This window comes from Amblyraja radiata, chromosome 12, assembly GCF_010909765.2.
Source record: "Amblyraja radiata isolate CabotCenter1 chromosome 12, sAmbRad1.1.pri, whole genome shotgun sequence".
Lineage (NCBI taxonomy): Eukaryota > Metazoa > Chordata > Chondrichthyes > Rajiformes > Rajidae > Amblyraja > Amblyraja radiata.
The window spans coordinates 921156-993244 of record NC_045967.1 but is presented as its reverse complement, the minus strand read 5'-3'; the positions used below and the strand labels follow the sequence as shown (position 1 = coordinate 993244).

Here is a 72089-nt window from a genome sequence, read left to right as displayed (position 1 = left end):
GGACTTGCAGGATAATACATAGCAGAGGGATCCCACTTGGTCCGTCGGGTCTGGGCTGCTGTGTTTGAAGTATACCTGTAATCCAGTTGATTCCTCCTCACAAACTCTTTCTCGCTGTCTTGAAGTGATTTTCAATTCCTCTCTGAAAGCAATTTAGGAATGTTCTTCCACCAGCCTTTCAGGAAGTGCATTACAAATCCAAAATACTCACTACATGATTTTTTCTCTCCAAATACTGCCTTTGGCATACTCTATCTGCCAATTTTCTTTGTTGCTTTGGAAAATACATATCTTTATTTACTTATTTTAGATCTTTTCATGATTTAAAATATCTCTATAAATCTCTTAATCGTTTCTGCTCTAAGAGGCCCTGACCCAGCTTTTCCAGACCATCAGTAATCCCTTATCCCTGGAACCATTCAAGTAAATCGCTTCTGTAACATCTCCAAAACTGCACAACCCTCTGAAACTGTGTTGCTTAGATTGGACACAATGCTCTAAGTGAGGCCAAATTATTGTCTTATGTCAGCTTGGCACAACTCCTTTGCTTTTATATTCTATGGCTCTATTTATAAAGCCAATGGCACCGTGTAATTATTTATTAACTGTTTGTAAACCTCAGCGGCCACCTTCAAAAGATTGTCGATAAATAGGCTTTACTTCACGCCAATGCTCACAACCTCACACTTTCCAATCAAAATGTATTACTACATTATATTATATTGAGTTTCAGCTGCCATCTACCTACTCTAGCATCCTGTCTATGTCATATTGAAAACTGTTAATGTAATTCTTAGTGTCCACTGCAATTTAAAGTTTCTGAAGTCTTCCCTGTAAAGTACAATGTATTAATGTCATGAGCAGCTGTGGGTGAATCTGAGCAGCTCTATTATATACCTTCCTTCGTCTGAAAAAACAAAGACCAGAACGCTTTAGGTCAAGGTTTATTATTGTCAGGTGAAGCAAGAGATACGACTGATTGGCTCTAGCCCAAGTGGGAGGAGAGAAGTGAGTCAGAGGGGTGAAAACAGTTGAAAAGTAGAGGCCAAGGACAGGCAGACTTTACTCAGAACTGCTGTAGTTTGGGAGCAACAGCAGCAGGAGGTTAGCAAGCGATACGACTGATTGGCTCTAGCCCAAGTGGGAGGAGAGAAGTGAGTCAGTGCTGGGAAAACAGTTGAAAACTGAGGAATTTGGTTTGTAAATTGGTAAATCAGGTAACTTATCAGTCAATTTAAGCAAGACTGCTCTTGGGGAGCGGCAGTGAGGGAAGTGCCCTGTGAGAAAAGTGCGAGTCTTTGGCTCGAGAGTCTTCGGCGAGGAGGCTGCTGAGGAGAGGAGACCACGCAATACGCTTGAGAGGTAGAGACGAAAGAAGGAGATGTCAGGCAAGCTGATTCAGTGTGATGCTTGCAGTATGTGGGAGGTCAAGGACACCGCTGGTGCCTCTGGCTGCTACAAATGCGAGAAGTGCATCCAGGTAGAGCTCCTGAAGGGCCGTGTTGGGGAACTGGAGAAGCAAGTGGATGACCTCCGGTTCGTCCGAGAGAAGGAGTCGTTCCTCGACAAGTCCTACAGTACGATTGTTACACCTAAGGTACTGGAAGAGAGAAGGTGGGAGACAGTGAGAAAGGGAGGGAAGCATGGAATGCCAACGTCCCTGGGTGTTGTACCTCTTGTGAACAGGTTCACCCACTTAGAAGCTGTCGGGACAGAAGACGTTTATACACTGAGCGGCGGACTGGCTTGTGATGCGAATAGGGTTGTTGAGCCAGAACCAAAAAGGCCTAAGGCAGGCAACGCCATTGTAGTGGGAGACTCCATTGTGAGAGGTACGGACAGGGGTTTCTGCGGCAACAGACGGGATGCGAGGATGGTGTGCTGCCTTCCTGGTGCCAGGATCCAGGATGTCACGGACAGAGTGCAGAAAATCCTCAAGGGCGAAGGTGAACATCCGGAAGTGGTAGTGCATGTCGGCACAAACGATGTCGGAAAGAAGGGGATGAATATTCTGCAGCGTGACTTTAGAGAGCTCGGAAAAATGCTGAAAAGCAGGACCTCCAGGGTTGTTATCTCCGGTTTGCTTCCAGTTCCTCGTGCTGGCGAGAGCAGGAACAGGGAGATACGGGACCTGAACGTGTGGCTGAGGAACTGGTGCACGGGGCAGGGATTTAGATTCTTAGATCACTGGGATCTCTTTTGGGGTAAGGGGGAACTGTACAAAAGGGACGGATTGCATCTTAACAGGTGTGGGACCAGCATTCTGGCAGGCAGGTTTGCCACTGCTACACGGGTGGTTTTAAACTGATTAAGGGGGGTGGGATGTCGAATGGGATAGTGGAGGATGGAGTTAAAGGGAAAGGGTTTCTTAAATGTGTGAGCGTAGAGACAGAGGGGTGTAAAATGAGGGTAGAAGCAATAGGTAGCAAGGTGAAAAGTAAAAGTGGCAGGCAGATAAAACCAGGGCAAAAATCAAAAAGGGCCACTTTTCAACATAATTGTATAAGGGGTAAGAGTGTTGTAAAAACAAGCCTGAAGGCTTTGTGTCTCAATGCAAGGAGCATTCGTAATAAGGTGGATGAGTTGAATGTGCAGATAGCTATTAATGACTATGATATAGTTGGGATCACGGAGACATGGCTCTAGGGTGACCAAGGCTGGGAGCTGAACATCCAGGGATATTCAATATTCAGGAGGGATAGAGAGAAAGGAAAAGGAGGTGGGGTAGCGTTGCTGATTAGAGAGGAGATTAACGCAATGAAAAGGAAGGACATTAGTTTGGAGGATGTGGAATCGGTATGGGTAGAGCTGCGAAACACTAAGGGGCAGAAAACGCTGGTGGGTGTTGTGTACAGGCCACCTAACAGTAGTAGTGAAGTTGGAGATGGTATCAAACAGGAAATTAGAAATGCGTGCGACAAAGGCAAAACAGTTATAATGGGTGACTTCAATCTACATATAGATTGGGTGAATCAAATTGGCAGGGGTGCTGAGGAAGAGGATTTCTTGGAATGTATGCGGGATAGTTATCTAAATCAACATGTAGAGGAACCAACGAGAGAGCAGGCTATTCTAGACTGGGTATTGAGTAATGAGGAAGGGTTAGTTAGCAGTCTTGTTGTACGTGCCCCCTTGGGCAAGAGTGACCATAATATGGTTGAGTTCTTCATTAGGATGGAGAGTGACATTGTTAATTCAGAAACAACTGGTTCTGAACTTAAAGAAAGGTAACTTTGAGGGTATGAGACTGTGAATTGGCCAAATTAATTCTAAAAGGGTTGACTGTGGATATGCAATGGAAGACATTTAAAGACTGCATGGATGAACTACAAAAATTGTTCATCCCAGTTTGGCAAAAGAATAAATTCAGGGAAGGTAGTGCATCCGTGGATAACAAGGGAAATCAGGGATAGTATCAAAGCGAAGGATGATGCGTACAAATTAGCCAGAAAAAGCAGCATACCGGAGGACTGGGAGAAATTCAGAGACCAGCAGAGGAGGACAAAGGGCTTAATTAGGAAAGGAAAAATAGATTATGAAAGAAAACTGGCAGGGAACATAAAAACTGACTGCAAAAGTTTTTATAGATATGTGAAAAGAAAGAGATTAGTTAAAACAAATGTAGGTCCCTTGCAGTCAGAAACAGGTGAGTTGATCATGGGGAACAAGGATATGGTGGATCAATTGAATAACTACTTTGGTTCCGTCTTCACTAAGGAAGACATAAATAATCTGCCGGAAATAGCAGGGGTCAAAGGAGTTGGAGGAATTGAGTGAAATCCAGGTTAGCCGGAAGTGGTGTTGGGTAAATTGAATGGATTAAAGGCCGATAAATCCCCAGGGCCAGATAGGCTGCATCCCAGAGTACTTAAGGAAGTAGCTCCAGAAATAGTGGATGCATTAGTAATAATCTTTCAAAACTCTTTAGATTCTGGAGTAGTTGCTGAGGATTGGCGGGTAGCAAACGTAACCCCACTTTTTAAGAAGGGAGGGAGAGAGAAAACGGGGAATTACAGACCAGTTAGTCTAACATCGGTAGTGGGGAAACTGCTAGAGTCAGTTATTAAAGATGGGATAGCAGCACATTTGGAAAGTGGTGAAATCATTGGACAAAGTCAGCATGGATTTACAAAAAGTAAATCATGTCTGACGAATCTTATAGAATTTTTCGAGGATGTAACTAGTAGCGTGGATAGGGGAGAACCAGTGGATGTGGTGTATCTGGACTTCCAGAAGGCTTTCGACAAGGTCCCACATAAGAGATTAGTATACAAACTTAAAGCACACGGCATTGGGGGTTCAGTATTGATGTGGATAGAGAACTGGCTGGCAAACAGGAAGCAAAGAGTAGGAGTAAACGGGTCCTTTTCACAATGGCAGGCAGTGACTAGTGAGGTACCGCAAGGCTCAGTGCTGGGACCCCAGCTATTTACAATATATATTAATGATCTGGATGAGGGAATTGAAGGCAATATCTCCAAGTTTGCGGATGACACTAAGCTGGGGGGCAGTGTTAGCTGTGAGGAGGATGCTAGGAGACTGCAAGGCTGGGTGAGTGGGCAAATGTTTGGCAGATGCAGTATAATGTGGATAAATGTGAGGTTATCCATTTTTGTGGCAAAAAGAGGAAAGCAGACTTATCTAAATGATGGTCGACTAGGAAAAGGGGAGATGCAGCGAGACCTGGGTGTCATGGTACACCAGTCATTGAAAGTAGGCATGCAGGTGCAGCAGGCAGTGAAGAAAGCGAATGGTATGTTAGCTTTCATAGCAAAAGGATTTGAGTATAGGAGCAGGGAGGTTCTACTGCAGTTGTAAAGGGCCTTGGTGAGACCACACCTGGAGTATTGCGTACAGTTTTGGTCTCCAAATCTGAGGAAGGACATTATTGCCATAGAGGGAGTGCAGAGAAGGTTCACCAGACTGATTGCTGGGATGTCAGGACTGTCTTATGAAGAAAGACTGGATAGACTTGGTTTATACTCTCTAGAATTTAGGAGATTGAGAGGGGATCTTATAGAAACTTACAAAATTCTTAAGGGGTTGGACAGGCTAGATGCAGGAAGATTGCTCCCGATGTTGGGGAAGTCCAGGACAAGGGGTCACAGCTTAAGGATAAGGGGGAAATCCTTTAAAACCGAGATGAGAAGAACTTTTTTCACACAGAGAGTGGTGAATTTCTGGAACTCTCTGCCACAGAGGGTAGTCGAGGCCAGTTCATTGGCTATATTTAAGAGGGAGTTAGATGTGGCCCTTGTGGCTAAAGGGATCAGGGGGTATGGAGAGAAGGCAGGTACGGGATACTGAGTTGGATGATCAGCCATGATCATATTGAATGGCGGTGCAGGCTCGAAGGGCCGAATGGCCTACTCCTGCACCTAATTTCTATGTTTCTATGTTTAGACAACTGAGGCCGTTATTATTCTTTTCAGTAAAAACCCGTGGCTCGGCATTCCTAAGTTCTACAGTAGAAGTCAGTAGTGACACGTATCTTCAGATTTTCTAAGGTGAAATTGAAGGTTAATAAAAATATTGCCGATCACAGTTTTCAGAACTGGAGCTCCACTCAGCAGTAGAGCAGGTGATGGGACATTCACCCCTTACTTGCATGCACTACATTTCCAGTCTCACACACACACACACACACACAGCACAGAATCAGGCCCTTTAGACAACTGTCCAGGCTGACCATAAAGCAGCCATTCACCCTACCCAATCCCATGTTATTCTCCTCACATCCTGATCAACTTGACCTATTTTCTATCACCCACCTACACAATTTATATTGAGTAACTAAACTATCAAATGCATATTCTGTGGGATGTGGGAGATAATTGGAATAGCTAAAGGCAAAACAGGCAGTCGTAGGGAAATCTTGCAAACTACACACACACACACAGCATTTGCATTGGCGCAGCATTGGGACAGCATCTCCCTTAGCTGCACCACTGTGCGAGTCCGATGTAGCATAGTTAACTTTAGTTTAGTTTAGACATACAGTGTGGAAACAGGCCCTTCAGCCCACCGAGTCCACTCCGACCATCGATCACCCGTACACACTAGTTCTATGTCCTACACACTAGCGGCAATTTGCAGAAGCCAATTAATCTGCAATCCTGAACTTCTTTGGAATGTGGGAGGAAACAGAAGCACCTGGAGAAAACCCATGTGGTTACAGGGAGAACGAGCAAACTCCGCAGTCAGGATCAGCTACAGACAGCACCCGCAGTCAGGATTGAACTGAGATCTCTGGGGCTGTGAGGCAACAACACTGCCGCTTGCACCACAGTGCCACCCATTGTTGCTCATTTATCTCCGATTCCATTGGATTCATGAGAACTGAATTTTAGAAGCAGTTGAACATATCCACATTTCTGCATCACACATTCAGTACATACAACAGAGGAAGGAATCAACCGTCGTAAACAGACACTGTTGCTGATCGGAATTCTTCAGTGTGAAGTAGTTTGTGTTGACAAGTGAAGCAGGTTGGAGATCAGTGTACTCCAGGTACACTTAATGCCAAGCTTGACAGATGTTTCTATCTTGAGAAGCTCTGAGACGGCATCTGTGCATTTCTAAACCAGAAAAATAATTCTTACGATCCCAGAAAGCAATCATTTCCTCCAATAAACTACTTATTATAATGGAATTAAAATGTCTTTCTTTTAGGTGGTCAAACACATTTATCAGGGGTGTCTCAGAGATGCCAGGCAGATGTGTGTTTGCCATATAAAACACACAGAGTACTCGTGTAACCTAGCAGGTCAGGCAGCATCTCTGGAGGAGATGGATAGGCAACATTTCAGGTCGGAACCCTTCTTCAGACTGATTGTAGTACAGGGAACAAAGCTGCAAAAGAGGTGGGGGCAGGACAAAGTCTGACTAGTGATAGGTGGATAAAAGGTGGACAAAGGCCAGAGATGAAAAAGGGACAAATGCGGGTGAGATACGTGTCTTAGAGCTGCTTGTCTAACTTCATGCTTTACATCACTTGAATCAACAATGGCAGTACTTAAATCTGAAGAATGTACATCCAGTAGTTAACGGCCAACTGTTTCTTGTTGAACAATAATTATTGTTAATTTGGCTTTTCTCATCTATGTCCTCTTTTAGTTCATCTCATCATGAGGCAGCAGAGTGGTTCAACAGTAGAGTCGCTGCCTAACAGCGCCAAAGACCTGGCTTTAATCCATATTATGGGTGCTGTCTGTATAGAGTTTATACCTCCCACACGCCAAAAACGTCCAGAAATGTATGTTAATTAGCCGCTGTAAATAGTCCCCAGTGTGTAGAATAGTACAGTGTGATTGCTGGTCAGTGTGAACGTGGTGGGCCGAATGGCCTGCTTCCCCGCTGTACCTCCGAAAAGTTAAAAAATGTCAAATTGCTTGAATGCAGGGGAGGGGACCATCTATAACATTGCAAGGAGAACACTCCACCTGAAGGTTTTTATAGCATTTCAAGGCATCATCAAAAACATCTCCAGGCTGTTTGGCAGTGAGGTAGTCAGTCACCCCAGTTAGCTCAGAGCCAGTTAGCCAAGAGCTACATTTTTTAATTAATTACTTGCTTTAGTTATTATCGCAAGGCTTATGTGTCTTAGTGGCATTGAAATAAATGAGTGACCTGGCAGCGAATACTTCTTTTGTTTAAATGTCCTCTGGTGGTATCCAAGGTGAAAATAATCTAATTCTTTATCGTTCCACACACACATGTGTATCAATTTAATGATGACACAAGCCTGTGACAGGTGGACTACAACACACTAGCAAACACATTACTGGGCTGCAATAGTATCTGCATATCAATATGGTGGCGCAGAGGTAGAGTTGCTGCCTTACAGCGCTTACAGGGCCAGGAGACCCAGGTTCGATCCTGACTACGGATGCTGGCTGTACGGAGTTTGTACGTTCTCCCCGTGACCACATGGGTTTACTCTGAGACCTCCCACACTCCAAAGACATACAGGTATGTAGGTTAATTGGCTTGGTGTAGACTCGGTGGGCCGAAGGGCCTGTTTCCGTGCTGCATCTCTAACCTAAAACTGAAACTTTAATACATGATAACACAGGAAGTAGGTTATAGAATGAGCTCTCAGTTTCACAGCAGATTAAAATGTAAAATGACTACCTAGTGACAGGAATGATCAACAACCCTGCCCAACAGGAACCCATGCCGTCCACATAATGCTGACTGGCAGATTGAGGTGGGTTACCAAATTAAAGGTGTCAAAGAGTGGCAACATTGAGCATGGAGCTCCACTTCAAGCATCTACGATCACTTATTCCCTTATTAACTATCAGATCCAGTGCTAAGGAAGTCATAAGATAATAGGGTCATATGATAATGTGATAGGCTGATCTATCTCTCCCTCCTAACCCCATTCTCCTGACCTCTCCCCATAACCTCGTCATGAGAACAAAGAACATAAAACAGTTCAGTCCGCAACATCCGTGCTGAACATGGTCATAGTTTAGAGATACAAGGCCCACCGAGTCCGCACCGATCAACGATCCCCGCACGTTAACACACATTAGGGACAATTTACACTTATACCAAACCAATTAACCTACAAACCTGTACGTCTTTAGAATGTGGGAGGAAACCGAAGATCTCGGAGAAAACCCACGCAGGTCACGCGGAGAATGTACAACCTCCGTAAAGACAGCACCCGTAGGCGGGATCGAACCCAGGTCTCTGCCGCTGCAAGGATTGTAGGAGCCACGTTACCACTGCGCCACCGTGCCACCCAAGGTTAAACTAGTTTCCTCAGTCTGCACGTGATCCATACCCCTCCATTCCCTGCATATCCATGCGCTGATCCAAAAGCCTCTTACATGCCATATCGTACCTGTCTCCACCACCACCCCAGGCAGTGCGTTCCAGTCACCCACCACTCTGTGTGTAAAACAACTGGCCTCCTTTAAATTCTGTCCCTCTCACACTAGAAGTTAAGCCCTCTAGTCTTTGACAGATCCACCCTGGGATAAAGGTTCCCACCTATCCTATCTGCACATCTCATTATTTTCTACACTTCTATTAAAGTCTCCTGCAAATCGTCGTTACTTCAATACAACTTTTAAACTTGCAGATCCGTTTAAACCCATTAAACCCGTTGCAACTGGTGCAGCTGTGAGTAAAAACAAACAAAAGTGAAGGTGCGTGGGAGGGGATGGAGGTTGCTCCAGGTGTGGATAAAATGAAGGGGATTTCATTTCCTCTCCCCATCCCCATCCATCTGCCAGCATATTTCGAGCCAATATTCATCACTTGAGAACAAACTTGAAAATCTTAGAGACAGGCTGCTGCAACAAAGATCTTTGTTTCACTACAACATGAATTCACCTGACCCTGCTGCATAACCTGAGGTTCATCCATTTATCATTATGGGTTGTACAGAATCTTCAGGCAGTGCCTGCCTTACAATCAACACTTCAAGGTGATGGATGTACAGTCTTGGCTCAATTATGCTCTGTTGACCTGGAATTCCTAGTCATAAAATGCCACCCCTTTCATCTACTGAGGCAATTTATCTCATTCATTTAGTCAGTAGTCTACATACCACCGCAAGCTAACATCACAATGGCACTGGAAGAATTATATTTGCTTGGCAGTTCCTTTAAGGCTCCGATGCCATATGCATCATCGCCGGTGACTTCTATTAAGCAAACCTCAGGAACATACTCCGCAAATACCATCAGCATGTCCCTGCCTCGGGTGGAGTGTTAACTGTTACACCGCCATCTAATACACCTACCACTCGATCCCCCACCTTCATATGGGCCAGTCTAATCATCTCTCACTGCTGCTTCTCCCGGCTTCGGAGAGATTGAAGCACGAGGTGTCAATGAGGAGTGTAACACAGCAGTGGAGTGGGGAGGTTCAGGGCACAACAGTGGAGTGGTGAGGCTCAGGGCACAGCAGTGGAGTGGGGAGGCTCAGGGCACAGCAGTGGAGTGGGGAGGCTCAGGGCACAACAGTGGAGTGGGGAGGCTCAGGGCACAACAGTGGAGTGGGGAGGCTCAGGGCACAGCAGTGGAGTGGGGAGGCTCAGGGCACAACAGTGGAGTGGGGAGGCTCAGGGCACAGCAGTGGAGTGGGGAGGCTCAGGGCACAGCAGCGGAGTGGGGAGGCTCAGGGTCTGTTCTGCTTTGATGTCTTGCATACATTTGCAGTCTTTTTATTTTCACTGTCTTGTAGAATCTGTGTAATTTATGTACAAATTATGTATAGTTTATGTATTTTTACAAGTTTACTGAGTATGTGCCTAGACTAGTATAGATGGGCATCTTGGTCAGCATAGGCAAGTTGGGCCAAAGGACCTGTTTTGGTTCTGTATAACTCTACGACTGTGATGTTTCCACAAACAAGCTTCTCACTATACCTCTCCCTCACCATATTTATGCTTATCACAAAAAACTCAACTTTATTTGGCTTGACTTGAGGACTACCTTGAGTTAATAGACTGCACCAGCTACTCCACCCAGCCTGAATGAGTTTAGTTCAGTCGGTACTGGTTTCAGCATGAAAAGCATCAGTGTCTGCATTCTGACAAAGACAAGTTCGGGTCTCACCTGACCAGGAACCTCGACCGATCAGAGAGATACACGCTACTGAAGTCCAGATCCAAGTCTATACTTGGTCTCCCGATGTAAAGATGGCTACATTGGGAACAGCGAATGCGGATGATGAGGTTAGAGGAGGAGCATGAGAATCTGTGTCTCATCTGCAAGGGTCTGCTGGGGCGAAGGTCTGAACTAAGCTACATAAGGTCACCTGCTCCTCACCATCCACTCTCTGGATGGATGTGAAGGTGGAGGCATAGGGACAGGCGTTACCTCGCCAATGGAAAGTACCTGGAGAGTGGGTGGTTCTTTCTCATGGATTGCCATGCTGTCATAGTTCGATCCTTCTTCAGCATCTCATCTGTGTCCCGTAGTTCTGCTCTCGCTCCCCATCCTCCCAGATCAAACAAGGATAGAGTGCAGCAAGTGGCGCAGTGGCAGAGTTGCTGCAGAACAACACCAGAGACTTGGGTTTGGTACTGATTATGGGGGCCTTCTGTACGTTTGTCTGTTCTCCCTGTGACCGCGCGGGTTTCCTCCAGATACTCCAGTTTAATTCCGCATTCCAAAGATGTGCAGGTTACTAGGTTATTTGGCTTCTCCAAATTGTCGCTAGTGTGTAGGATAGAACTAGCGCACTGGGATCATTGTTCAGCATAACATCAGTGTGTCGAAGGGCCCGTTTCCAAACTGTGCTTCTGAACTAAACTAAACTCACTTGGTCCTCACCATTCGCCCCAGCAGCCTCCGCATCCAATATATATTTCCTCGACCTTTCTGCCACCTTCAACGTGATCCCACCACCAGCCTCATCTTCCCAACTCCACCCCTTTCCACCTTCCACAGAGACTGCTCCCGCCGCAACTCTGTGATTCACTCATTAATCTCCACCCAAACTAGCCCCTCCCCAGACGTCCAGGTTTGGGGCTCGTTTCCCCAGCAACCGCAAGAGATGTAACCCTGGAGCAGCACCTGCGACTGTCTTCCTCTGCTCCTTGTTTGAACCTGATGGGAATGGTGGCACGATGGCACAGCGGTAGAATGGCTGCCTTACAGCGCCAGAGAACCAGGTTCGATCCCATCTGCGGGTGCTGTCTGTACGGAGTTTGTACATTCTACTCGTGACCTGTGTGTGTTTTCTCCAAGATCTTTGGTTTCCTCCCATACTACAAAGACATACAGGTTTGTGGGTTAACTGGATTGGTATGTGTAAAATTGTCCCTAGTGTGTGTAGGATAGTGTTAATGTACATGGATCGCTGGTCGGTGTGAACTCGGTGGGCCGAAGAGCCTGTGCTGTATTTCTAAACTAGACCGAAACTAAACTAAAACCACAGGTCCTATTTTATCGTACGATTCAGTGAGCAAATCACCACGGAACTACTTCAACAGGTTCTCCTCCAATTTCAATTCCTCCAAATGTTTACAGGGAATGTGAATAGATGCCCCCTGTACATATCTAGCCCACGAAGAAGGGGGAAATATAGGTTTGGGGCATGTTTGGTCAAGTTTAAGCCTGCATCCTGCTCCGTGATCCAATGTTAATAAAGCCTCGTTGTAATGTGGTGCACTATCAGTATTTCATTTAATAAGGCCAAATGTTGATACAGGAAACAAAGGTTCATATGTTCAAGTCCATTAGTTATAGAAGCAGAATTAGGCCATTCGGCCCATCTAGTCTAGTCTGCCATTCAATCATGGCTGGCCTATCTTTCCCTCTTGACTCCATTTTCCTGCCTTCTCCCCATAACTCCTGGCACCCTTACTAGTCAAGAAGTCAAGACACCTACTCAAGGTGTTACATAACTACAGATCTGGGAGAGCTAGGTGCACAGTCATGGGAGCTGAGATCTGTACCTGATTGCACTATCCTCCCTGGGACTACTGGATGCCAATACTGTGCTGGAACGCAGACACATCTCAGCTTGAACACAGATTTTATTTAAACAGTTTATCCACAAGAACAAACCAGCACCAATTTCATTCCCTTCACGATAGAGCATAAATGGAGTATTAAATTAAACAGCAACGACTGTAGCTGAAGCCTCATGAATACTTGTTGACCTATGTGTCATTAATTTGTTCAGATTTGCAACATTGCTGCTTTTTAATATATATTTTTTTTATTACTCTGCAACTTGCAATTGTCTCTGGTCATCAGAATTTGGGAATTGCATTGGCTTGAGGTAGATTATATCCTATTTCTTATATACACATAAGAATTACTTTGTGTATTAAGTCTGTAATATTGATAAATGATTAAGGATACAATAGGTCAACAAATATTCAATAGTCTTTTTCTCCTTATTCTTTCATTACCCATGAGATAGAGACCATAATAAAATAGTCCATAAAATAACCATTTTATTTCCTTCCAAACCATTGAGACATTAAACAAAGTTATTTATACATTCTCATATTATTTATCAAAGGCCCTGCTTCCAGAAGGGTTATTGATGCTTCCATTGGAGGAATGTAGGAGTATTTGAGGATTTTTTTTCTATTACATTTGAGGTAGTATTGTTCTTCCAAAGTCATTCACCAAGATTAGACGGTACAATGGCTGGTAAAGCTGTGCCTTGCAGCGCCAGAGAGCCGGGTTCGATCCAGACCACGGATGACCACGAGTTTTCACATTCTCCTTGTGACTGCGTGGGTTTCCTCTGGGCGCTCCGGTTTTCTACCACATCTCAAAGACGTATGGGTTTGTAGGTTAATTGGCCTCTGCAAATTGCCCCTAGTGTGCAGGGAGTGAATGAGAAAGTGTGATAACTTGGAAGTAGTGTGGACCGGTGATCGATGTTTAGTGCGGACTCAATAGACCGATGGGTCTGTTTCCATGCTGTATCTTTCAATCAATTAAATTCCAACCATGTTCACCTACCCCTGTAACATTGTCCGACTCTGCCCCGACCAGGCGCAATAGCTCCCATTTAGCCTTTTGCTTCCTCCAGACTCAACCATTCCATGCTCTCATCAATGCATTCAACCTCCAATTCCCCCCTCTGATTACAATACGATACGATACAACTTTATTTATCCCAGGAGGGAAATTGATCTGCCAACAGTCATAAAACACAAAATACATAAAGCATGAAATTAAAGTGACGAGTGGAAAGGATTGAGGATGTGCATCTCCTGTGGCATTCTGCACTGCATCTTAGTGGGACCAGTCTGTTGCTGAAGGTACTCCTCAGAATGAACAGTGTGTCATGGAGGGGGTGAGCTGTATTGTACAAATGCTCCGCAGTTTGAGGAGCATCCTCCCCAAGACCACCTCCCATGGATTATTTTACCACTCACTGACCATAAAGGGGAATTTACTGCAGCCGACTGATCTACCAGTATTTATTTTGGTATCGGGGGAAACTTGGGAAGAACATCGAAACTCCGCAAAGGAGGCACCCAAGAGCAGCATTTTAGCTATAGCCCCAAGGCATTCAGGCAGTCTGCCACTGTGCAACTGTTAGATGATTCGGCATCAATTTTCCATCTGAAACCACTGCAGTGAACCACACTGGGACATTTTATGAGCGCAAATTATCGTGATAGCTTTTACTTTGAACAAAGGCCATAGAAGAAAATGTAGAACACAAAGTGTTGGAGTAACTCAGTGGGTTAGGTAGTATCTCTGGAGGACATGGATAGGCGACGTTTTGGATCGGGAACCCTTCTTTGGACTGATTGTAGTCAAAGGTTTAGAAGAATATGACAAAACTCATTCGTAATTTTAAAATCTGAAAGAGACTAGAAGGGGAAAAATATAGGAGGCTTCGACAAGTCCGCAAAAACAAAATACTATGCTTCATCAAAGTCCATTTTGTTGGCAACATTTAATATAAGATCGCATATATATATATAGTCACTGAGCTATGTATATAAGAGCATATTGTCATCGAGCATGTTAGTTAGCTCTTTCATTTTAATGCACTTTAATTCCCCTTCCCATTCCCGCACTGACTTTCTGTCCTAGGCCTCCTCCATTGTCAGAGTGAGGCTAAATGCAAAATTGGAAGAACAGCATCTCATATTTTGTTTAAGCAGCTTACAACCCAGTGGTATGAATATAAATGTCTCTAACTTCAAGTAACCCCTGCATTCCTTCTCTCCCCATCCCTCCCCCACCCAAGTCTCACCAGCTTCTCGTTCTCACCTAGCAAACAGCGAACAATGGCCTGTTTCCTTTATCGTCAATACCTTTTTTTGCATATCTTTCATTCATTTGTTATATATCGCTCTACATCATCGTCTATATCTATCATTTCCCTTTCCCCTGACTCTCAGCCTGATGTCTTGTCCTGAAACGTCACCCATTCCTTCTCTCCGAAGATGCTGCCTGTACCGCTGAGTTACTCCAGCATTTTGTGTCTATCTTCAGTTAGCACTCTCTCCATAGTGACAGCCTATCAACACTGGGATATCCAAAAGTTACCAAAATTATCTAATTAATCAACAAATCAACAAAATTAAAATCAAAGAGGCAAGACTCGCAATGTAGAGTTCACAAGGTAATGCACCATCTCCTTTCGGGGTTGGAGAAACTAGTCATGGTTTTCCTGCAATTAAGTCATATTTTTGACATGCTTTATGTATTTGGAAACTGAAGAAAAAAGCTTGTCATACACTTTTCACAATGTCTGTCTACGTACATGCATTATTTATTAAGCATCTGTCTTGCTGAAGAGAATTTGTCAGAGAGTTAACCAAAAAGTTTAGAATCTGATTCTTTAAAAGCAAATAAAAACCGTGAGTGGCGAAACTTTGTAATATATTCTGATTACTGAGTGAGAGGAATTTTCTGGCAGATATCATGCACACAATTTATCACAACCACAAAACCTTCAGATCACTAAAACAATAAAAATCCTAGTGGCAAACGTTGTAATCAATCTGCAGTAATTAAAGCAAAGATACCGATTTATCAAAGATTTGATTTCTCGCCAAAATCCTCAGTACTTTGTTTGATCATAACACATAATTTCATCGTTTTTAAATAATATTATCCTCTGTCCCATCCGCTGAAGGATTTATGCCCAAGTTCTTGAAGCGATTTCATTTCTCTGGCTGATCTGAAGATCATTTGTTTTTGTATTATGAAAATAGACCCATTCTAAATTAGAGATCAAGTTATTTACTTAAATCTCCATCCAAAAGATGGAATGATTAAAGAAAAAAAGCACTTCTCTGGTGACTTTCATAACCCCCCAACATCCTAAAGAGCTTTGCAGCTATTTAAGTACTTCTTAAAGTATGGAATCATAATGCAGGGCCAAATAACATATAATACCAGGTGATTAATCCCACTCTCCATTTTTCCCCACAGCCTTGCAAATGTTTTATTTTCTTTTGATGATAGTCATCATTAACTTGGCTTTCATTTCTTCAAGGCAGTTCATTCCAGACCACAATTCACCGAGCAAAATAAATTATCCTCATACCATCCCGCTATAATTTTGGGAAATGCAACACTGGTTAAATGGTGCACAAAATGCACCACATTTTGAATCCATGTGTCATTTGGTAGGAGCTCCAGGATTAAGGTTGAAACATAGGATGAATGGCTGGATTTATTTCAGATTTTTCTATGCTAATCCTAAGGCCTTAGTGGGTTGATGACACTGTTTGGGTAAAATCACTCTTCAGACATTGTGCTGGCTTAATAGTTACTTAAAGTTCAGTTGAGTTACACAATATTATGATGTTCTGAATGGACAGAGCATTAGATGTTGGGACCGTACCCAAGACTAAACACTTTAAGGACGAATGACCTTCCAACGATTTGGGAGTCAAACCCTCATACAGCATGGAACAGGCCTTTGGCCCAACTTGCCCACACCGACTAACATGCCCCATCAACACTAGTCCCACCTGCCTGTTTTTGGCCATATCCCTTTAAATCTATCTATCCATGAACCTGTCCAAATGTTTTTTAAACATTGCGATAGTACCTGTCTCAACTACCTCCTCCGGCAGCACGATCCATATACCTACCACCCTTTGTGTAGAAAAGTTGCCCCTCAGGTTCCTATTAAATCTTTTTTCCCCCTCACCTCAAGCATGTCCTCTGGTTCATTGATTCTCCTACTCTGGGCAACTGCATTTATTTAATCTTTTCTTCTCATGATTTAGTACACATCTATAAGATCACCCATCATCCTCCCTGGCTCGAAGGGATAAAATCCTAGCCTGCTCAACCTCTCCCTATAGATCAGGCCCACGAGTCCTGGCAACATCCTTCTAAATCTTCTCTTTGGCCTTCATGTTTAGCAACTATATTTGCTCCATTATATAGCATAATAGATTTTTCTCAGGTAGCCCTAGATCATTATAGACCATGGATTACTTCTGAAGTGCAATCAGTGGTGATTTTTTGGTTTTGTTTAGTGATACAGTGCGGAAACATGGCCCTTCGGCCCATCATGTCTGCACCGATCAGCAATCCCCACACATTAACACTATCCTACACACATTAGGGACAATTTTACATTTATACATTTATACCAAGGCAACTAACCTACAAACCTGTACGTCTTTGGAGTGTGGGAGGAAACCGAAGATCTTGCAGAAAACCCACGCAGGTCACGGGGAGAACGTACAAACTCTGTACAGACAGCACCCGTAGTCAGGATTGAATGTGGGTCTGTGGCGCTGTAAGGCACTAGCTCTACCACTGCACCACCGTGCCACCCATGCCGGTGATATACAGACTCCAACAACTAAGGGAGTGAAATTACTACAGCAAGGCAAAGATATGGCAGTGCTTCACTCGGTTACCAGCTTTGCAGGTCACTGAACCATAAATAAACTATAGAACAGAACCACCATTAGTTGCATCATGGCCATGCATTGAAAGAAGAGCTATAACTGATCATCACATACCCAAGTGTGGGCCTAGCCCCCGGAACATGGCTCACGTTTAAGCAGCAAACCAATGGCATTATTTTCAGAAATCATGTGGCGAGTTTATTATCCTGCCAATTCTCCTAATTAGAACAGACACCTATCTCCCCTCTTGATCTAGGGCCAATGATCTTACCACAGCCTTTGGTTATTGTCCCATTTTTTTCAGAAGATACATGATAGAAAAAGAAATGGTATTCTTCTGAGCAAAGCAATATCCCTCTGTTGCAGCAGGGTTGATGGATCAGGCTTCATTGCTCTCTGTTTTCTCGCTAATAGAAAGCACGATCGAAAAACAAAGATAAGTCTGTAAATCAGGCAAAGAGATTGGGGTTGGAATTAATACAGAGCAATCTGTGGTGATACATCTTAGGTGGTTAGTTCAAAGGAAAGCAAAGCAAAAGAGTAAATGGAATACAGGAATAAAAAGCCAGCAATACAGAATCTCATGGCTTTAATGTTGGATTAATATGGTGATAAAACCATGAAGAAAATGCACTTGAGATCCTGCAATCAGTAAACACAAAAAACTCAGAACAACCAATGTTGTCGTAGCCCACACTTATTCTGTGGAACAGATGAGACAGCAGGAGGAGGAGGGAGTGACAGGGTTGGGGAATGAAGTGGGGATGAAATAGCAGCTAGCAATGAGGGTAACAAGACTTAAACATGGTCTCAGTGCTTTACGTAAAGAGCTGTAACCATGCTCTCCAGCTCCAGATACAGGCAGAGCAGAGTAACTCAGCTGGTCAGGCAGCATCGGTGGAGGAGATAAATAGGTGACGTTTGGGGTGTGGGCACTTCTTAAGATGCAGCATGTACTGTCATTGTGTTAATTCTGGACTGTAGTGAAACCTGTGATGGTTTTGCCGTTGGAATGCGTTCAATGTTCTGGTTTGAGCACAAGGGCCCCCTGAAATGGTCAGGTGCAGTGCGGCTGCCCTTGGGGCCGAGCCAATAAGGCCAGTAAAGACCATGCTTCATTGACTGGAGTTTCCGATTATATCTCCTGTGTCACAGGTGAGACCTTCCAAAGCTGGAGCAGATGTGTGAAGCCATCACTGTACCATTTACCACATCTCACATCTTCTGGTAGTCCACAACTGCCTGCTACCCCCCCTTATTTCCTGATCATTCACAATTCCAAGGCTGGTTCTGTTGAGGGGAGGAACGATCCTGCTGGATGTTAAGCAGAAATAATGTATTTCTCTTGATACCGGTCTTATTTGCCAACACAATGGTCACATATTGCTTATAATTCTAAGAGACTGCAGATGCTGGAATAAGGAGCTAAATACAAAGTCAGCAGGTTAAGCAGCACTTGTGGAGTCTGAAGAAAGGTCCCAACCTGAATTGTTGCCTATTCATTCCCACCACAGTTGCTGCTTGACCCATCAAGTTACCCCAGCACTCGGTGTTTTGCTCAAGACTCCAGCATCTGCTGTTCCTTGTGCCTCAATAACATAGTTACAACAAGGCCTCACCTCCAAGTGACCTTGGAGTTCTCTTTCTACCGACTACCTTCCCTCCACATCTCAGTCCAGATGCAGGGTCACGCCTTTCCTTTCCCTCCACAGATGCTACATAACTCCTTGAGTTCCTCCAGCATTCATTTAGTTATTTGCTCTGTAGTCCTGGCAAACAATACCGGCATCAAGGGAAAGACATTATTTCTATTAACATTCAACAACATCAGTCCTCTCCTCAACAGGACAATGTTAGGAATGATCAATGATCAGGAAATAAGGAGGGAACAGGCAGTTGGCTACTCCCAAACTAAACACGTGAGGCATTGTAAATGCCGGAGTAAAGTCCTCAACTCTTCTTGTACATCAGCTGCACCATTGAATAGCCTCAGTTCTGGCTTGTGGGAGATATAATTAAATTCCCCAGACTATTCATCACCAGGCCATGGAGGTAAATCGGTTGTTTAGTAAGTTTGCAGTTGAAACCAAGATTGCTGAGATGACAGACTGTGAGGAAGGTTGTCAAATTATACCAGACGATGTCGGTCAACTTTAGAAATGCACAGAGAAATGGCAGATGGAGTTTAATCTGAGCAAGTGCAAGGTGTTGCACTTTGGAGATTGAATGTAAGAGGAAAATATACAATTAATGGCAAGTCCCTCAACAGCGTTGATGAACAGAGGGATCTTTGGGGTCCAAGTCCATAGCTCCGTGAAAGTGGCAGCACAAGTAGATAGAATGGTAAATAAGGCATTACGGTAAGCTTGCTTTCATAGAAACATAGAAAATAGGTGCAGGAGGAGGCCATTCGGCCCTTCGAGCCAGCACCGCCATTCATTGTGATCATGGCTGATCGTCCCCAATCAATAACCCATGCCTGCCTTCTCCCCTTATCCCTTGACTCCACTAGCCCCTAGAGCTCTATCTAACTCTCTCTTAAATGCATCCAGTGACTTGGCCTCCACTGCCCTCTGTGGCAGAGAATTCCACAAATTCACAACTCTCTGGGTGAAAATGATTTTTCTCACCTCAGTCTTAAATGACCTCCCCTTTTATTCTAAGACTGTGGCCCCTGGTTCTGGACTCGCCCAACATTGGGAACATTTTTCCTGCATCTAGCTTGTCCAGTCCTTTTATAATTTTATATGTTTCTATAAGATCCCCCTCATCCTTCTAAACTCCAGTGAATACAAGCCTAATGGGTCAGGGCATTGAGTATAAGAGTCAGGAAGATTTATAGGACTTTGGGTGGGCCACATTTGGAGTATTGCGTTCAGTTCTGGTCGCCCCGTTACAGGAAGGATGTGGAAGCTTTGGAATGGGTGCAGCGGAGATTTACCAGAATGGTGCCGGGATCAGAAGGTATTATCTACGAGGATTAGGGGGATTTTGCTACACAGAGAAGTTGGACACCCTTGGATCTTTTTCTCCGAGGTTGAGGAAGATGGCAGCAGGACTTGAAGAACAAACGATTTACAGAAGCAGAGGAGAAGCTTAAAATACTCAGAAATGATGAAAGGCCAAAAGATTCCCCTGGTTCTCTATCCGTAGCTGCTGCCTGACATTCTCTTATTTCAGCTTTCTGATAACGGCACCATTTTATTTGTGTTTCAATACACAGAAGAGGAAAGAGAAGTCCAGTCTATTGCAAGCAGACTCCACAAGTGATCAATACTGGGAACATGGCAATCATACGTTTACTGAAGGATCAACATCTCAGATCCTAGACAAGATGTCATCTTCAGAAAATATTGGATTCATGTCATTAAATATATCCATCTCGGCATAATTCCAGAGCAAACTGTCGGCAGCCACAGTCATGGTCACAATAATTAATCCTGGCTAGTGATTACATAATCTATAAAATAATCAGTATGGAGAAATTTCAACTTGAGAAACTTCAACTCGTCAACATTGCTCTTTACCACTGATGTTCTTTGACAGTTAAGGTACATTTATCACTGATATTGTTTTACCACAAGAAATGGAATATAAATATATCATATTTCCCTTAATGTTGTATTACAATAAAGAAAGCTGTGATAAGCACACATAGCTGTCAAGGAAGAAATATTGAGCAATTCTAGTTGTTTCAAATGACAGGGATCAAGAAACGTAACTAATTGCATTCTAACGTACTGACTAATTTTGAAAGGACCTAAAGGTTCCTGGAGAAACAAGGAACTGCAGATACTGGTTTACACAAAAAGACAGAAAGTGCTGGAGGAACTCAGCAGGCCAGGCAGCATCATTGGAGAGAAGGAATGGGTGACGTTTCAGATCTAGACAAATGACAGGTGGATACAGGTGAGCGGGGGGGGGGGGGGAGGGGAGTTACTGGCAGATGGTTGGACAAAGGTCAGTGATGGAATGAAGGATAGAAGGGGTCGGGAAAGAGGAACATGAAATTGGTGCATATCCAGGTGCGGCACATGGAAGAGAAGGGGGGGAAAAGAGGGGGTATTTTTAAATTCGTTACCGAAAATTGGAGCATTCAATGTTCTCAACGATGGGTTGTAAGCTACCCAAGTGGACGATGAGTTGCTGTTCGTTCAGTTTGTGTGTGGCTTCAGTCTGGCAATGGAGGAGGTGCAGGTCAGTAAGGTCAGTATGGGAATGGAAAGGAGAGTTCAAATCATTACCAGGCAGGTGGTGCAGTAGGCCTTGGTGGACTGAGTACATGTGTTTGGCGAAACAGTCGCCTAGTCTTGGTCTCGCTGATGTAAAGGAGACCATGCTGGGAGCACTGAATACAGTAGATGAGGTCGAAGGAGATACATGTAAACCTCTCTCACCTAGAAGGGCTGCTGTGGTCTCTTGAAGGAGATGATGGAACAGGTATAGGGACAGGTGTTGCATCTCCTGCGGTTGCAGTGGAAAGTACCTTGGGAAGGGTTGGTTTGGGTGGGAAGGGATGAGTGAAATAAGGAGTTGTGAACAGAGCGGTCTCTGTGGAAGATAGACACTAATGAATGAATGAATACGTTTATTGGCCAAGTATTCACATACAAGGAATTTGCCTTGGTGCTCCACCCGTATGTGGCAACATGACATACAATGGCAGTTAGGAATGACACATAAAACATTAATGCTGGAGTAACTCACCGGGTCAGGCAGCATCTCTGGCTTCAGGTCTCCTCTTCAGATTGAAAGATTTTTATTTTTTTTATTTTTTTTAGAAGCAATTGTACAGAGATAAAACATTCGGCATCTAAAATTATACAATTATTGTACAGCTTCATTTTTAACCTTATAACCTAAATTATGAAAATGAAAAAAGAAAAGAAAAGAAAACAAGAAAGAAAAAAAGTAGAAAATGAAAAGATAGATTAAAGAAGAACAAAAGAAAGTTCCCTAAACTACCAAAGTAGTGTGGCAGAAAGATATAGAAATAAGAAAAAATAAAAAGAATATTGGAAATATACCTTGTTTAATTTGACACCTAATTCACTTTCATATCTTCAGTATTAAAAAAGTTATGGCCATTTTCATACTCGGAAATTGGCATCTTGTTCCCTATTGCTTTTTCATTGACTTAACACAAAAGCTGTGATCGAGAACATTTAAAAGCCGATAACTTTCTTAAAATTTAAGAGAACTGAAAGAAATTATCAGTTATTATAGATTGAAGCATTCTGAAACAAATATGAAACAATCTTACAGATGACTTGGAATTAAAGCATATAATTAGTTAGTTACCTAATTGTAGCTAATTACAAAATTCAATTACTAGATCTAAACATCTATCCATTTCTTAAGAATAGATTAACATTTTTAAATAGCCTAAGTGTCCAAATAACATTCACACAATAATTCAGAATATAACATAATTTTTAAATCTCATTGTCATGGGTTTATAGGCAAAATGGAAGGAATTTAATGTTTAATACCTGTAAATTAATGGTCATTTAAATTAGCTTGCGAGTGGGATTTTCTGGAACGGGACCATTTGGAACGTTCAGGACGCGGTGAATTTAGTCCCCCATATCGACAGCAAATACACTGCCGGTTCTTCGGGGGGAAAAATCACCGTTTCGCAACTTAAAATGTGAATTAAATACATCTTAAGAAACACTTTTATACATAAAAATAAACTACTTTCTTTTACCTGGTCCTCCATAAAATTCATCCCCGTTTTCGGCATTGACGGCTTCAGAAGCTGATTTTAAAATCATTCCAGCAATGAACTTGTCGGGTGAACTTTTTTTAAAATCACACAGAACGGCCGTAGGAACGATTCTTTAGCAACATCTTGCACTCCAACAAATATAATTCAGGACCAGGTCGGGGGAAAAACCCCGTTTTAACCCCGCCCCCCCTTCAAACGCGCCAAAATCGCGCACACGGCTAGTGGCAGAATTGCAGCGTCGCTGAAGGTAAGTTTTGTAACATACCTAATCACAGGTTTATAGGTTAATTAGCTTAAGTAAAGATTGTAAATTGTCCTTAGTGTGTAGCACAGTGCACGGAGGGAGATCGCTAGTCGGCGCTGACTCACTGGGCTGAAGGTCTGTTTCCGCACTATATCTAGTACAAGTTCGAGTTTGCGTTCATTGTCACTTAACCAACAAAGGTACAGTGACATTTGAGTTACCATACAGCCATACTAAGTGAAAAGCAACAAGACACACAACCACATAAAATAAAATTTCACATAAACATCTATCATAGTAGAATCCACATGGAAGGCAATAAAGTTCAGTCATCTTCCTCCTTTCTTCACCCATGGTTGGGGCCTTTGAACCCTCTGCACTTGCCGCTGCTGACGGTCCGATGTTCAAGCCCTCTCGTCGGGACGGACTGGAACACTCGAGATGGAGTGTTCCAATGGAGATCCCGAGTCGGCTTCTTCTTACCTGAGACCAAGGCTTCACGGTGCAAAGGATCGCAGCTCCTGATGTTAAAGTCCGCGCCGCTCCTGCAGCTTGAAGCTCCAGGCCAGTCCGCAGGAAAGGTCGCACCACTCCACGTTGTAGGCCGCAGTGGGGTACGGAGATGTGACATGGAGAAATATCGCATCTCTGTAAGTGACTGAAAAAGGTTTCCCCCGATTCCCCCCCGCCCCCCTCACATCTCCACCCCCCACATAAAGCAAATCAAGAAACACTAAATCATACTTTTAAAACATACTTAAAATAATAAAATGAGAGAGGGGACAGACAGACTGTTGGCGAGGCGCCACCCGATCTGTAAAGGCCCTGTCCCACTTTCCCAAGTTACTCACAAATTCTTCAGAGTTTTCCCCTTGATTCAAACTCGGAGAATGTCCGTAGCGAGTCCGTAGGAGTCTGTAGCGAGCTGTAGCAGTCCGTAGATATTTCGTAGAGGCTCGTAATGCCAGCCGTATGCACTTAGGGCATCAGGTAAGTCGGGATGTTTTTTCAGCATGTCGAAAAATGTCCACGAGTTTAAAAAATAGCCCCGAGTCCTACGGCTGGCATCTCCGAGTTTGAATCAAGGGGAAAACTCGGGAGAATTTGTAAGCAACTCGGGAACGTGGGGCAGGGGCTTTAACCAAACCAAACTAAACTAAACTAAAGAAGAAATGTCTTCAATAAGAGTACAGTAACTCTTTGGAATTCTACAAAATCCGTCGGAGTTCAGAACCTGAGTTTATTAAAGATGAGATTGATAGACATTTAGTTATTAAGAGAATCAAGGTAAATGTGGTTAGCACAGAAAAGTAATGCTGAGGGAATAGATCAGCCATAATCACCTGAACAGCAGAACAGGCCTGTGAGGATGAATGGGCAGATAAGGCCTTTCATCGGTCTGGCTTCCATTTTGTATTATGGGGCAGTGTATTCACTCAGAGAGGTCAACAGCCTTGGAGTTTTTTTTAGTTTAATTTAGATACAGTGTAGAAACAGGCCCTTCGGCCCACCGAATCCATGCCGACCAGCAATCACTGGTTCTATTCTACACATTAAGGACAATTTACAGAACCCAATTAACATAAAAAAACCTGAACGTCTTTGGAGTGTGGGAGGCAACTATAGCACCCAGAGAAACCCCACACAGCCACGTGGAGAACGTACAAACTCCGTAGAGACAACACACGTGGTCGGGATCGATCCCGGGTATTTGGCAACAACTTTACCGCTGCGCCACCGTACGACACGATGCATTCACCTCCCTCCACTGTACGTTATTTCCCTTTTATCCACCTACACTCCACCTGGATCAGGAGCACTCGAGGGTATCTGGGGCAAACATGATCACCCTGAGCTTCATTGGGAGCTTCCCTCCATTGGGAAACATGTCTGGCATCCTCGAACACAGGGAAACTCACCGGCAGCCTGAAGGAGCAGAATCAGCTTAGTAATGTAGGATCCGCAGAACCAAAATAGTATTGTCACAGTGGAGATTGTCAGTGGAGACCCGGCTGTGGGCCACTGCACTCTCCTTCCCACAGGTGGCTCTGATACAACTGACCCAAGCCCTGGCACAAATGTTATTGTTCTGGCACAATATAGCCTTCAGGCAAATTGTTAATCAGGGCCCTGACATAAGTTTAGATATCCAGCATGCTTCCTCTTCAGATCATTAAGCAGGGTAACGAGAGATTGCACAGAGCCAATATGTGCAGGTCTTTCCATCTTGTTTAGTGCCCCTGTAGTTGTCTAGGACAGTGACTTACATGAGGATCCCACTGGCGCTGAGACACTTGTAACCTCTGCAGCAGCAGTAGTCTCAATTACGCTTTGCTGGCCGAATGGTTCTTCAGCTCCTGACCGGCCCTGCAAGAAGGTGCTGTTCATGGTGTTTAGTTTAGTTTAGTTTATAGATACAGCGTGGAAACAGGCCCTTCAGCCCAACGATTCCACACCGACCAGCGGTCCCCTCACGATAACTCTATCCTACACACACTAGGGGATATTTTACGTTCAACAAGGAACTGCAGATGCTGGAAATTCGAAGGTAGACAAAAATGCTGGAGAAACTCACCTGGTGCGGCAGCATCTATGGAGCGAAGGAAATAGGCAACGTTTTGGGCCGAAACCCTTCCTCAGATGCAGGGGTGGTGGGAAGAAGAAAGGAAGAGGAGGGGCCAGAGGGTTGAGGGAGAGCTGAGAAGTGGAGGAGACAGCAAGGGCTTCCGAAAATTGGGGAAGTCAATGTTCAAGCTGCTGGGGTGCAAACTGCCCATATGAGGTGCTGCTCCTCCAATTTCCGGTGGTCTTCACTCTGGCCATGGAGGAGGCTCAGGACAGAAAGGTCGGATTCGGGATGGGAGGGGGAGTTGAAGTGCTGAGCCCCAGGGAGATCACGTTGGTTAATACGGACCGTGCGGAGGTGTTCGGTGAAGCGATCGCCAAGCCTACACTTGCTCTCACCGATGTAGATCAGCTGACATCTAGAGCAGCGGATGCAATAGATGAGGTTGGAGGAGGTGCACGTGAACCTCTGTCACACCTGGAACGACTGCTTGGGTCCTTGACTGGAGTCAAGGGGGGAGGTAAAACGTCACATGTAGCATCTCCTGCAGTTGCAAGGGAAAGTGCCCGGGGAGGGAGTGGTTACACCAAGCCAATTAACCAACAAACCTGTACATTGGAGTGTCAGAGTGTGGGAAGAAACCAACGGTCTCGGAGAAAACCTGCGCAGGTCACGGGGAGAATGTACAAACTCCGTACGGACAGCACCCATAGTCAGGATCGAACCTGAGTCACTGGCGCTGTGAGGCAGCAACTCTACCGCTGCGCCACTGTGTTGCCCATGTGAGGGGAAGCATCACTGCGAGAAGCCTGGAACGTTCTCATTTCACACCATTTATTTCCATTTCATTAACTGGTGCAACTTACACACTGAGGAAATGAAATGGCATCTCGATACAGCCCTAAAGTGACTTATATTCCAGGCAATCAAATAAAGCCTCTGCCGAAAGAAACATCCCTGAACTCTGTTCCTCCTCCCTCAGATTCTGACTGACTTGCTGAGTACCGCCAGCTCCCTCTAGTTTTATTTCAGATTTCCAGCATCTTTGTTTGCTTATAAATAAAATATTGTACTATTGATTGTCATGCAGTGTGCAGACCACATCGAGATTAGCGGAGTAAGCAGGCAGACGGCGCCAAGATTGCTGGAGTTGCAGACTGGGAGGAAGACTGTCAAAGTGTAGAATGGTATATAGATATAGAAATGGGCAGATGGAGTTTAGTCCAAGCAAGTGTTTGGACAGCTGGAGGCAGCCCGGGATTGGCAGATGCTGGTGGATGTGGACCAATGGCTTACAGTTCCATCAGAGAAGGCCATCACCAACTTGAGGCCTGATCTTGTGCGCTGGTCAAACTCTCAGCACATGGTGTATTTTGTGGAGCTCACAGTCCCTTGGGAGGATGCTGTGCAGGAAGCCTTCGAAAGAAAGAAACTGCGATATACAGAGCTTGCAGCGGAGGCAGAACAGCGGGGCTGGAGAGCTAAGATCTGCCCAGTAGTTGGATGTCGAGGATTCGTGGCAACATCTACCTTGAGTCTGATGAAGGGCCTGGGGATCGGTGTACAAGCCCTACGCCAGGCCATCAAAGAAATATCACGGGTGCCAGAGCAGAGTAGCCAGTGGCTCTGGCTGAAGAGGAAAGACCCAATTTGGTCTCCCAAATAACGGACTAGACAGATGCACCGCTGAGCCTACTGGAGACGTCGTGGGTTCAATCAGCGAAACGTCGATGAATGTAGGTGCCCACTTGATAACCCCCATGACGTGTCTGCCTAGCCTTTCTCAACATCGGTGGAGCATAGGTGAGTGCAGAAGGCTCCCATCACCATCGGGAGTAAATTGATATTTGGCACTTTGGACTTTTAACATCTAGTCCTGTGTATTTGTAAACATGAACTTTGGAAGGTTGAATGCAAAGCGAAAGTATACAGTTAATGGAGGATTCTTTTCACACGTTTGTTCTGTTGTATTAGGGCAGTGTTTGGTTCGTTTGTGGTCGAACAAGCTCTTCCCTATTTACATATTTGGTTTGAAAGACCTCCACACAGGAAGTTCTATCAACTGTGTTCCTTCCGTGATGTTTGTGATGTTAATTGTGATAACACTGTATGATCCAAGCATCACATGTTTCAGCGTTAACCAAGCAAGCCCAACTAACCAGGTTGTAAATTACTGCAAGCAAAAAGGAGGTGTAGGATTTAATGTGGTTTTTTAAGTTAATAGTCATGCATCTTAGAAATAGAACATTCTTCCCAATTCATTCAGGCTGATCAAGGTGCTCCATCCAAGCTAACCCCATTGACTCATGTTTGGTCTATTTTCCTCTAAAGATTTCCTATCCATAAACATGTCCAAATGTATGTTAAATGTTGTTATTATACCTGTTTCAACTACCTCCTCTCTCTAGCTGCTCATTCCATAGAACCACCACCTTCTGTGAGAAAAGGTTGCCCCTCACATTCCATTTAAATCTTTCACCTCTCGCCTTAAACCTATGCCCTCTAGTCCCTGACTCCATAATGCTTGGAAAAATATACTGTGCCTTCACCCTAGATCCCTCATGATTCATACACCTCTATAAGATCACCTCTCACCATTCTACACTCCAAGGAATAATGTTCCAGTTTGCCCAACCCCTCGGGTCTTGGCAACATCATTGTATGTATTTTCTGCACCCTAAATGTAGAAACACGGAACTGCAGATGCTGGTTTACACAAAAGGACACAAAATGCTGGAGTAACTCAACAGGTCTGGTCGGGACTGAAGAAGGGTCTCGACCCGAAATGTCACCTATCCCTGTTCTCCAGAGATGCTAACTGACCTGCTGAGTTACTCCAGTATTTTATGTCCTTCTCTGCACTCTTTCCAGCTTAATGGCGTTTTTTTGTGTACGACAATGAGAAATTTCCTTAGTCTACTGAGAAGATTCCCAAATAATAGTGGTACCAAGGGAAGGTCCATAATTTATATCGACCGGTAGACTTCACTCTACCGAAAAATGGAATTCACACACTTCTAGGAAGGCCAACTTTCCCTTCTGTTTGATTTCAATGGACGACAGAAGTAGGCTGGAGCTTACACCTGCTCTTATTACTTATCTTCTTAGATTTTTACCAGGTTACAACACACCGACTGAAGAACCCACAATCCCTTGAAGCCGCAAGGTAAATCCATTTTAATGGGCTTGGGACGTGCGTTGCCTGATCCGATATTGGCTCTCGGCCAAAATTCCTGCCCTAGCCCCCTTTCTCATTCGAGTGCTTCTTCCACAGAATTTCGTTAAGGAATCAATCTCTCCCATTGAGGATGGCAGTCGTCAGCAGCTGCAGCCTGGAGCAGTGTCTAACATCACTTGCTGTACATCAAACAGTTTCCTGCTGAAGAAAGGTACAACACTAAGCCCTCAGTCTGTTTGATGAAGCTGTGCACTACATTTGTCTGCTGAATTAATCTATCCTTCCAGGCATTTTGCAGCAGTTCACCAAGGCTATGAGAAATTGTCAGACTCACAGCCAAAGTGGTTGCACCTCATATTGCACAATCATCAAATATATTTGGGTATTTTAATAAATATGCTTGATTGTAATCATGTATAGCCTTTCTGCTGAATGGACAGTACACAACAATAAAACCTTTCACTGTATCATGGTACACGTGACAATAAACTAAACTATATTTTTATGGAACATTTAAGGTCATAAAATGACCTAAGATCTTTGCCAGGCCATCATGGTCAAAGGGGTAAGTTTTAAGAAGCATCTTAGTTTAAAGTTTTAAGAAGCATCTTAAAGGCAAAGAAATATATTTTCAGAGAAAAATGTTGAGGGGCAAGATTTCAGAGTTTAGACATTAGTAATTGAAGGAAACCTCATCAATGGTGAAGGGAAGATATTTTTACGAGGTCAGTATTGGAGGAATCCAGATTTTTGGAAATAGTGCTGCTATTTTACAGTATAAAAACTGCAGGCCTTGGATCACCAGTTTAGCAGGTGCACAATTATATCAGGATGCTATGAGCCTGGATTAATTTATACAGGTGGAAAAGGTCATGTTTGACATAGCTCAACCAGAAAAGATGGGATGGATCAATCAGATTTTGTACCATTTCAGACACAAGAAACAGGGTTTTACTTGACTCGAGTATCGAGTGAGGAAGAGTGATAGCAGCTGAGAGTGAGTGGTACAGTCAAGGATATTGCAGCATCGTAGAGACATAGAGCTATGCAGCACAGAAACAGGCTCTTCAGCTCCCATGTCCATGCCAATCAAGTTGACATTCTCGACCAGTTTCCCCACATTTGGCCCATATCCCTTTAAACCATATTATTTTATGTCCAAACGTCTTATGAAAGTTGTAATTGTATCTGCTTCTATAGCTACCCTCTGAGTGAAAAAGTTGCCTTCTTAAATCTCCACCCTCTCATGTTAAACCTATGCCCTTTATTTCTAGAATTTCTAGAATCCTCTAACCAGCAAAAAAGACTGTGAGCTTTCACTTTATCAATGCACCCTCATGGTTCTGTATATTTCACCCCTCAGCTTCCTATGTTCCAAGGTAAAAAGCCTCTCCCTATAACTCGAGCCCACAAGTCCAGGTAACATCCGGATGGATCTTTTCTGTGCTCCCTCCAACCTAATGACATTGTTCCTATAACTGTGTGATCAGAACGCCATACAGTGTGCTCACACCAACAACGTGTACAGCAACATCATGATGTCCCAACTTTTGTACTCAAGGACGACAAGGTGGCATAGATTACTGACCCAGAGACCCAGGTTCGATCCTCATTATGGGAGCTTGTCTGTACGGTGTTTGTACGTTCTCCCTGTGACCTGCGTGGATTTTGTCTGAGATCTTCGATTTCCTCCCACACTCCAAAGACGTACAGGTGTGTAGGTTAATTGTCTTGGTATGTATGTAAAATATTTGTCCCTGGTGCGCGCAGGGGATCGCTGGTCGGTGGGCCAAAGGGTATGTTCCCACGCTGTAGCTCTAAACTAAACTAAACCCTTCCCAATGAAGGTAAGTGCACCAAACATTCTGTCCAGCTGGCTCTCCACCTTTAGGGAACCATGCACCTCCACTCCAAGTTCCCTCTGTTCTACAATACTTTCCAAGGCTCTTCAACTTACTGGGTTAAACCTGCCCTGGTTTGACATACCAACGTGTAACACTCACACTTGCCAGAATCCTTCCCAACTGATCTAGACTCTACTGTAAACGTAGATAACTTCCTTACTGTCCACTATTGTAACTGTGTCATCTGCAAATGTACTACCAATGTTGGGTGTTAAAGGTTACTGTTTTATAGAGGTCAGTTTATGATCATAATACACCCTTCAGTCAAGGCAAGCTGCAGGTTTTGAATCTGCTTTTACAAAGGAAACACTCACAAAGGACAGTGCTTCATGTTGAAGGATCATTCCACGTGATTCTGCATTTCCTTTTCACTGAATTAATATAAAGCTTTGTTTTCAAAATGTTGGTAAGAAAGCACAATGAATCAAGGGTGGCACAGATTCAGTCATAAAAGATTTTCTTTACTGAACTTTTTTAATGTGATCTCTCATGTGGATGGAGTAAGTCTACATCAAAGTGACTTATTGCATTGAAAATCAATGTGGTTACACTTTCACTCAGGATGAATATGCATTAGAAGCTTGTGCTATTGATTAACATTTATAGAGATATAGGGTTTAACTCTGACACGTCCAAACAAAGATTTCTGCAGCAACAGAGAAACAAGGAAAATGATAACCTGCTGAATGGATGGATTTGTGTAATGCAGACTAATATAAAGGACCTGTAATAACTTGGATTAGTTAATGCACCATATAACCAATGAAAGTGCAGTATGTTTATTATGAGATACTCTGCCAAAGAACAACAAAGGAAACATGCTTTCTGCAGCGTCTGGGCTCAAAGATGTGCCAAATGATCTAATCTTAGCGATGTCTACTAGTTTGAGGATGGTAAATGAACATCCTCGTAACCATACAATGAATTTGTTTATTAAACATGCTCTTCCTGTAATCTTTCAAATTTGGGAATTATATCTTTATGTCCCAAATTTGTAAGCAAAATAAGTTTCACTCATTGGTTTCACTCGTTTTGTATTTACAGATACTCAAACAATATGGTCTGTGGACGTGAAAAATAGAAACATATAACTATCGACAATTCGTTTAGAGTTTCATAAAACAATTTTCTCTCTTTGCACAGAAAAATACATTAGATCTCTGGTTGTGTTGATAATTTAGAAACATAGACATAGAAACATAGAAAATAGGTGCAGGAGTAGGCCATTCGGCCCTTCAAGCCTGCACCGCCATTCAATATGATCATGGCTGATCATCCAACTCAGTATACTGTACCTGCCTTCTGATCCCTTTAGCCACAAGGGCCACATCTAACTCCCTCTTAAATATAGCCAATGAACTGGCCTCAACTACCTTCTGTGGCAGAGAATTCCACAGATTCACCACTCTCTTTGTGAAAAATGATTTTCTCATCTGTCCTAAAAGACTTTCCCCTTATCCTTAAACTGTGACCTCTTGTTCTGGACTTCCCCAACATCGGGAACAATCTTCCTGCATCTAGCCTGTCCAACCCCTTAAGAATTTTGTAAGTTTCAATAAGATCCCCCCTCAATCTTCTAAATTCTAGCGAGTACAAGCCGAGTCTATCTGATTCGTGAAATAATTTCTAATGCTGATGACAATATGAAAACAGAGTCCACTGTTGTAAAAGCAAGACTTGAAGGATTTATTTGTCAGCTTTGGTGCATGCTTATTCAATGATTACTTTCCTCAGGCTGGATTCTTATAAGGCTGTTATACACTGAAGAATATGTATAGATTGTAATAAAACAGCACTGCGAGATAAGGAAAAATAAATCACCGGATATTCTTTTCAATTATCACGAGAGCGTGCGTGCATTTTTGCTAAATGACACCTAGTTGCAAACTGCATAACGGCTGCAGGCTAGATCTATCCAAGCATTGCTTCACTGAAATATTGACATTTATGAGATCATCACACTGATGTATCTTAAGTGTTCTGTACTTCATTTATTGCTGATAATAAAAATATTAAGTGCTGGAAATACTCAACAAATCAAGCAGTGGCTATAGTGAGAGAAACAAAGTGAATACTCCAGATCGATAACCTTTCAGGCAAGGATATAGGAATCCCCTAATCTGGCAATCTAAACGGGCAAGAGAGTTTAAGTGAGTATATTGGGTTCTTGGAGAGAGGTACCTGGCTGGTGTAGGGGGAGGAGAAAGCTAACGGAAAGCAGTAGTAATTCAGGTTGTTCCAGAGCACTTTACGGTGTCATGAAATGTAACCTCAATGGGATAATGGTCTGCGAACAACCTCTTTATTGGAATCTTACAGAAGGAATACATACTGGTCATAACTCTCTCATTGAGTCATAGAGTCCTAGAGTGATACAGTGTGAAAACAGGCCTTTCGGCCCTACTTGCCCACACCGGCCAACATGCCCCAGCTACTCTAATCCTACCAGCCTGCGCTTGGTCCATATCCCTCCAAACCTGTCCTATCCCTGTACATGTCTAACTGTTTCTTAAATGTTGGGATAGTCCCAGCCTCAACTACCTCCTCTGGCAGCTTGTTCCATACATCCACCACCCTTTGTGTGAAAAAATTACCCCTCAGATTCCTATTAAATCTTTTCCCCTTCACCTTGATCCTATATCCTCTGGTCCTCTATTTCCCCTACTCTGGGCAAAGGACTCTGTGCATCTACCCGATCTATTCCTCTTATGATTTTATACACCTCTATAAGATTACCCCTCATCCTCCTGCGCTCCAAGGAATAGAGACCCAGCCTACACAACCTCTCCCTATAGCTCACACCCTCTAGTCCTGGCAACATCCTCGTAAATCTTTTCTGAACCATTTCAAGCTTGACAATATCTTTCCTATAACATGGTGCCCAGAAATGAACACAATATTCTAAATGCGGTCTCACCAACGTCTTATACAACTGCAACATGACCTCCCAACTTCTATACTCAATACTCTGACTGATGAAGGCCAAAGTGCCAAAAGCTTTTTGACCACTTTATCTACCTGCGACTCAACTTTCAAGGAACCATGCACCTGTACTCCTAGATCCCTCTGTCCTACAACACTACCCAGAGGCCTACCATTCACTGTGTAGGTCCTGCCCTTGTTAGACGTCCCAAAATGCAACACCTCACACTTGTCTGTATCAAATTCCATCAACCATTCCTACGCCCACCTGGCCAATCGATCCAGATCCTGCTGCAATCGTTCACAACCATCTTCACTATCTGCAAAACCACCCACTTATGCATCATCAGCAAACTTGCTAATCTTGCCCTGCATGTTCTCATCCAAATCTCCTCTCTTCTTTGAAATAGTATTAAAGTATCTCTTACAACTGAGTGATCTTAAGGGCCTTGAAATTACTTCTCATCCAAAAGCCAACGTTCAGGCCAAGCAGTGAGTGTGCTACCAACTGTGCTTTAGGGATGTTAACATAGACCAAATTGTGGTGCTAATAGAACAAGTAGAAGTTTGGAGCGGCACGGTGGCGCAGCAGTAGAGATGCTGCCTCACAGCACCAGAGACCTGGGTTCGATCCTGACTTCGGGTGCTGTCTGTATGGAGTTTGTGGCCTGCATTTCTCCAGGTGCTCCGGTTTCTTCTCACACTCCAAAGACGTACAGGTTTGTAAACTAATTGGCTTGGTATAATTGTAAATTGTCCCTAGTGTGTGCAGGATAGTGTGCGGGGATTGCTGGACTGCGTGGACATGTTGGCCCGAAAGGCCTGTTTCCATGCTGTATATCTGAACTAAACTAAGTAAAGATATTGAAAATTAGTCAGGCAGAGCTGTAAATGACTGCAGCAGAAATGTTGTCAGACACTGCCACTTGATCGATTGGGAACAATGGTGAAGATCAGCTATATAAACAGACACTTTAACTCACTTCACTTAGCATAAACTGTCTGAAGCGGGAATCATAATGAAATAAAATTCAGTACTGAGCTCCATCTGCTGCTACCAAATGCCGCTTTAATACACAGTAAAGGCACCATCCTGCCTCAGGAAGGAATTTTGGCAAACACATTGAAACAGGGAGTTCTATAATGACTGAAGGTAGACACAAGATGCTGGAGTAACCCAGCGGGACAGGCAGCATCTCTGGAAAGAAGGAATAGGTGATGCTTCGGGTCTTAACCATTCCTTCTCTCCAGAGATGCTGTCTGTCCCGCTGAGTTACTCCAGCATCTTGTGTCTACCTTCGGTTTTAACCAGCATCTGCAGTTCCTTCCTCCACAGTTCTATAATGGCAGTGGATATACTTCTCACTCTCTGACAATCAGTGTCCCCCTGCAGACCCCACAGGAATGATCTGAGGTGCTGCCGAACCTTGTGATTATTGACAGACCCCCTGCTCCAACTATATGTCAGCCCCACAATGCCTGGAATCCAGATACCATTGCAATTTTCCAACATGAAGTTAATTGGAGAGCATCAGGATTCATGTTTGGGGTAAATAGCCTTGGAAAGAACCAATCTTCAGCTTCAGCTCTCAAGTAATATGCCCAGGGCTGCTCAGTGGCGCAGCGGTAGAATTGCTGCCTAAAGGGCCTGTACCACTTGGGCATCATTTGCGCGTCACGCAGGTGGTGTGCGAAGATTTTCTGAATCCCAAAATCCTGGGGCGCCGCGCGCGACCGCACGCCATGCACGCGTCGTGACACGTAAATTATGTCGCGTAAATGAAGCGCAAATGGTGCCCAAGTGGGGCAGGCCTTTTACAACACCAGAGACCCGGGTTCGATCCTCACTATGGGTGGATGTCTGTACGGAGTGTGTATGTTCTCCCTGTGACTGCATGGATTTCCTCCGAGATCTCCGGTTTCCTCCAAAGACGTACAGGTTTGTAGGCTAATTGGCATGGTATAAATGTAAATTGTCACTAGTGTGTAGGATCGTGTTCATGTGTGGGAATTGGTGGTCAGTGCGAACTCGGTGGGCCGAACGGCCTGTTTCCATGCTGTATCTCTGAACTAAACTAAAGGTATTCTTCTACTTAACATACAATCGAAGGTCGGGAGGGGTGGGGGGGGAGAGGGATGTTGAGTACTTAATTACAACTAACTGGATGACTTTGTCTTTTTGGATTCACATACACTCATAGTAATCATGAGATGGTTTATTCTGTGTAGCTAAGTTTTTACGTCATTTTGCTATAAATCTTCCATAACGTTTAATCGGACGACAAACATTTCTTACATTGGAAATTTCTTTCAGTAAATTATCCAAGTATTTCAGTTAGTGATGGATCTTGTCTCCTTCACTGTCACTTGCCAGGTAATCACAAAACAATTTGACTATTTTCCATGTCTACAATCATTCAATCATTGTAGAAGCAGTTCATAATATGATAAGACAGAGGAGCTGCTGAATGAAGCCATTCGGCCCATCGAATCTGCTCCACCGTTCGATCATGGCTATTCTTCCCTCTTAACCCCATTGTCCTGCCTTCTCCTCCCTGTAACCTTTGACACCCTTACTATCAACAAACTATCCATCTCAGGGGCGGAAATCCCAGGGGGGCCAAGTGGGACATGCCCCCCCCCCCCCTATTTTGAGAGGTGGGGAACAGTCCCCCCGCCAATTTTTTGTAATCCGGATTTTAAAAACCGGTGAAATCTCAACTCTGCCTGTCCCACCAGTTTAACCTACAGCCCTGCCTGGACTTGCGGGAAATATGGCCCAGGCTTACAGTCAGCGTGGAGAAGCAGCGCTGGTGTCCCGTCAGTCCAGGCAGGGCTGTAGGTTAACCCAGCGAGACAGACAGAGTTGAGCTGCATTTAGCGCTGGATTGAGCCTCCGAAGCCTTGCGCATATGTGTGTGTGTGAGTGCGCATGCGCGTGCGGCCACCAAGAAATTGTGTCCCCCCTGTCCCCCGGTCCCCTCCATATTTTGATAGCGATTTCCGTGCCTGATTCATCTCCGCTTTAAAAATACTCAATGGCTTGGCCTCCACCATTGTTTGTGGCAATGAATTTCACAGATTCACCATCCTCTGGTTTTCTCCTTTACTTCATGCATCTGTTTAATTACATTAAAATAATCCACTCTGTTTGCACTAAGAATTGCCACAAATAAGAATTGATGTAAAATTGCCACACTAATTTAAGGCACCATTTGGCACCATCATTGGGCCATGGTGTTTATGATGAATGGTTTCGAGAGAGTAAACAGAGACTGGAGGCCTGTGACTAGTGGTGTACCTCAGGGATCAGTGCTGGCCCATTGCTGTTTGTGGTTTTTATCCACGATTTTGATGAGAATGTACAAGGTAAGATTAGTAAGTTTCCAGATGACGGTATTGTGGATAATGGAAATGAAAGATTACAGCAGGATCTTGGTCAGTTGGGCAGGTGCGCTAAGGAATGGTTAATGGAGTTTAATACAGATAGGTGTGTGGTGTTGCATTTTGGGAAGTCAAAGCAGGGCAGGACCTTCACAGTGAATAGCAGGGCTCTGAGGAGTGTTGTAGGGCAGATAAATCTAGAAGTGTGGGCATATAGCTCCTTGAAAGTGGCGTCACTGGTAGATAGGATGGTCAAGATGGTTTTCGAGCAAATTGACTTTCATCTATCAGAATACTGAGTATGGAGGTTGGGATGTTATGTTACAGTTGCACAAGATGTTAGTGAGGCCACACTTGGAGTATTGTGTTCAGTTTTGGTCATCCTGCTATGGGAAAGATGTTATCAAGCTGGGGCGAGTGCAGAGAAGCTTTATGAGAATGTTGCCAAGGACTGATGGCCTGAGCTTTAGAGAGAGGTTGGGCAAACGATGACTCGATCCCTCAGAATGCAGGAGGATGAGGGTGGATCTTATTGAGGTGCATATGATCACAAGGGGAATAGATAGAGAAGATCCATACTAGGGGAATCAAGAATATGAGGACACAGGTTTAAAGTGAGAGAGGAAAGATTTAATCAGAATCTGAGGCAGCTTTTCCACACAAAGGGTGGTGGGTGGAGGGTGTATGGAACAAGCTGCCAGAGGATGTAGTTGAGCAGGTACTATAACAACATTTTAAATGCATAAGGGCAAGTACAGGGTTTAGAGGGATAAGGGCCAAACGTGGGCAGGTGGGACCAGTGTGGATGGGGCAGCTTAGTCGACACAAGCAAGTTGGGCCTGTTTCCACGCTGTATGACCTTATTAGCAGATATGCCCCAGTTAGTAAATGATTCACTGACCAAGGAACAACTTAAATCTTGTACCAAAAGCTACAGGAAGAAATGTGAGGAAAATATTTTTTGCACAGATATTAGTTGTGATCTGGAATTCACTGCTTGTATGGGCGGTGGATGTTTAATCAATCAATGTATATTGACTGCACTTTGTTTCCCTTCCCTGTGCCATACCATCTTGTATTACTAACATGTACCCCAGATATATATCCCAAAGGGTTATTTAGTTTAGTTTATTGTCAGGTGTATCGAGGTACAGGGAAAACATTTTGTTGCGTGCGACCCAGTCAGCGAAAAGACTGCACTTGAATAATAGTCATGAAGAACTCAGTCCGAAGAAGGGTTCTGACCAGAAACGTCACCTATTCCTTTTCTCCAGAGATGCTGCCTGACCCACTAAGTTAGTGCAGCATTTTTTGTCTGTCTTCGGTATAAACCAGCATCCACAGCTTCTTCCTACACATTCATGAATACAATCGAGCCATCCACAGTGTACAGACACAGGATAAAGGGAATACATTTAGTGCAAGATAAAGTCCAGTGCAGATTTAAGATAGTCCGAGTGTCTCCAATGAGGTAGATGTTAGGTGAGGACAGCATTCTAGTTGATGATAGGATGGTTCCGTTGTCTGTTGACTTCAGCCTGTCAAAGTGCTGGTGAAAACATTTGGCTCCAGACTCTTATCACTGCTTGCAGATTTGATGTAATGAGTCATTTTTCTAGTGTGTAGGTGCTTATCGCAGTTCCAAATTTAAGATCGCTGTTGCAAAAAAAAAACCTGATGGAAGATCTCAACGGGTCAGTCAGCATTTATGGAGTGAAATGGACAGTAGATTTGTGACTCTTCTTCAGAAAGTCCAGAATAAAAGTTCTGTCCATTCCCTCCAGAGTTGCTGCCTGATGCACTAAGTTCCTCCAACAGTTTATTTTTGTGAGAGATCTGCAGTCTTTAGTATCTCCATCCCATGGTGCATTCTTCAGCGCAGCCTATAAAAGGTGCACAAATAAAACACAACCTCGTTTCACACACCTAATTAGACAAAGTACCAGTTACCCCACCAACTGTCCCATCAGGAAGCTATTTTAGAAACCAGCAAGTATTTGTTTGATGTGTTAATTTTTTTTTTCAAATCCAAGATTGATTGACTGGATCAAAATCTTTGGATAGGTCAACTGGTTCCGCCAGTTGTCCGGGGTAACCGGCTGCGAGCGGCCGCCCGCCCGCCCAAGAGCAGACCCCGTCCGCGGCCAATGTCCGGGAGGCAGCGACGCCGGCCCGCTGAAGGTCAATGAAGCAGAGCTGGGCTCTTCACTTTTAACCATAGGGAGAGTGGTGGTATTCCTCAACAAGCGTGCGAGAGCAGGCCCACGTGCGCAGCCCAATCATGATGGAAGAGGATATCGAAGTGGCCATCAAAGTGGTGGTTGTTGGCAATGGTGCTGTTGGTAAATCAAGCATGATACAGCGGTACTGCAAGGGTATTTTCACCAAGGATTACAAGAAAACCATTGGGGTCGAATTTCTGGAAAGACAAATTCAAGTTAATGAAGAGGATGTCAGATTAATGTTATGGGATACAGCAGGCCAGGAGGAATTTGATGCCATAACAAAAGCCTATTATAGAGGTGCTCAGGCATGTGTGCTGGTGTTCTCCACTACTGATCGAGAGTCTTTCGAGGCTATCTCAAGTTGGAAAGAGAAGGTTGAGGCTTAAGTCGGAGATATCCCAACTGTACTGGTACAGAATAAAATAGACCTCCTGGATGAAACTGTACTTAAAAATGAAGAAGCAGAGGGACTTGCCAAAAGGCTGAAACTTAGGTTTTATCGGACTTCTGTGAAGGAGGATTTGAATGTGAATGAAGTTTTCAAGTACCTGGCTGAGAAGTACCTTCAACGACTGAAACAGCAAAGCACTGAAGAAGAACAAGTACACACAACAAGCTACTTAGAGATAATATATATAAGCATCTGGATAGACAGGGTCTGATTAGGAACAGTCAACATGGATTTGTGCCTGGAAGGTCATGTTTGACTAATCTTCTTGAATTTTTTGAAGAGGTTACTCGGGAAATTGACGAGGGTAAAGCAGTGGATGTTGTATATATGGACTTTAGTAAGGCCTTTGACAAGGTTCCTCATGGAAGGTTGGTTAAGAAGGTTAAACTGTTGGGTATAAATGCAGGAATAGCAAGATGGATTCAGCAGTGGCTGAATGGGAGAAGCCAGAGGGTAATGGTGGATGGCTGTTTGTCGGGTTGGAGGCAGGTGACTAGTGGGGTGCCTCAGGGATCTGTGTTGGGTCCTTTGTTGTTTGTCATGTACATCAATGATCTGGATGAAGGGGTGGTAAATTGGATTAGTAAGTATGCAGATGATACCAAGATAGGGGGTGTTGTGGATAATGAAGAGGATTTCCAAAGTCTACAGAGTGATTTAGGCCATTTGGAAAAATGGGCTGAAAGATGGCAGATGGAGTTTAATGCTGATAAATGTGAGGTGTTACACCTTGGCAGGACAAATCAAAATAGGACGTACATGATAAATGGTAGGGAATTGAAGAATACAGTTGAACAGAGGGATCTGGGAATAACCGTGCATAGTTCCTTGAAGGTGGAATCTCATATAGATAGGGTGGTAAAGAAAGCTTTTGGTATGCTAACCTTTATAAATCAGAGCATTGAGTATAGAAGCTGGGATGTAATGTTAAAATTGTACAAGGCATTGGTGAGACCAAATCTGGAGTATGGTGTACAATTTTGGTCACCCAATTATAGGAAGGATGTCAACAAAATAGAGAGAGTACAGAGGAGATTTACTAGAATGTTGCCTGGGTTTCAACAACTAAGTTACAGAGATAGGTTGAATAAGTTAGGTCTTTATTCTCTGGAGCGCAGAAGGTTAAGGGGGGACTTGATAGAGGTCTTTAAAATGATGAGAGGGATAGACAGAGTTGATGTGAGCAAGCTTTTCCCTTTGAGAATAGGGAAGATTCAAACAAGAGGACATGACTTCAGAATTAAGGGACAGAAGTTTAGGGGTAACATGAGGGGGAACTTCTTTACTCAGAGAGTGGTAGTGGTGTGGAATGAGCTTCCAGTGGAAGTGGTGGAGGCAGGTTCGTTGGTATCATTTAAAAATAAATTGGATAGGCATATGGATGAGAAGGGAATGGAGGGTTATGGTATGAGTGCAGGCAGGTGGGACTAAGGGAAAAAAAATTGTTCGGCGCGGACTTGTAGGGCCGAGATGGCCTGTTTCCGTGCTGTAATTGTTATATGGTTATATGGTTAATATGAGCCACATATTGGTATCAATACCACTCATCATCATAACCCCAGTGTCTATACTTGATAGGTAATATAGATCATGTTCTTGGCACCAGGGCTAATCCTGAATGCAGAAATTCAGGTAGCCTCCTTCTTATCGAGTCCCCACACAAGAGTAGAAGTTGTTCAGGCAGAGCATACAATGGTGTCTGTCTTGCGTCTCTTGTGCTTCTTGTCCGTGGTGATGGAAAGATTGGTGGAAACAAGGGCCGCAACGTGAACGCTCTGTCCTTGACCTCAGGTAGCTTCCTGAAGCCCACTCTTTAATGTATAAACAATCAAGGAGAACCCAACACAATGTCTTCTCATTGAACAAAATGTCCTGATTGTTAAAGTTGTCTGACATTTCTCCTTTGGTCTTGTGTAGCTTGCATGTTTTATATTTTGTGGGCCATTTTGTCCTCACATTAGATAATATACTTCAATCCTTCATGGATCTTTTGGGTGTATTGAGTGTATCAGCCCAGTCACACTCCGCTGTGCATCAACAACTTAGCAGTGGAGCAGGTGAAAAACATCAAGTTCCTGGGGGTGCATATAACGGATACCTTAACTTGGTCTACAAACATCACATCTCTGGTAAAACGGGCACAGCAGCGTTTGTACTTCCTCCGCAGGATGAGAAGTTTACACCTCCACCCTCCCATCCTCACCACATTCTACAGAAGCACCATTGAATCAGTCATGACCAGCTGCATCTCTATGTGGTGCGGCAGCTGTACAGCTGCGGACTGGAAGTGCCTTCAGAGAGTGGTGAGGACAGCGGAAAAAATCACTGGGACTTCTCTTCCTTCCATCATGGACATTGGTTACAAACGCTGTCTGACAAGAGCTAAGGGCATTACCAGAGCCCCCACACACCCACAATATGGACTGTTTACACTGCTGAACTCTGGGAGGAGGTACCGCAGCATGAAGAGCGGGACAACCAGGTTCTGCAACAGCTTCATCCCCCAGGCCATAAGACTATTGAACTCACAATCAAACCGATGCCAGAACTTTCTTATACATTGCCACTTTTAAAAAACTTTCCTACATATCTATTTTACAGAACTATGCACATGAAGCACTTTTTATGGACACACTAAGCACTGATCGCCTGATATAAATGTTATATTCTGCTGCTACTTCGAAGAGTCAATGCAACGAAATTTTGTTCAATGTGCACTGTGTCTATGTGTATACCTGAATGACAATTAAAGTTAATCTAATCTAATATTGAATTACTGGTGGTCAAAGAAGCAACCAAGATGTAAACGTTGGACTCTTGCAGCAGTCAGTGCCACGGTTCATCAGAAAGAGACACCACAGCCCTGAGTAAGCTCTTAAAGTGCAAGTTATATCATTCTCACGTTAACCCTCATCAACTCTACTGGCTCCACTATAATGAAATGAACCGGAGATGGCTTTGAGTTCTGTTCAATTTTCCCTTACGATGCCATGGACACATCTGTGCAATTCTTCCTTACTTTATTTTATCACTTTGGATTTTGTATCAATAGACAATAGACAATAGACAATAGGTGCAGGAGGAGGCCATTCGGCCCTTCGAGCCAGCACCGCCATTCACTGTGATCATGGCTGATCATCCCCAATCAGTACCCTGTTCCTGCCTTCACCCCATATCCCTTGACTCCGATATCCTTAAGAGCTCTATCTAATTCTCTCTTGAAAGCATCCAAATAATTGGCCTCCACTGCCTTCTGAGGCAGAGAATTCCACATATTCACAACTCTCTGGGTGAAAAAGTTTTTCCTCATCTCTGTTCTAAATGGCCTACCCCTTATTCTTAAACTGTGGCCCTTGGTTCTGGACTCCCCCAACATTGGGAACATGTTTCCTGTCTCTAGCGTGTCCAGTCCCTTAATAATCTTATATGCTTCAATAAGATCCCCTCTCATCCTTCTAAATTCCAGTATATTCAAGCCCAGTCACTCCATTCTATCAACATATGACAGTCCCGCCATCCCGGCAATTAACTTTGTGAATTCAAGGAAGAGTCAAATGTATTTATCATTCTTGTTAAACTACCCGTGGCAGTCCTTTAGATACAATTTCAGTTCTTTGTTCACTTGCTATATATATACTTGCTGAATAGATATATATACCGTTCTGAAAACCCATCTTTATAAATGAATATGATTTTCCCACACAATAACCTTTCAAACACCACAGCTCTTCAGTTGCTCAGCTTTCGATGATCTTAGCGTTTGGATGACTTGGCACCATATATCTTTGAGTTCCTCATTCGATGAATAGTTAACGCCAGAGATGGAAGAGCTGATCCTGACATTGTGATGATCATGCACAATGGCAAAGTATGAAAAACCCCACTTTGGAAATAATCACAAGGCTGTTTTTTTCTTAACTAACCCTCAAAACTGTGTTTGTGGTAGCCATCTCACTACTATACAGAATAAAAAGCTACAAGATGGTCGAGAAGTGTAGAAACAAGGAACTGCAGATGCTGGTTTACAAAGAAAGTGGAGTATCTCAGCGATCAAGCAACATCCCTGGACAACATTGGATAGGAGGATCCCAATTCAAAATATCACCTATCCAGAGATGTTGCTTGGCCCAAAGTTACTCCAACACTTTGTGTCATTTTTTGAAACTTATCTCATGGCTTTTGCATGGCTACCTATTGCCAATTCACAACTCCCTTCTTCCAAGTGCAATACGATCATAATGATTCACTTTCCTAAAATGGGGCCACAATAATGAGCTGAAGAGAATTCCTGCAGAAATATTCCTTTTGCTTGTCTGTACTTGTAGGAACCTCTGCAGAGAACTCCTAGTGGAAGAACTCCTAGTGGATAATCTGCTCCCCCACTGGTGCTGATGTAGTGTGCAAACTGGAGGCGTGTCTGTGAGCATAAACAGCCCGTTAATTGACAATTGATGCCCACCAACACCAAGGTGTTGCTCTACAATGAAGATTATTCATACAACAACAATGGCAGACTTTAGAATCATCCTGACAGCTCATCACATTCACCTCTTAGTCATCATCTGGATCCCAGCCCCATGCTGATTAAAGTTTACTCCTGTGATTTTTCAATCTACTGAGATTTGGGCCTTCATAAATCACATCAGCATCTGACATACATCTCAATCTGATTTATTGTTGCAGTCGACAAACATTCTCCTACTCTTCAGTTAAAGTAATGTCAATACAACATTGTCAGAAGAAATGCATAAAAAAGGGATCATTTCAGACAATTTATTATTTTTACTTGACTGCAACTAACCATTGTTCAAACTTTATCTAATTTCCTGCAAGGTTTCCTCCCTCCAGAATGTAGTGGTGTCAACTGATAATTTTAATGTACTATACATTGTAAAAAAACACTACCTCTTCAGTCACTTTCCTTGATTCACTTCCAGCCTAAATTCTGAGCACTCCTGCCAACACAAGGCTGATAGACACACATAAAGCTGGAGTAACCCAATGGATCAGGCAGCATCTCTGGAGAAAAGGAATAGGTGACGTCACTCATCCCTTCTCTCCAGAGATGCTGCCTGTCCCGCTGAGTTACTCCAGCTCTTTGCGTCTATCCTTGGTTTAAACCAGCATCTGCAGTTCCTTCCTAAACATAAGGCCGATGTTCTAATTACTTGCATAAGATGTACAGACACCAGCTGAGGGCTGGGAGATTGTAAGATTACTAGGCAGATCATGGGATGTGTTTTTCACCCAATCCTTCTGTGTGTAATTTTCCAGCTCGCTTCATTTTGTGCCACACCGTTATATAGTTTAGTTTAGTGATTCAGCGCAGATATAGGCCCTTTGGCCCATCAAGTCTGTGCCTACCAGCGATTGCCATACACTAGCACTATCTACTCTATTTCCTTATTATGAATCTATACACTGTAAATGGATTGATTGTAATCATGTATTGTCTTTCTGCTGACTGGTTAGCACGCAACAGCAGAATACCTCGGTACACGTGACAATAAACTAAACTGAAACTGGGGACAATTTACCATTTACAGAAGCCAATTAACCTACAAACCTGTATGTCTTTGGAGTGTGAGAGGAAACCGGAGCACCTGGAGAAAACCCACGCAGTCATAGGGAGAACGTACAAACTCCGTACAGACAGCACCCGTAGTCAGGATCGAACCCAGGTCTCTGGTGGCAACTCTACTCCTGCGCCACCATGCCACCCTTGTCATAGAGGTATAGAGTCATAGAGCAGTACTGCACAGAGGGAGGCCCTTCTGCCCAACTTATTCCTGCTAACCATGATGTATGTGCTAATGTAATTTGCCTGCATATGACCCATCTTCCTCTACTCCTTTCCTCTCCTTACCTGTACTAATTGTCTTGTAAAGATTGTAATTGTAAAGTCATAAAGTTATACAGCACAGAAACAGGCCCATCGGCCCATCTAATTCATGCTAACTAAGCTGCCTACCCGAGTAGTCCCATTGGACTACGTTTGCCTGTATAACACAAGTCCTGGTCCTGGTAACATCCTTGTGAATCCTGTCTACGATATTTCCACTTTAATGGCATCCTTCCTACAGCTCATTGACCAAAACTGTACACAATTCTCCAATTATATTGGAGAAGGTCTCTTACAAGGTGCCACATTCTGTGCTGCAATCATCTCTTATGATATTTGAGCAGGCTAGGATTTTATTCCTTGGAACACTGGAAGATGCAGGACAAGAGGGACAACTTTTTCACACAGCGGGTGGTGGGTATATGAAATGAGCTGCCAGTTGAGGCAAGTATTACAGCTTTTCCCACTGAGAGTAAGGAAGATTCAAACAAGGGGACATGACTTGAGAATTAAGGGACAGAAGTTTAGGGGTAACATGAGGGGGAACTTCTTTACTCAGAGAGTGGTGGCTGTGTGGAATGAGCTTCCAGTGAAGGTGGTGGAGGCAGGTTCGTTTTTATCATTTAAAAATAAATTGGATAGTTATATGGACGGGAAAGGAATGGAGGGTTTATGGTCTGAGCGCAGGTATATGGGACTAGGGGAGAATACGTGTTCGGCACGGACTAGAAGAGTCGAGATGGCCTGTTTCCGTGCTGTAATTGTTATATGGTTATTATATGGTTATAATATTTTAAATATATTTGGACAGGGACATGGATAGGAAAGGTTTAGCGGGATATGGGACAAATGCATGTAGGTGGTTCTGGTGGAGATGGGACATCTTCATTGGCATGGCCAAGTTGGGCTGAAGGGCCTGTTTCCACACTGTGAGACTCTATTTTGAAATGACTTGACGGTAAACTGTGCACTAATCCCAAACATTAGTTCAGAGGCTTATATTCAGGGGAACTTTAATTTATGGGAATGAACAGAGTACAAATGTGGGGCAGGGATGTAGCATATCTCAGACATGATAGAAACTGCACTCTCTGCTGCTCTCTGCTAGAACCCAATCCAGAAATAAGGAGGTGGAATTACAGCATTCCTGAGGATTTGCGGTCTCTCTTTTCAGATGCATAACAACTGACAGGTGTGACTCTGGAGACTATCGTCCTTGTTTAGTTGCGTTTAGTTTAGTTTAGAGATACAGCTCAGAAACAGGCCCTTTGGCCCACCAAGTCTGCACCGGCCAGCCACCCCCACACATTAACATCCCACACACACTGGGGACAATTTACAATGATACCAAGCCAATTAACATACAAACCTGTACGTCTTTGGAGTGTGGGAAGAAACCGGAGCATCCGGAGAAAACCTACGCAGACCACAAACTCCGTACAGACAGCACCCGTAGTCAGGATCGAACCCAGGTCCCTGCTGGCGCTGTAAAGCCGCAACTCTACCGCTGCGCCACCGTGCCAGGTAACCGCCCCACCTTGTGTCGAATTATACAAGAGTCAAGCTTTCTACGTACAAATATCAATGCAGCACGGGGCAATTTCAATGGTGTTTACAACAGACCCAACCGCAGAGCATAATAGTACAAGGGGTAGTAAGGGAAAGGAGGGAGATGACAATAGTTCAAGAAAGAATGAAAACTGTTACAAGTTCTGATGTAGAAATTGAAAAGAAAAAGTCAGTGGGAAATAATGTGAACCTTGTAACATTGACAAGAGTACATTACAGATCACATTATGGGAAAGAATCGGAAGCAGTCAAATTAGGTAATGATAGAAATAAAATAAAAAGTTGATACAGCATCCTTGAGTGTCCAGGACCGGAAAGGATGCAGAAAGTTGTGACCACGGCCCAGTCCATCACCGGCTCTGACCTCCCCACCATCGAAGGCATCTATCGCAGTCGCTGCCTCAAAAAGGCAGCCAACATCATCAAGGACCCACACCATCCTGTCCATACACATCATCTCTCCGCTACCATCGGGCAGAAGGTACAGGACCCTGAGATCTGTTCCATCCAGGTTTAGGAACAGCTGCTTCCCCACAGCCATCAGGCTATTAAACTCGACAACAAACAGACTCTGATCTGTAACAGCCTATTGCACTTTATCTGTTTATTTATGTGTATATTGAACTGAACTGTTCTGTATTTTTGCATACAATACTCTGTTGTGCTGCAGCAAGCAAGAATGTCATTGTCCTATCTGGGACACATGACAATAAACTCTCTTGACTTGACTTGATTGAATTGGAAAGAGTATGTGTGAGAAAGAATGGATTGGCTATCCTAAATCCACTTCTTTCAGCAATGTACAAAGGTGGAAAATTCTCTCATTTTAAGTAACTTTAACTTACACTCCCCTCCCTTTCCACCTCGCCCACTTCCTCCACCCCAGTTGTTTAACCAGTTACACAGTTCTCCACGTTGTACCCCACTTGAGTTCACACTGTCTGAACCCAACAATGAGCTGACCAGGCACCACCCTGACTGAGGTCATTTGTGGCCATCCCTCACTGCTCCTGGTCTTTCCTCACTTCCAGCTCCTCGTCCCCCTCCCCCTCCTCACCCACTACTTTCAGTCTGAAGAAGGGTCCCAACTCAAATCATCACCCATTCTTTTTCTCCAGGGATCCTGTCAGACCTGCTGAATTACTTCAGCACTTTGTATCTGTCTTTGGTATAAACCAGCATCTGCAGCATACTAGGTGGAGCTTTGTTGGGCGTGGTTATTTGTAATACAATTGATTAAGTTGATGAGTTAAATGTGAGTCAGCAAAGTGGCACTGGAAATCTTGTCAACTCCAAAACCTCAATAGAAAAAAAAACAATCAGTACGGTAATAGGATCAGACAGATTAGATCAAGGCGGGTTTTCGAAAGGTGGGAAGTGAGCGTTTGTTGGTGGTCAGGACATCAGAGAAATCATTTTTTTACAGATTAAAAACCTCTGTGGAAAAACAGACATTTTTTTCCAATTAAAAAAAAGATGAAACTTAATCATTTCACCAGGTCAAGGGTAAATAAGGAGATTAGAAACTAATTAAACTTGAATAGTATGAGAAAACTGCAAAAGCAGCTCAGCATTCGATAAGATAAGTTGAGGAGGATGAAGAAAATTTTGCAGAGATATCAAAATGAACAGTGAAGTATTTTACAAGCGTATCTGTAAAACCCTGAGAGGATAAAATTGTCAATTGGCAGATTGTAATCAAAAAATGAGATTATGTTTCACTAAAGAGCTTATTGGAGAGGAGATGAAACCTAAAATGAGATGAGCCATATTATATAATGGATAAAATGAAAATGCTAGCAAATGTAATCAAGCTGAAGATAGACAACACATCATGGTGGTAGCTGGCCTGAGGGCACACACTGTTAAACTAATGCTTGCCTTCATTAGTTGGGGCATTGAATGTAAGAGTCAGGAAGTCATGATGCAGCTTTATAGGACTTAGGTTAGGTTGCATACGAAGTATCGCGTGTAATGCTGGTCACCCCATTACCATAAGACATAGGAGCAGAATTTGGACATTCAGCCCATCGAGTCTATTCTATCATTTCATCATGGCTGATCTTTTTTCTCTCAACCCCATTCATTTGCCCTCTCCCAGTAACTTTTGCTGCCCTTCCTAATCAAGAACTTATCATTTCCACTAAAAATACTCAATGGTTTGGCCTCCACAGCCATCTATGGCAATGAATTCCACAGACTCACCACCCTCTGGCTAAACAAATTCTTTCTCATCTCCATCCTAAAGGTAAGTCCTTTTATTCTAAGACTGTGCCCTCTAGTTCGAGACTCAACCATTAATGGAAACATCCTTTCCAAGTCCACTCTATCTAGGCCTTTCATAATCTGCTAGGTTTCAATGAGAACTCTCATCCGTCTAAGCTCCAGTGAGTACAGGCCCAGAGCCTTCAAACGCTCCTGGTATATTAACCCAAACATTACCGGGATCATTCTCATATCTTGTATCTTGTATCTTACTCGAAAGATGTGGAAGCTTTGGAAAGTGTGGTAAATAAAATTAATCAAATAAAACAAAATTGATGATTCACAGGAAAGGTGGTCATCCCAATGTCCATGGAGAGATTGGAAATGGGGCACAATTGTTTCCCTGCATGTTTTGGAATACAACTATAAAAGGTGCAGGGGCTGTATGGGATACTGTGGGCACAGCATTCAATATAAGGGATTTAGAACACAGAACTGAAAAAGGAATATATGGCTACAAAATCCAGCACCAGGTTTGATAGTTAAGCATACAGGGTTCAATCCAGACTAGAGGTGCTGCCTGTACGGAGTTTGTACATTCTCCCCGTGACGGCGTGGGTTTTCTTCGGGTACTTCAGTTACATCCCACTCTCTAAAGACATACCGGTTTGTAAGTTAATTGGGTTTGGTAAATTGTACAAATGTCCCTGGCGTGTGCAGGTTAGTGTACGAGGTGGTCATTGGTCGATGAGGACTTGGTGCGCCGAAAGGCCTGTTTCCGCTCTGTATCTCTAAAGTTGAGTCTAAAAGTAAAAAATGGATCATCTGCAGCAGATGTGATTAGTTTATCGTTTCTTCATGTTTGGCACAGTCCTTGTGGGCCGAAGGGCCTCGTCTTGTTCTCATTCTGTTTGGCAAATAAACTGAATCAAATAATTGTTGTGCTTGCTGTTCTATGTTCAGACACACTAGTGAAGGTGCTTCCATTGTTCTGTTGGGCAGGGAGTTCCAGGATTAGACCCCTTCACTATGAAGGAAACGTGATATATTTCCAAGTCAGTATGGCATGCAAGATCCTGTTGGCAACATTTCCACAACCTTGCTGATTGTTCCATCTCGATGATGGAAATCATGGAGGTATTGTTGAGGAATTGCAGCTGATGTGAAGGCTAAACATCCAGAGTGCCAAGTCAGATGATTGCCCTATTTCGATATGCCAGATCCTCCAGATATCTCCAGTGCGATATAATATATTTTTAGTTTGGTTTGGGATACAGCGCCGAAACAGGCCCTTCGGCCCACCATCCGCTTCGACCAGTAATCCCGCACAATAACACTATCCTACACACATTAGGGACAAAGATACACTTATCTAGCCAATTAACCTACAAACCTGTACATCTTTGGAGTGTGGGAGGAAACCGAAGATCTCAGAGGAAACCCAGCAGGTCTCGGGGAGAATGTATAAACTCTGTACAGACAGCACCCGTAGTCAGGATCGAACCCAGATCTCTGGCGCTGTAAGACAGTGGCTCTACCGCTACAACACAGTGCCGGCTAAGTCATAGATATGAAAATATTTTTTCTATCTCAATGTTTATGTTACATCTATCGAATTGTATTTGCATATTAGTTAATATCTTCTCAATACATATCGGACAGGCTATTTTAGTTTTGTTAAGTGTTTCTGGGACTTCATCAGCTTTTCAGTTGAACAGTAACAGGAACCTGAGACAGCTGTTCAATACACTTCTTTACAATGGAACTCATGTTGGTTTGCTCTCTAACAACCAACTACTCTCACTTTTCAGTGCTCAGTTGTACCCAAGACTTGAGTAGATAACATAAGCTGAAACCACACGGAAATACAGAGGAAAGCTGCCTTGTCAGAGCTCTCTTCTTTTTTTGATTGTGACCAGAGATCTTCCATCTCAGAAAGAGATCCAAGATCCTATGGGATTACCGGGAAGAGTTTTCCTGGCGCCTGGCCTATATTGATTCCTCAATCATCATATCACAGTCGTGTTTGTCAGAGCTTGCCTTGTATGTAAATGTCTATAGTACTAGACTAATGCACTATTAAAAATAACTGCATTGATTAATTATTTTGGATCATGAAGCCCCCAAGTTAAAATAGGTCTTTCAGAGAGTAATTAGCAGAAGCATCATTTGATTGTTGATACAAGGCAGAGCTGATCAGGACATTGACCAGTTTAGTGTTTACTACTGCTCAAGATCTGGAGAAAGGTGGCACAGTGGCGCAGCTGTAGAGTTGCTTCCTTACAGCGCCAGAGACCAGGGTTCGATCATAACTACGGGTGCTACCTGCATGGAGTATGCACGTTCTCCCTCTCACCTGCATGGGTTTTCTCCAGGTGCTCTGGTTTCCTCCCATACTCCAAAGACATGCAGGTTTGTAGGTTAATTGGCTTCTGTAAATTGTAAATTGTCCCCAGTGTGTGTGGGATAGTGCTAGTGCACAGTGCAATCGCTGGTCGGTTCGGACTGGGTGAGCTGACGGGTCTGTTTCTATAATATAAAAGTTCAATTATTTCTGCTCCCAAGTAAGAATGCTATATGCTATTCTCAGGTTGGTGTAACTGCTGCCCACATGACTGAGTCACACAAATCAAGGTTTGGAATAATAATGAAATGATGAAATGAGACATTTACCATGAAATTAAACATTTTTCTGCAACTCTTTGATTTCAAACACCATTTTATTTGGTGCCCACTCCATATGTTCAGGTGACCAGTCCTGCCTGCAGAGTGCACACAATTGCCAAGGCTTCCCTTGTTATGCTCGACCAAAGCGCTCTATGTATTTCTGCGGGTTAGAGTAAAGTCTATCATGTTTGTGGTTCGGTAGAAATAACATCTTCTGCTCTCCTTTCATGGCATGGTAGTGCAGCACAGCATGGAAACAGGCCTTTCAGCCCAACATGTTCATGCCAGCCCTGTTGGCATACTGGGCTAGTTCCATTTGACCCATATCCCTGTAAATCCTTCCTATCCGTATATTTGTCTAAACATCTTGTACCCGCTTCTAAAGTTTCCTCTGGCAGTTAATTCCAAATATGAACCACCGTCTGCATGGAAAAAGTTACATCTAAATCTTTCCCCACTTGATTTAAGTCTATGTCCTCTAGTTTTGGAAACCTCTACCCTGAGAAAAAGACTGTGAGCGTTCACTTTATCCATGCCCCTCATCTTCTTCTTGTGTATGGCGTGCACAGCCTAAAGTTGTAGGACAACTTGTTCTATTTGATCTTATTTGATTGTGCACGCCGGGTTGATTGCATTTGTCGAAACAGGGCGGACCACGTGAAGGTTGCGATCTCCCACCCCCATGCCCCTCATGATCTTATACAACTCAGGAAGGACATTCTTCAGCCTCCCTAGCTCTAAAGAAAAATGGCTCAGTCTACCGAATCTCTCCCTCCAACTTAAGTCACCAGCCCAGGTAACATCCTGGTAAATTTCTTCTGTGCCCATTCCAACTTAATGACATCCTTCATATACCTGGGCAAACAGAATTGCACATTGTAGTCCAAGTGTGGTCTCACCAATGACTTGCACAGCTGCATCATGATATCCCAACCATAGTACTAAATACTCTTCCTAATGAAGGTAAACGCACCCAACACCTTCTTCATCACATTGTCCACTTGACTCGCCACTTTCAAGGAATGATGTATCTGTACTCCCAGATTTCTCTGTTCTGCAACACTCTCAAGGCCTCTGTGTTGACTGTGTAAGTTCTGCCCTAGTATGACATCTCAAAGTGCAACACCTCACACTTGTAAGAGTTAAATTCCATTTGTCATTCTGTGGCCCACCTTCACAACTGATCTAGATCTCGTTGTAAATTTAGATATCCTTCCTCATGTTTTCCCAGATTCAGTAGATGAGGTTACAGGAGGTACAGGTAAACCTCTGTCTCACCTTCAGTTTATTGTCACGCATACCAAGGTACAGTGAAAAGCTTTTGTTGCATGCTAACCAGTCAGCGGAAAGACAATACAGACCTGGGAGGGACTGTCAGGGTCCGTGGCTGGAGTCAAGGGAGGAGGGACAAGGGCAGGAGTTGCAACTCCTGCAGTTGCAGGGGACTGTACCTGGGGAGGGGGTGGTTAGGGTGGGAAGGGATGAGTTAACCAAGGAATTGCAGAGGGAGTGCTCTCTGTGGAAGGCAGAAAGGGGTGGAGACTGGCAGAAGTTAGGCATCGCTTGGGCCCATCCAAGTGCCTTTAGCTACCCCTTTAACTTGGAGAAAGGAAGAGGTCAAAAGAGTCGTAGGTGAAGGTGCGGACTAGACCCGCTAGAGGGAGAAGATTGTTAATAGTGGTAAATAGCGTGTATGGTAAATATTTACATAAGAGAGTTTGCTGTTGTAAGTACACAATGACTTCCAGCCCCTCTCCCATCCCCCTCCCACCCCCACATTGGAAGAGTTATAAACCCAATGTACCCGGGATGGAGATTCATGGTATAATTTGTTGTCTCACAGAGAATCACATGCTGGTCATTCAAGGTCATGCAGCTGGTTAGAGGCAAATCCCCTCTTGCCTGTATTTACCATGACATGTACAACACTGTCATCAGCATAGAATCTCAAGAATAGCTCCTGTATGCTGATCTAAATCCTCATCGTCCCAAATCACAAGACTGACATGGAATCTGAACAGGCAAAATATGGTGGCTCAGTGGCGCAGCAGTAGAGTTGCTGCCTTACAGCGCCAGGGTCCCGGGTTTGATCCTGACTACGGGCGCTGTGTGTACAGAGTTTGTACGTTCTCCCCGTGACCTGCGTGAGTTTTCTCCGGGATCTCCGGTTTCCTCCAACACTCCAAAGACGTACAGGTTTGTAGATTAATTAGATCCGGTAAAATTGTAAAATAGTCCCCAGTGTGTGTAGGATAGTGTTAGTGTGTGGGAATCACAGACTCAGTGGACCGAAGGGCCTGTTTCCGTGCTGTATCTCTAAACTACAATAAACTAAACTGGGGATGTTACTACATATGGAAACACAACCGACTCAAGCTTCCACATGCTGACATTACTCGGAGATTCCTGTAACGTGGCTAGTTCATTATTTGATTCCCAAATTCCACATCTTATTTACCTCTCTTCCTTTTTCACCATAAATGCATCCATGTACAAAGGTGACACGCCCCCAACAGTGAATGCCCTTCTCAAATCTTGCGTCTTTTCCTCACACCGCTTCCACCATCAATGCTGCAGATTCCCTGCACATCCCACGTGTGTTACAGAGATCAAGGATTTCCACAATTCTACCATTAGGACATGGATCACTACAGCTCAGGAACAGGCCCTTCTGCCCACAATCACCATGCTGAACATGGTGCCAGGTTAAACTAGCCATGATCCATATCTCTCTATTCCATGCATATTCATGTGCCTGTCTAAAAACCTTAAAGCTATGTCCTCTGGTCTTTGACATTTCCACCCTGGTAAAAGGGTTCTGACTGTTACCCTATATATGACAGGGTAGACTTTATATAATCCTATCAGGTCTCCCTTCAGCCTCTGACACACCAAGTTTGTCCAACCTCTTCTTATAGCGAATTCCCTATAATCGAGGCAGCATTGAGTTAAACATTTTCTGCACCCTCTTCGTTGGCTCCTCTCAGTCATGATGCATCCTGGTCAGATGCAAGCCTGGGCGATGTCATATGGAGGACAGGCTGTTGCCCATGCAGCACGTCCCCCCTCTCCACGTCGCTGATCGATCCAAAGGAACAGCAGGGCCGTTACAGTTTGGCACCAGCGCTATCGCAGGAGCTGCCAGAGCGAGGTTGTAGACAACGACGAACTGCCTTAGGGGCTCCGACTCCGGATTTTCTTGAGGTTTACTCCTGGAGCCTTTTCCATGACTGGATATGGCCACAAGTCAGTGGAGGTTTTAAATCAGAGTTTTCCCTCTCCTAGATGGACTGCCTTCCCAGGCTGACGAGCCCTATCTGCCCGAGACTCGTGGGGGTGGGAGCGTCTACCTTCCCGTGCAGGTCTATAGCACCTGCCCACTGCACCCTCTTCAAAGCCTCCAGAACTGCACACAATACACCAAATGTGGCCTAACCAAAATCTTATAAAACTGCAACATGACTTCCTCACCCAGAGAATATAATCACTCAATACATCAGATCATAGAACCCAAACACTTGGTCCATTTGCTATGGGCAGAGCAGAACACTTGCATTTTGAATTGCCTCTACGATATTAACATCTCTCCAACATTCATCACATAAGGATCTTTCCTCAACCTTGTCTGCTCAGAAGATGAGTAACCTCTGCACTCACTTCATATATCCTTTCATCCCATCTCTAACCTCAGCAGCCATAAACATAGCACTATTAAGCATTATTCGAGGACAATACCATCCATTCTACTGATTATAAAGGGTACTTTCTTAACCCACACAGGAATATATGCTGACTGGGTGATTTTTGATTCACAATATTCTTTGCTGGTTGTTTCAGCAAAGAATACAGTTTAGATTAATGCCTGGGATGGTGGATATGTCATGCGAGATTAAGGATACTAGATCTGTGCTCTCCTGAGTTCAGAAGAATGAAAGATAATGAAATTGAAATGTGGAACATACTTAAGGAACTTGACAGGATACATGTAGAGTTGATGGTCCCCTTAGTTAGGATGTCGAGAATCAAAAGTTACGATCATAAACCCTTCAGGAGAGAGATGAGAATGAATTTCCTCATCCAAAGAATGGTGAATCTTAGAATCTGCCACTTAAGAGGGGTGTACAGACTCGGTAACTCAGTATATTCAAGAGAGCAATTGATGTTTTTTATATATTTAGGGAATAAGGAGAAATAAAATGAGTGCAGGAAGTGGTGCTGGATCAACCACAATCCTTTGAATTTAGAGTTAAATGGCTTATTCCCGTTTCCTTCTTATATTGATTGAATTCATTAGATGCAGCACAGAAACATACCCTTCAACACATCGAGTCCACAGTGACCAGCTGTCACACTCGTTCTATTTGATCCCAATTTCTCATCCACTCCCTACATACAAAGGGTGATTTAAAGTGGCCAATTAACCTGCAAGCCTGCACACCTTTGGGACGCAAGAGGAAACCAGAGCACCCGGACGAAACTTACCTGATCACAGGCATCCAAAGACAGGATCGAACACAGTCTCTGGCTCTGATAGACAGCAGCTCTAGTGCTGCATATTCTTATAATGTTTAATATTTCTGTTCTGTGATGCAAGTCTGAGTGTTACACATCTTAATCTGTTTCTTTTTCAGTCGTGTAATGCCCTCCTGATCACAAATTATACAGCTGACACTTTTTGCCAAGGTTGAGAGTTTGCATTCAGAACAGGCAGCTAACCTTAATACCCGTCACCCCTGGAGACTGACAATTCCCTCTCAACTCCCTTGTGTCCATCCGACTTTGTTCCGCTACAAACTAACTTTTATTCATTTGCTCCAAACCAATCCACTATGACAAAACTCAGTAACCAATTTAAAATGTTTAGTAAACAAACCAAGCCTAGTAATTACAAACAAAGGAGTGAGGGGAAATATTGATCACACAAACACATGCTTTCAAACTGACCCATGTTAATCAAAATTATAACAATTTCTAACTTTTACTAATCACTGACCTATGCCAGAATGGAGATTATAAAAGACTATTTACCCTACAGTGCCAAGCTACTTGCCTAGTCCTGCCACAGTTATAACACTCTTTCCCGAGGCATCTTTCATGTTACACCCTTCTGATTTCCAAGTGCAAGTGAAACCTCTCTCTTTCAGCTTTTTCATGTAAATTCTCAATAGGAACTGAACATCATCATGCTCAGCATTGCTTCGATCTTTTATCTAGATGCCATCGGTTGGGATATTTTCTGTTTTCACTCCCAAGGCATAGCCGACTTCCTCAGCATTCTCTCAAATTCAATCACAGAAGTAGTTGTTTGGTTTAGTTTGGTTTATTATTGTCACGTGTACCGAGGTCCAGTTAAAAGGTTTTTGTTGCATGCTACCCTGTCAGCGAACAGACTGTACATGGTTACAATTAAGCTGTCCACTGTACACAGGGTAAAGGGAATAACCTTTAATGCAATAAAGTCTGATAAAGTCCGATTAAAGATAGTTCAAAGGACACCAATGAGGTAGAGTGGTAGCTCAGGACCACTCTCTGGTTGATGATAGGATGGTTCAATTGCCTGATACCAGCTGGGAAGAAACATTCCCTGATCTGCAGGTGTGCATATTCACACCTCTGTACCTATTGCCAGATGGGAGAGGGGAGAACAAGGAGTAACCTTTATGAGACTGGCCCTCGATTATGCCAGTGGCCTTGCAGCGTGAGGTGTAGATGGGAGAGTCAATGGAAGGGAGGCTGGTTAGTGTGATGGTCTGGGCTACGTCCACAATTCTCAGCAATTTCTTGCGGTCATGGATGGAGCTGTCCCCAGGCTCTGATGCATCCCACATGAACTTTAAAAATCTTTAACCATCAGTGGAGAATGTCTCCCGACCATTAATTGTAACCTGCTAGCAAATGCTTAGAGGCACAAGAGAGAATACAGATGCTGGAACCTGGAGCAAATGTCAAACTGCTGGAGGAACTCAGTGTTCAGGCAGCATCATTCATTCAGGAGGCAGAGAAACATTTGATTATTCGGGTTGAAGCCCTGCATTAGGACCAGATAATCAAAGGATAAGCAAATGTTTCTGGCTTTTTCCTTTCCCCAAATCATTTCTGTCATAATCTTAAATGGATCAGCCCTCCCATTCCCATAAGCCTTCTGAACGTATCCCATGTCACCACGGGTCAAATGTGTTTAGTGCCAACTGGGAACCCAACCAGAACCATCCCATTCAGACTGGGAAGCAGTCTTCCTTTTCTCAGACTTGGCTGGTGGTGAGAGGAGCCCTCCCAATCAGATCCTTCCTGCACCGTCCAAACCTCACTACCAGTGCACACTGCCCTCAGGATGGCTGATACGAAGAGGAGATGGTTGCCCACCTCTTCGCAGATGTGGATTTACACAGAGAGTCTGGAGAAGGTTGCCTGGAACCCGAATACGGTTTATTCCGAACAGCTCCGTCACAGAGGACTCCCTGATTTACGGATTGTTCCCAGGGACACATTCAGAGACAGACGTCAAGAGCTGCTGGTAGGTCATCAACTTGGTGAAAGACGCTCTTTGGTCTGCCTGAGCTTTGATGACCACCCAGCGGGATGTCCGTCGGGGAATGTTGCCGACTGTCCCACTGCAGACTGCAGGAGTACGTGCTGAGGGACGCCCTGAAGCTTGGTGCAGCCAACGCCAAGGCTCGGTGGGGGAGGACCACAGTCTGGGGTCCTTCTGCTGCTGGACATGGGGGACAGGGTGTGGTGGAGACGCCCCTCAAATTAGGGAAGAGCCATCACCCCAGGGGGCACATGAATGGCAAAGGTGCCTGGTAAGATATTTGTGTACACTACGATACGATACAAATGAATGTATGAACAGCCTCCGAGAAGGTCACAAGAATTTTTGCACATTTCTCGATTTGTATATTTTTATAAATTCTAAATAAAGTTTATTTTGATTTATTAAATAATTAAAATCAAGCATCGCAACTGTTATTTCTCGGCAGATACTTCCGTGTGTGTGTCCCCCACTGTCTGAATATTCCTTCCCCCCGCTCTCCGTTAGTTATGAGGGAGTATAGTTCAACACTGCTGGCCCCAGCCCAGCCACCAGTGTTGTTTCATGTGGCATTTCAGGCATATCTCTCCTCCCCCATACAGCCACAATCTCTCGCTTCACCTTCAACAACCCCTTCTTCTGCCCTCCTCCCTCTTTCCCTTCTCACATTCCTCCTCCACATGTCCTGCCTCAGTACAGATCATACCTCACTCTCTTTGCAAGCTGAATCCTGTCGCGGGTTCTATTCGCTGGTCTCGTAGCACCTGGAAGAATGCCTTTAAAACAACGCACTCCGCAATTGTGTCTTCTTAATCCCTTTCCACAATGGTCCACAATACTGTTATGCTTCAGTGTAAGAAGGAACTGCAGATGCTGGTTTAAACCGAAGATAGACACAAAAAGCTGAGTTAATTCAGCGAGACAGGCAGCATCTCTGGAGAGAAGGAATGGGTGACATTTTGGGTCGAGCCCCTTTTCGGTCTCAAACAGAAACATCACCCATTCCTTCTCTCCAGCGATGCTGCCCGTCCCGCTGAGTTACTCCAGCTTTTTGTGTCTATCTACTATGATTCAGCCGCATCTGTTCTCACTTTTCCTTCCTTCTTATCTCCATCCCGCCACCTCTTTCATAAATATTGTTATTAATGCATTCTTCCAGCAGCATGTGGATGATGTACATGCTACACAGTTGTCTCATCACCCCATGTTTGTTGTTCTTGCACAGTTCCATCCCACAATATCCATGGTTATCCTGTATATGGTACAGAGGTGATTCTCCTGCATCTTGCCTGGGATGGTGTCTTACAGTGAAGAGATGAGGCCAGAGAGGCTGGGTCTGCTTTCCTTGGGGCAGGGATATAACCGAGGTATGTAAAATTATGAGGGTTGTAGATAGTGTGGACTGACAGACTTTTACCCCATATCAGAGTAGATAAAATTGGACAACAGAGATTCAGGGTAGTTTGTATAAGATTTACAGGAGCTCCAAGGGGGGGATTCACCCAAAGACAGTAGATGCAGTAGGCCATTCAGCTCTTCGAGCCAGCACCACCATTCAATGTGATCATGGCTGGTCATCCCCAATCAGGGGGTGGAAGATTGCAACCTTCGCGTGGTCCGCCCTGTTTCGACTAATGCAATCAACTTGACGTGCACAAATACGGAAGATCAAATAGAACAAGTTGTCCAACAACTTTAGGCTGTGCACGCCACACGAAAGAAGAAGAAGACCCCTAATCAGTACCCCGTTCCTGCCTTCTCCCCATACCATATAAACCATATAACCATATAACAATTACAGCACGGAAACAGGCCATCTCGGCCCTACAAGTCCGTGCCGAACTGTATACCCCCTGACTCCGCTACCTTTAAGAGCCCTATCTAGCTCTCTCTTGAAAGTACCCAGAGAACCGGCCTCCACCGCCCTCTGAGGCAGAGAATTCCACAGACTCACAATTCTCTGTGTGAAAAAGTGTTTCCTCATCTCCGTTCTAAATAGCTTACCCGTTATTCTTAAACTGTGGCCCCTGGTTCTGGATTTCTCCAACATCGGGAATATATTTCCTGCCTCTAGCGTGATCAAACCGTTAATAATCTTATATGTTTCAATAAGATATCCTCTCATCCTTCTAAACTCCAGAGTGTACAAGCCCAGCTGCTCCATATGACAGTCCTGCCATCCCAGGAATTAACATTGTAACCCTATGCTGCACTCCCTCAATAGCCTTCCTCAAATTAGGGGACCAAAACTGCACACAATACTCCAGGTGTAGTCTCACTGGTGCCCTGTAGAAGGACCTCTTTCTCCAATACCCAACTCCTATTGTTATGAAGGCCAACATGCCATTAGCTTTCTTCACGGCCTGCTGTACCTGCATGCTTATTGACTGATGAACAAGGACCCCTAGATGATGTTGTACTTCCCCTTTTCCCAACTTGACACCATTTAGATAATAATCTGCCTTCCTTTTTTTGCTACCAAAGTGGATAACCTCACATTTGTCCACATTAAACTGCATCTGCCATGCATCTGCCCACTCACCCAACCTGTCCAAGTCACCCTGCATTCTCATAGTATCCTCCTCACAGTTAACACTACCACCCAGTTTTGTGTAACTTTTGCTAATATTACTTTGAATCCCTTCATCTAAATCATTGATGTATATTGTAAATAGAAGTGGTTCCAGCCTTGCCTTGCCGCACTAGTCACTGCCTGCCATTCTGAAAGGCACCCGTTAATCCCTACTCTTTGTTTCCTGTCTGCCAACCATTTTTAAGTAAGTAAGTAAGTTTATTGGCCAAGTATTCACATACAAGGAATTTGCCTTGGTGCTCTGCCCACAAGTAACAACGTGACATACAATGACAGTTACAAATGACTCAGAAAACACTAAACATTAATAATAATAAAACATTAATGATAAAACACCATTGATCAAGCATGTGAACCAACAAAATACCAGATCAAAGGGAAGCTACAGATTTTTGGCTGTTGAGTAGAGCAACTACTCGTGGATTTTCTATCCATGAGCACTCTACCCCCAATACCATGTGCCCTAATTTTGCCCACTTATCTCCTATGTGGGACCTTATCAAATGCCTTCTGAAAGTCCAGGTACACTACATGCACTGGCTCTCCCTTGTCCATTTTCCTAGTTACATCCTCAAAAAATTCAGAAGATTAGTCAAGCATGATTTCCCCTTCGTAAATCCATGTTGACTCGGACCGATCCTGTTACTGCTATCCTAATGTACCGCTATTTCATCTTTTATGATTGACTCCAACATCTTCCCCACCACCGATATCAGGCTAACTGATCTATAATTCCCTGTTTTCTCTCTCCCATCTTTCTTAAAAAGTGGGATAACATTAGTTACCCTCTAATCCACAGGAACTGATCCTGAATCTATAGAACATTAGAAAATGATCACCAATGCGTCCACGATTTCTAGAGCCAATTCCTTAAGTACCCTGGGATGCAGACCATCAGTCTTCAGTCCCATCAGTCTACCCAACACCATTTCCTGCCTAATGTGGATTTTCTTCAGTTCCTCCGTCACCCCAGATCCTCTGGCTACTAGTACATCAGGAAGATTGTTTTGTGTCCTCCTTAGTGAAGACAGATCCAAAGTACCTGTTCAACTCATCTGCCATTTCCTTGTTCCCCATAATAAATTCAAGGATCCAACTTTGGTCTTAACTAATTTTTTCCTCTTCACATACCTAAAGAAGCTTTTACTGTCCGCCATTACATTCTTGGCTAGCTTACCTTCGTACCTCATCTTTTCACCCCGTATTGTCTTTTTAGTTATCTTCTGTTGCTCGTTAAACATTACCCAATTCTCTTGCTTCACGCTCATCTTTGCTACATTGTACTTCTTCCCCTTTATTTTTATACTTAAGAGTGGTGAGTTTGCGGAATGCATTAGCTGAGATACTGGTGGAGACGAAGACAGAGTTGCTGACTGCATTTAAGAAGTGTCTCAACAAGGGCATGAATCATTTGGGCCAAGTGCTGGAAGATGGGATTGATGCAGTTGGGACCCATTAGTCTCCGTGCTTGTAGTGGGCTGAATGTATCTGTGCCCTATGGCTATGACCAGCAGATCAGGGGACTGTGATCACTACCCTGGTGTTTTGCCTTCAACCTTCCGGCTGTCCAATTGGCAATGTAGTCATTACAAGCAAAGGAGCAAAGGCATTTAAAACAACACTATAACAACATTTAAAACAACACTATAACAACATTTATAACAACGCCATAACAACATTTAAAACAACACTATAACAACATTTAAAACAACACTATAACAACATTTATAACAACGCCATAACAACATTTAAAATACACTATAACATTTAGACATAGAAACATAGAAACATAGAAATTAGGTGCAGGAGTAGGCCATTCGGCCCTTCGAGCCTGCACCGCCATTCAATATGATCATGGCTGATCATCCAACTCAGTATCCTGTACCTGCCTTCTCTCCATACCCTCTGATCCCCTTAGCCACAAGGGCCACATCTAACTCCCTCTTAAATATAGCCAATGAACTGGCCTCGACTACCCTCTGTGGCAGGGAGTTCCAGAGATTCACCACTCTCTGTGTGAAAAAAGTTCTTCTCATCTCGGTTTTAAAGGATTTCCCCCTTATCCTTAAGCTGTGACCCCTTGTCCTGGACTTCCCCAACATCGGGAGCAATCGGGAGCAATTTAAAAGATATTTGGTCAGATACATGGAAAGGAAATGTTTAGAGGGTATGAGCCGAACACAAACAGGTGGGACTAGTGTGGACTGGACATCTTGGTCAGCATGGGCAAGTTGGGCAGAGGGACCCGTTTCCATGCTGTGTGACTCTATGACTCCAAGATAGAACATAGAAAAGTTCAGGAACTGGCCCTTCGGCATACAAGGTCGTGTCGAACATGATGCCAAGATAAACTCATCTGCAGGTGATCCATTCTCTGCATATCCACGCGCCTATCCACCATCACTACCTCTGCCAGCAAATTCCAGGCACTCATCACCCTCTGTGTAAAAAAACTTGGCCCGCACATCTCCTTTAAACTTTTCCCCTCTCATCTTATACCAAGATCCTCTAGTCTTTAACATTTTCACCCTGGGACAAAGGTTCAGACTATCTACCCTATCTTTGCCTCTCATAAATGTATACACATCTATCAGGTCTCGGCTCAACCTCTGGCATTCCCGGGAAAACAAGCTGCATTTCTCCAACCTTGCATTTAATAACCCCTAATCCAGGCAACATTCTGGAAAGCTTTTTTGAAACCTACCGATCCTTCCTGTTGCAGAGCGAGCAGAATTGCATGCAACACTCCGAATGCGGACAAACCTAAGTTATAGAGCTGCATCATGGCTACTTGGCTCTTATATTCAAAGAAGCATAGAGCGGATGTACCCGCACTAACTATTCCAATGTCTGCTTGTTTACTTAGGAAATTTAGAGATACAGCATGAAAACAGACCCTTCGACCCATCGAGTCCACACTGACCATTGATCACCCGTTCACACTAGTTCTATGTTATTCCACTTTCCCATCCACTCCTTACATGCTAGGGACAATTTACAGAGGCCAATTAACCTATAAACCCGCATGTTCTTGGGATACGAGAGGAAACAGGATCACCTGGTTGGAAACCCGCACGGCCAAAGGGAGAGGGTGCAAACTCCACATAGAGAGGACCCAAGGTAAGGATTGAACCTGGGTCTGTGAGGCTGAGAGACAGCGGCTCTACCAGCTGCTCAACTCATCCTGCGCAACAAATTAACCTGAGATGCTATCAGTCGATCTTACATTTAACCTCGAATCCCACAATGATTACTGAAGTTATAATAAACATAGGTTGGTTTTCTTTCCGTGTTCAGCTGATTTGCCCTTGACTCAGAGCAGCTGCAGGCCCTGTGGAACTATAGGGATACGTTTGCATGCCAATACATGAGTTGTGGGATGCAGGGTTCCCAGTGGATCAGTCCACTGGTCATTATTTTACTGGAGGATGAAAGAAGCATCAGTACTATGTGGAAGGAAGGAGTTAGAGGAGGTTGTAAAAGTGATTAAAGTGCTCAACCATTAAGACACTAGAACATATCCAGCAGCCACCAGGCACCAGCTTAATAATTCCCAATGTTCAGTGTAGACGAGCTGCACTTAGGCTAATGGCACCATTTCTAGATAAACAGAGTTTATTCAGTTTGGCAAGAATACCAAGCAAGTGTGTAGTAAAGATCCATCCTAGGTTGTAGGCTCCACTATATGTATCCACAACATATTTTTACCATGCAATCAATGTCAATAGAACTGAATTGTTCTCATGCTGCAGGCTTTCCCAAGATACGTTCACACAGCATCATGAACTCCTCCAACAGCCAACGGCTGCTGGCGTTATGTGCTCTTTAACGCCAGTAACGAGAACTTATTTTCTCTCTCTCTCTCTCTCTCTCTCTGTTCTTTTATTATACGAGATGCAACAATTCTGCAAAACTTCAGTGATACAACCTCGCTGTGACAGACTCAGAAACAACTGTAAGGTTTGTGGGCAAACAAGTGTACAGCCTTCTGCCATGAGTCATGGCCCTTCCCAAAGTAAATTCAATAAGGAGGGATACCTTTCCCACAGGTTAGGAATGGGAGACATATTGAGATCGGAAACAACAAGAAGGATTTAGCTGCCTGTGAAGTTTAAGAGGAAACATCATCTTTATCTTCATACGGAACCACTCTCACCTCTCCACCTCTTCTTGTTTATGCTCTAAATAGGGTTAGGTTGATTATTGTCACATGTACTGAGGTACAGTGAAATGTTTGGTTTGCATGCTCTCCCATCAAATCAAATAAAACTACTGTGGTGGCTCCCAGGGGTCGGGCCATTTCCACTATCGAACCCCTCGGCACGGGAATGGATGAGTCTGGGGGGCGACCCTTAGCTACAGGGATAAAGGGCAGGGGTTTAGGTGCAATCTTTCTCTTGCAGACTTGTCTGGTCATGAGAAGGACACGGAATAAAATACCTCCTGAAACTCCCGGCTCGTCGCCTTCATTTGGGGATTATCGGCGCGCTGCACTATACATTAACACAATCTGGCAGAACTCAAGTGGAATGGCCAGATCTACAGGTAGAAAGGAGATATAAAAGAGGTTGAATCAGCTGATAGTAGATCCTCTTCTGGAACCAGCACGGAAAGAGTCACCATGCTTTGGCACCATCTTGAGCGGGGAAAGGCGTCTAACTGATTCGATTACCTTATGAACCAAGTGGACAAGTACAGTGTCCTGAAACTGTACTGATGCTCAATTGTGTGTTTGCCACAAATAAATCATTTTATCTTTCTGTTGAATTCTTAGTAGTTATTCTGTATTTCAAGAAACCACATCGGAGTATTCGACCAGAGACACTAGACTTCTACCATGGATTCGGTTGCTCCCCCTCTGGTAATCATTATCAGTTTCTCCTGAGAAATGTGTGTCACAAACAAGATCACCTTTATGGAGACATAAATGCTGCCCATGGCTGGCACTGCCAGGTCCAGAGATACGATTCCAACTGTTGACTCTTACATGGAGTTACTATTGGCTCTGCCAGGTTCCTCATTCTCATCTGCACTTCCTGCCCCATTAGATACCAACGAGAGCAACAAATTAAGAACTTTAATCTTTAACAAGCCATTTTTTTAGTTCATTATTCACACTTAGTAGGCCAAAGTGAACAGTATTTTGAAGGGGACATCTTGTCTGACAAACCTGTTGGGATATGTATGAGGAAGTAAATAGCAGGATCGACAAAGAACAGTCAGCGAATGTTGTTTACTTGGATTTTCTGAAGGCCTTTGATAAAGTGCCGCATTTGAAGCTGCTAAACAAGATGAGATCCCATGGTATTGGAGCCAAGATACTAGCATGGATAGAAGGCTGGCTAGATGGCAGAAAGCAGAGAGTGGGAATAAAAACGGCATTTTTCTAATTCTAGTGCAAGGGGACCTGGGAGCGCTGGTGCAGCATTCCGTGCTGTAAATTGTTATATGGTTATATTCCCTAGAAGTTAATTTGCAGGTTGAATTAGTATTAAAGAAGCAAATGCAATTTTAGCATTCATTTCAAGAGGACTAGAATTTTTTTTTAAATTCTGAGGAGGGGTGTGCTGGTATGGAGAGGGTCCACAAGAGACTTACGAGAATGATCCAGGGTTGATTGGGTCAACATGATGAGAGTTTGATGGCTCTGGGCCTGTATTCGCTGGAGTTTAGAAGGATCAATGAAACTTGCCGAGTATTGAAAGGGCCAGATAGAGTGGATGTAGAGAGGGTGTTTCCACTAGTGGGAGAGCCTAGGACCAGAGGGCATAGCCTCAGAATAAATGGATGTACTTTCAGAAAGGAGATGAGGAGGAATTTCTTTAGCCAGAGGGTGGTGAATCTTTGGAATTCATTGCCATATATGGCTGTGTAGGCCAAGATTTGGGGTATTTTTTAAACCGCAGATTGACAGGTTCATAGTAAAGGTGTGAAAAGATACGGGGAGAAGGCAGGAGAATTGGGTTGTGAGGGAAAGATAAATCAGCCATAATTGAATGGTAGTGTAGACTCAAATGACCCTCTATGACTAATGAACTGATGAATTTATAAGTCAAAAGCTGACAAGAGAAGGCGTAGAAGACTGGAATCCAAGAGCTTAATGGCAGGAGCCCTTGATAATTCACACATTCTGTAACTAGGTTATGCTCACAGTTACAAACACCGTTCCTGCAGTCAACTATGTTGGCATTTGCTCTTTCCACACAAATTTGAATAAGCAAACATCTGCACAGTAGAGGTAATGCATCCTTCAATATGTGGAAACAGATATTAAAAGACACTGACTCATCCTATTGATATTGCATGAAATATTAATATTCAGAGCATTCCTGCTGTAAATGTTGTAACGGCACAGATTCCACAAATCTGGTGATGAATAAACTGTAACTAGACTAGCGGCAAGGAAATGTCCCATTTCTACTGCCTGGTTAAACACTGATGCAGTTCCGTTTTTACAAATTGCAGGCAAAGTCAAGATTATCCCTCTTCCTTCCTCATTTCCCTTTAATTTCATCTCTTTTCACTCCCCCTTGTTCCCTTTCCACCTATATCCCTCCCTCTGGCTTCACATTTCACTTCCTCTCACCTTATACAACACCATTTTGGCTCATTTTCAGCTCTAGTTTTGGCACTTACTGTACCCATCTGCTTCCCCCTCCATCTGTATCCACCTATCACTTGCTAAGCTATGACCTGCCCCAACCTCTCTTTTCCAGCTTTCTCACCCCTACTACAATCAGTCTGAAGAAGGGTGTCGACCAGAAACTTTGCTTGTTCATACCTTCCACAGATGCTGCCTGACCCACTGAGTTCCTCCAGTACTTAGTATTTGGCTTGCTACTGTGGTATTAGTTCCAATGATCATCACACCAATGCAATACCAATGTTCAATCCTTGAGAAAATTAAGAGTACCAGCAATGTTTTATATTCTATTCACCTCCCCAATCCCCACACCAGGTTTCAACATTCTATCAATGTTGGCCTGAACAAGGCTTTAAACTGTTTGCAATTCCTAGAGGAGTTTTCACAAGCAGAATTTAACACAAGTGCTAACTTAATCATTATTGCTACAGGGGAAATAAGGTTGAAAGAAAGTTAAATATAAAGTAGATGTCTATAGGCTGGTGAAATAGTAAAACAATTGCTTCTTACATCATTCATGAAAACACATTACCATATTGTTTATCTTATTCCTAATCAACTTTCACACAATGCAAAATACTGCTTCTCAGAAACACAAGAGACTGCAGATGCTGGAATGCTGAGCAAAAATTGAAGCACTGCAAGAACTCAGCGGGTCAGGAAGCATCTGTGGAGGGAAGTGGGCAGACGATGTTACGGCTGGAATCCTTCTTCAGACGGCTTCTTGAGTTTGCCCAAAAACATTTCTAGTCGATTTTATCCAATCTTGTTATAGTACTGAGAAGAGCACAACATTCTTATTACATCCTGGCCAACAATTTATCCCAAATAACTCCAGTTCCTTTTTTGTGATGGTATGTTGTGATTCGGTGTACCTGCACCTCGAAAAAACTTCAAACTAGATTTTTTAACATTTATAATTTTTCATGTTAAAAAATGATTCCTAGTTTATTAATAATATAGAGTTATTATAAATGTATAATTAATATGTATATGTGTGCATATATAAAATATACTTATATACTAGACTAAGTGGGACCCGCTGGTATGCGTGTTGTTGGCTGCAGGGACTACTGGTCTCCAGAGTGCTAGTATGGACTGTGGGCCAAATGGATTCTTGGGGTGGCAGCTCAGTCCCTCAAGCCCGATGTGCTGGCAGCTCACTCACGGCTGGTGGGTTGACTCATGGCTATTCCTTGAAATTCCATTTCAAGCAGAGTGCAAGGCCACCGAATTCAAGTGCAGTTTCCAACCACTTCAAGCAGGGTGCAAGGCCACCAAATTCAAGTGCAGTTTCATACCACTTCACGCAGGGTGCAAGGCCACCAAATTCAAATGCAGTTTCATACCATTTCAAGCAGGGTGAAACCACCATAAAACCACACAAAACACCACACTCACAGTTCAGTAGACATTCAGTGTGTTCAGTTGATTCACAGCTCAGACAGAGTCGTGACCTCTCCCTCCCCCATCATGCAGAGACTGAGCCACACCCACACATCCGGATTTTATAATCCCTCCCCCTCCCACCGGAAAAGGTGTGGCCTTCATGGTGAGATTGACAGGTGAGAGATTCTCAACATTTTTAAACACTAATAACACTTTTATTTTTCATTGATAGGAAGAATCCTCTGCACCTGATGAGCGGAGGGGGACTGAGTAAGATGGCCAAAAATCACAGCCGTAAATGGTAGTGTTTTATCTAAAATCAATATAGTGCAAACAGGAAGTTGTCAAGTTTAGACAAACAACCATTTGCAGTGCCTTATGACTTCAACCCAAAACCCCCCAAACAACATTTGCAGTGCCTTTTTACTTCAACCAGAAACCCCCCAAACAACCATTTGCAGTGCCTTTTTACTTCAAACCAACCATATTTTCATTTTCAAACCACATTAAGGGCACTCACAGTTGAGTAGTCATGTGTTCAGTGTTATTCAGAGCTCAGAGAGACATGACCCTCTCGCTTCCTCCATCTTGCAGAGACTCAGTGAGGCACACCACTTCCGGGTTTTATAGTCCCTCCCCCCTCCCACCAGCAGGGGCAGCAGAGAGAATAGAGAATTTTTAAAAAGATTAATACCTCTCTGTTTTTTCAACGATGGGCAAAATCCTCCAGTCCAGTCCAGCAGAGGGGGGCTCTGAGCGAGGTGGCCAATAATGATGGCCGTAAGTGGCGGCGTTCTCTCGGAAATCACATCGCAGTGTCAAAAGCGGTCAAGATTTTATTTTTAGTATTATAGATATAGAATAATAATATTTCCAAAATTGTACAATAATACATTCATTTATAAATAAAATATATCAACTAAATTAGGCAGTCTGGCCCTGACGTAGTTTAAATAGCTTATAAGACAACAAAACCGCCACAGACAACAACAGTAAGGAATGATATGCTTACCAGCATCATTTTGTCTACAAGAACAGCGATGAATAACACCAACACAGCAGATTACCAGGTGTATTTGTTGCCCGCAGGGCATTAGTATACATAAATTCTCAGTCTTCTTTCCCTGGATGACAACAGTTTCAATGCTCGCAGGATCATTTGTCTGCTACAAAGCATTTTGAGAATGTGCTGGTGTCCTGTGTAAATCAAGGTTTCTCTTGCATTTTACCACTTTTCTTTGGGAAATCAGCTTCATTGATTTGAGACAATGCATCCCAAGATGGTAAATGGATGTGTGTACTGGGGAAAAAACAATACAGCCTGGATTTTCTTGTCCCAGTAATGGGCAGGTTCCCGACACTCACTATGCTTGCAGAGTAAGATTGAGAGAAAGGTTTGGCTTTCATACAGAGCAGTTAGCTGTGGAAATCATGAAGTTATTGTTCTTGATGCCCTGCTCCTCCGCAAGATTACTGATGCAGGCAAGGACAAGTCAGATGCTCTACTCAACAATGGAGTCTGCACAAAGATCGATGTCACGGCACGAACCCTCTCTAACGACCACCACTGACAAAAGGAAAAGCTCACGCCCTTGCAGTCACGAGAAAATGAGATTTCATTGGCAAAATAAATGATCATTACTGACATCAAACATCTCCTGGCCTGCGGAGACCATGCTCTCAGAAGAAAATGAACGGTGCCCATTTTGCCTGTTTTATTTTGCATTTACACATTTTCTTTAATGTGTACATTCTGTACAATTATTCAAATATATTTATGTTTCCATTTTTTTAATTTCTTACTTCACATCTTTATGAGAATGTTTCAAGCTGATTTGTTTGAAGAACCTCCATGCTACTTAACACGCTCCAAAACGCTACAGATAGACTCTAGTAGAGAATGTCCTGGATCTGACAGCCTTCTAAGCGACTGTAAATCCATGCTGACAAACTCCCAAATGTGTCTGGGCAACTGGAAACCAGATGAATGGTCCATCACCACACACCGACATTTGGGTTAGCGCAGAAAGTTATACAACTGAACAATAATTCATCAAGATATCCATTAACTTTTTGGTTTACTTTCGGCTGAACAACATCAGGAGGCACACACACACAATGTCTCACTGGTTTGGCCCTTGGTTTTCAGAGTACAGCAAGATCTGGACAAATTGTTCCAGGGAAACCAAAATGTTGTCCTAGAGCTTCAGATATCATTCTAACAAACGGTGATTAGTTTAGACTATAGAGGTCAGAATTCAAAGGGACCCTATCATCTGGAAAGGTGTTTCACACCATACCCATTTCATGATAGATAGTTTGAAGTGACTCTGGACGTTGAGATGCACTCATACGTCTATGTATTGCTGGCAGAGCACCAAGACCAGGCCTGCAGAGATACTTAAATAATTTTATACCTTTGGCAGCAACCATAACAGATACTGAAACATCTTCATGTTTTAACTGGGGTCTCACTGAGTTCTGGCCATCAGAGAAATCTTTTGCCAAATCAAACACCAGAAATGGTGGAGGCAGGGTGGAGGCAGGGTGGGGGCAGGGTGGGGGCAGGGTGGAGGCAGGGTGGAGGCAGGGTGGGGGCAGGGTGGAGGCAGGGTGGGGGCAGGGTGGAGGCGGAGGCAGGGTGGGGGCAGGGTGGAGGCAGGGTGGAGGCAGGGTGGAGGCAGGGTGGAGGCAGGGTGGGGGCAGGGTGGA

General features: G+C 43.7%; 1 protein-coding gene and 1 long non-coding RNA gene across 2 annotated transcripts in view; both read left to right on the top strand.

Moving 5' to 3' along the window:
- The window catches only part of LOC116979361, an 18032-nt gene extending 4038 nt beyond the window's left edge, over positions 1–13994 (top strand). The window contains exons 2-3 of the long non-coding RNA XR_004413677.1: positions 1190–1200; positions 13983–13994. This is a non-coding gene — a long non-coding RNA (uncharacterized LOC116979361). The remainder of the gene's footprint in view (positions 1–1189; positions 1201–13982) is intronic.
- A 25348-nt stretch (positions 13995–39342) lies between these two features.
- LOC116979413 (ras-related protein Rab-23-like) lies at positions 39343–44285 on the top strand. Its single transcript, XM_033030978.1, is given in 2 exon segments — positions 39343–40101; positions 44263–44285. Coding segments are annotated over 2 exon segments (582 nt in total). The 5' UTR covers positions 39343–39542.
- The last annotated feature ends 27804 nt before the right edge of the window (positions 44286–72089 follow it).